At 32.2% G+C, this 72089-nt stretch overlaps 1 protein-coding gene across 1 annotated transcript; it reads right to left on the bottom strand.

Moving 5' to 3' along the window:
- Positions 1-56012: 56012 nt before the first annotated feature.
- On the bottom strand, positions 56013-63177 carry LOC127733477 (uncharacterized). The gene is made up of 7 exons (XM_052242833.1): positions 62978-63177; positions 59732-59810; positions 59141-59404; positions 58485-58640; positions 57568-57766; positions 56562-56903; positions 56013-56034 (listed from the first exon to the last, which is right to left on the bottom strand). Exons 1-7 carry the CDS (start codon positions 62993-62995, stop codon positions 56013-56015), a joined length of 1080 nt encoding a protein of 359 aa, XP_052098793.1. The 5' UTR covers positions 62996-63177.
- Positions 63178-72089: the final 8912 nt, after the last annotated feature.

The raw sequence follows: 72089 nt of genomic DNA, 5'->3' as shown, positions 1-72089 counted from the left end.
TTATGGATATGGAGTGCATGTATTTGTTGAGAAAGAAAACTTAGATCATGATGAAATATGTACCATTATAAGAAGATAATTTAAAAATCAACATTCATTGTATATTCCCGAGATAATATTTTTGTCACCTGGAACACTCCAAAGGTACTTCTGTAAAAACTGTGAAAACAGCTCTTGTCATCGTTTAATTTACGTGATGAATATTTCACTAGGAAACTCTACAATTCAGTAGAATCTGTTTCAAAGGAAGGAATAACAGGGGAATGCTTTCCAGTTCAGGAAATTAAAACAGATGATTACAATTATTGTTTTCAATGTTACCAACATATACATGAATTCATTTATAAACCCTTGCACTGGACAAATTTCCAGTTGCTTCAAGAATGGTTTCTAACCGTACCTTTACAAATGCAAGAGATCTTAACATCCTCATTTTTCAACTCAAAACGTCTGAGAAAAACCGACCCACAAAATATTGAAAACATTTTAGTAAACAAGATTAGCAGGCTCTTCCAGTTACATGAGAATGGACTGAATATTCTGAATAAGAATTACACAGGTTCATTACAGCTTATGAACACTGAAGAACTTGTTATAAATTATCACTCAGTCAAGACAGTATTTGACATAACCGCACACAGTGGAACAAGTCAAAGTTTAAAGACAGCAGAGCGATAGCTTCAGAAAGAAGCAGATTTTTACAAGGCTTCCTACAATGCATATATAAAGAAGCACCCTCTTACATACATATCTACGGAGGACGAGGATCCAAGAAAGCACAAAATTGCAATGAGCGATTGTCATACTAACCTTTTCATGGATAATTTATTACGATTGCGTACACATGAGGATCCAGATCCAGGAGAAAACCGAACGTCACAAATATGCACATTACCAATTACACTCAAAGGTCTTCCTATAGATTCATGTATCACAAAACTTTGGCATTCAAATGACTGCGACAATGATTTGAAATGCAATTGCTTCAATCGCAGTGAACTGTCAAAAGAACATTTACATCTTCTGCTGAACATGACAGATGAAGAGAGAGAAATGATGTACAAGCTCAAAAGCCAACGGAATTGGGCATCCTCCTTACACTCAGTAAATCTAATAACGAAGCAGTTATTTCAATCTCCCATCCTGAAGACGTGAGATACAGATGAACACGACATCGATGATACAAATGACCAAGACATCGATGAACTCAACAAGTCAATGCAGCCATTTACCATTGAAGAACCGCATGGGTATGATTTACTGCAAAATATGGTAGATTTTGAGGAATTAGACCTTGAAGAAGTATCTGACTCAGAAGTAGAGAACGCCATCACTTCTGAAGTAAATCTTATAGAGGAAATCGAGAGGTTAAATTTAACAATTGAAGAAGATATAGAGACACCCTCATTTTTTGATGATGATTTAGATCTACCCTCGGACACTGATGATCTTTCCGTTTCAATTGTAGTACCACCAGAATCAATAGAGATTTACAGAGATAACTTGAAATCTAATGAATATATTTCATGTGAGATAACATAGTTTCAAGTACCTCCATTACTCTGTAGACATCCTGATCAAGCTACAGGGAGGAATGACGATATGACAAATGTGAAGCAGATACTGTATGATGTACTTGTAAAACTTGGTCGCTTACCTGGAGTTAATCGATCAGATAGGATTCTTTTTGCTCCTGATCACAGAATTGCAAAAAATCTGATCAAATTGATCAAGGAAGACAAATACTTTCAACAGTTTTTACCTGAGTTTCCTGTACTTCATTTAAGGAAATCAAAAATCACCAACCTTATCAGTGCCTATAAATATGCAGGGATTCTACATCTGCTTAAATACATGAAAGATGAAGAGGACACACAAGAATGGACCAAACTGTTAACGATGAACAACATTGATTCAGCTGCTAGATACATTAGACGCTTGTCTGCAGCATTACATTTGGCATGTTTGATGCAGTTTTACTCTACACTGACAAAACAGCAACAAGAAAACTTTCTCACTTCATACACTCTCGGTTGTATAGACACATTGGAAAAAGAATGGGGCAGATCGGTAAAAAGTTTTATAGAGGAAGGCTGCAGTAAAAATCCTGTTTTCTGCTTACATATTGACATTCCACAAAGCACTGTGATGAAATTGTAGCTATATCTGTTGCAGAACGAGCTGGTGGTAAAGATGGATACAGTTTTCTTTTAGCAGCTGTTAAATCTTGCTTGCCGTTTTCATTTCTGAATGGGGCAACATCATATGCATCCTTCCGTGTTGAGCTGCTACATGCCCACTCCTCAGCAGGAACCTTTCACCAGAGATTAAAAGAGACTTTATGTTCAACGCCTCACAAGGACAGCAAAGTAAACTTAGCTCTTGATACACAGCGCGAAATGGATCACAGAGATGCTCTAAAGGGGTTTAGAACAAGGTCTACAATGGAGTCTGTTATACCTCGAATGTCACTAGTAGATCATTTTTCTGGAGTTGAAGAAGTTCGCTCACGCCTGTTGTATAAGAATAGGGAACACCAGTCATCTTTTAAAGAAGACAGTAAATCTGAAAGCAGGTTACAGGAATCTGAAAACAGACTGGAAGATTTTGAAAGCAGAACACATGAATTTGATAGCAGGCTTCAACAGACTGATTCTTTTATTTCAAAGAGCAGAAATTGGTTTGCATTCATTAATACAAGTGCTAAGTCTGGATCAAGTTTTAAAGGAGAGGGCAAAGAAGTCAAAAGGCTACAGATTGAGCTATCAGAAAAAGACCTGAAATTTTGAAGTACCTGTTTCAAAACTGATCATTGGAAAAAGTTGGAGATGTTCGAAACATCTATGATCCGCAAAGTTCTAGTTTGCCCGATGCTTTTCTTGAGAAATATTCCATATCAGCAGGTGATTATTTGATAAAAAAAAATATGTTTGTCAAGAAGAGCTTTTTTGATTTAAGAAAGAGGAATGTCTGGATCTTTCGTCAGTAGATTGCATTAAAGAAGTTAAAAGTAAATTGAAATCATCAAAGGGGACAACAATTCGAATTTCAACAATAAAGAAAATAATCCCAAAATCAAAAGCAGAAGAAAGCGAAAAAAAAGAGAAAGTCACTGGTAAAAAAACAACAACGTGTAGTTGATTGGATGAGCTCTAATATGAACATTGTAAGGCATTAGTTAAATCAGACTGCTCAAAGAGTGGATTACAAAGTCTACAGGCATAAAAAAGGCCTTGATAAAAAGCCTTTGGTATACTTCCGAGGATATACAACTACAGGATGTTGAAGAGCAGCTGAATAGTCTTGGCCTCTTATGCAGTGATATAAAACAAATTCAACATGAAATAGGCAAAAATATAAAATTTGCCGTCTTTGAATCTGCAGGAGTCAAATTTCAAGCCCCGGTATCATCAGGAAAATACTACCTAGCTTATGTATCAAATGCCGTGATAGGAAAGGCCATGCGACTTTTTCCAAGTATAAGACACATGATTGTTTGTGACGAAAAATATAGCTTCACTCCGGATGACTTGAAAGCAGAAACAAGAGCAAAACGACAAAAGGCTTCCAATATTTCAATTGCTCATCTTAAACAACAAGAAGATATTGTAAGCGCAGAAAAATTCTCAAAATCGGCTGTTCGAGGCACAAGTGAGGGCAAAAATATTATCAGCACTTTTCTAGCAACAAATATTGCAAAACTACCCTTGTACAAAAATATAACAATAGATATTGACAGCGAAGCTTTTCTAGGAACATGCGATTGCCACGGGGCATGTGAGTGTAAACAATATAGCATACCAATACGATGCACCTTTCAAAAGGAGTCTGGCTTTGAACAACAACTGCAGCTTAATGAAATAAAACAGAAAAAGGGAGAGGCAGAAATGGCCCAAGTTGATTGGTATTTGGAAGTTCAGAAGTTGATCAGGGCAGGAGAATCGGTCATAAGCATAGTGACATCTTGCGACATTGATGGTGTAGTTATACATATGTTTGCTCTATCACAGTACTGGCCACGAAACGATGATGATTCATTAAAGACACCCGTGTACATTTTGTTGCAGAAAGCTAAACCGGACCTCTATAATATCACTGAAATTATATCACGTTTGGAGAAAAGATTTGGAAAATTTACAAAGAATATTGCACTTTCTCTGGCAATGGGAGAAAATAATTTTATACCAAAATTTAATTTAATTTCTCATGAGAAATGGATAACTACCATCCTTGAAAACTAGCATTACCAACAAAATATTGCAAAGTACGAGAACGATGAGATAACAAGCTTAATAACATCAGCATCATTTGAAACAGACATTTATTTGGATATTCTGAAAACATTGTACTGTCCAGCTTATATCAACCCAACATCAATTACAATGCAAGAAGTTCAACAAATGTCAATTAAAAGACCAGGAAAAGAGATGCGTAATCAAAAAAGCTGGATGCCACCAGAGTGTGCTCTTAAAAAAATGGCTGAACTGGTTGAATGCCAACTTCAATATCTTGCAACAGTTTGGAAGCATGAAGCCAATCTTCCTAATTTTCTAGAAAAGGGGTGTTTAGTTAAAGATTCTGATGAAAATGTAGTATATAATTTTGGAGAAAATATCAAAGTTAGTGACCCCAAGGAAATATTGGAATTGTCTGATGATGCCATCAAATCTTTGATGAAGACTGCCAAGAAGCTACCTCGATCGAATCATGGAACACCAACTAAACTGAGAAAGTCAAAGTGTAGACCAAAGATGTCTACTCCAAGGTATATTTTTGTAATTGTGTATTGATCACCATACTAAGTTTTAACTCTAGTTTTAGTTAATATTCAAATATGATAAACTAGAATTTCTTTCGTTAATCCTTCAAATTTTACCAAAAAGGAGGTTACTTTAATTTTTTTCCATTTTTATGGTATAAATTTGCTATATTTACAAGGGTTTAAGTTAATTAATTTTGATTGAATTATTTTTAATTTATAAAGTAAATAATGAAATAAACTATAAAGAAGGACACAGGAAATAACAGCATAACAAACCGAATTAAGATGCATAGTGTATGAAGCCTTTGAACTTGAATATATGACATTTATTGTACCAATTTCACTGCACTAGATGCGCATTTAGACAATTAAAGTGTCTTCAGTGATGCTCGAGGCCAATACATTTAAAATTATCAGAACTACAGTAGTAGAAAAAAATCATTTTTACCCAGTTGTATATTTATATTTCATATTTTCAAAAGTTTTATATTTATTATTCAGGAAAGATAAACAGAAGAAATTTATGTCATGACAAAAGACTAATTCAATCTAAGCAACTTGGATATGAAACAACAAAACATTTTATGTGTACATTCCTTATGATATGTGGATTATATTTCATTATATATAACTCACTGACTGTAAACATGTGTCAAATATCAGTTTCAGTTGATGGAGATTATGTGGTAAACAACCCTAGACATTTTAAGGGGATGATAATTGTTTATTGTTTAGATAACAGTAAATTCTACACAGGTGGTCAATAAGTGCTTGTTCCTTAGTCTCTAAACTGTATACACATCCACGTTTATTTTCTATTTAGAAATTGTTTTATCTATACATAACATCATACATATTTATTATAAGGTTAAATCCTAACTATCCTACTGCCTGTCGCTACTTTTATTTTGGCATTGCACAATTCATGTCTTCTTTGACTGTCCATGGCGTTAAAACACTAAATCCCTGCCTGGGATATGTTTTAATTGATTTTAGTCTCTGATGCATGATTTTTTATTATTAATTGTTTTTGGCTTTTAACTAGCTTTCAGTAACTGCGAGTACTCTCATATCGTACTTTCGTGTTAATATGACCTGTTTACACAATTTGTAATGCATTTCTGTTATAAAATGTTTACTTATTTTGTGTTATATCTCGTCTTACTATTTTTTATATGTGCCGCCTTTGATAAGTATTTAGCATGACGAAAACAATTTCACTTCTGTACTCGTACTATGAATAACAAATTTATTTTGTAAAAAATGTTTCTGTACTCCTAACAACAAAATTATTATATTTAAATTTACCTATGTACGTTACTTTATTTAACGCCATTTTGTCCTAGGTTTAAGATGTCTTTTTGACATTGAAACGTCCTTTTTATTTATATTGTGTCATAGATCAAACTTATTCGTTCAGTGTATATTTACTTGTTTTTGTATATTGTCTTGATGGTCGAGTTAAGCCATTTCAATTGATATTTTATTGTGTGTCTTTTTATGTTGTAATGTTATACCACTGTTTCAGGTTAAGTTGAAGGTTGGCGCCTGTTAAAACGTTTAAACCCACTGCATTTATATGCACCTGTCCTAAGTCAGGTAACTGTTGTCCAGTGGTTTTCGTTTGTTGGTGTGATTCATAAATGTTTCTCGTTCCTCGTTTTTTATATAGATTAAACCGTTGGTTTTCCTTTTTGAATTCTTTTACACTAGTCTTTTTGTGGCCCTTTATAGCTTGCTGTTCTGTGTGAGCCAAGGCTCCGTGTTGAAGGCCGTACTTTGACCTATAATTGTTTACTTTTTACACATTGTGACTTGGATGGATAGTTGTCTCATTGGCACTCATACCACATCTTCTTATTTATATTTGAAACTTCTAAGTAAATACGTGCTATAGATTAAAGCAAGTAGTGATAACATTATCAAAGGAAAGAAGCAAGGGAATAAACATTCACATAAACTATAATTAATTAACATATATAAGCATTTAGTTTCCGTGTTTATATAAACAAAAGAATTGATCGAGCGTAGACCCCTCCTCAACTGATACCAGATTTGACTGCAAATTCGATGCTACAACATTATACGTCAGAAGTATACATATACCAATGAGGCCACCCACTTGACTTCATAATATAAAAAAAAGCGATCAAATAAATATGTTTGACAATACATTTATTGTATGCAATGATTTAGGCTTTTATTAAGTAATCTGTATTATAAATTGTTACAACCTGAAACGGGAACTAAATTAATGAAAGAGAAAAAAAATTGTCATAAGGGGCAACATTGTGATAGTTGATATGTATCCAAAATAATTGAATTATTCAAATTAATATGAAAAATAAAACATTAAGTCAGCCTTTTTCAAGCATCTATCGCTGCACTGGCGCAAGACGACAAAGTATGTTTTCATTATAGCACAAACACCTATATTGTCTTTCTGCATGCTAATTCAGTAACTTTGATTTTATGATAATGTAAAGATACGTAAATAAACATATACGAATTTATGAGGTTTGTTCACGGTATTCATACGTTTAGTCAATCACATTTTATATCGTTTTCTCCTGCTGATTTTCTTAAATACTGATAATTTGTTCCTCTGTTTTGGAATTCACAGTATTCTTTTTCGGTTTTTCTTTTTACCTTCCTCTGACCAGTGTTATTTAGATATAGTAACAATGATTTTTTAATATGTCTTAGATGACAAAAAGTATATATACATATAAAAAAGTGACAAGAGCACACTACTAATATGGTTAAAAAATTTAAAACGTCGTAGCGACATGTCCTCCTGGCTGAATAAATGAGGAATTTACTTGGATGAGAAAAGTTGCGTCTTATAGGATTCTTAGAAAAGAATGGCCAACGTAGATAAAAATATCTTGCTTTTTGAAGGTATAAATGACTGTTATACAAGTAAATTCTAACTGAGACTGACATGACATCATCAAGATACTTGATGGTTTGATAGACAGCATACATTGTATTTGTATCAACAGACAATCGGCATTCCTATGACAACCAACTGTGCTCTTCTTCTTGGCGACTTGCTCCTTTAGTCATAGGAGCAAGACTTCATACTTGAATGATACGAATGATAATTTAAAAAAAAACAGGAGTACCCTAATGTCAAAATTAATTACAATTTTGAACTTCGTTTTTGAAAACAGGTGACAATGACTTATATCCCTTGTCAAGGTAATCAATTAAATGTCATAATTGACCGCAATATTTCATTCATGTTCAATATAACTTAATATCGATTCTGATATTTTTCGTATTTCCACTATACCATCAAATCATATATTGTCTTATAAAAATAGTATAAATACCCTGCCACCTCCTGTCTGTGTTAGAGGTTTTTCTGCTTTGTATCGATTTGATAAGTTAAGCCCTTTTCAACTGATTTTTATAGTTTATTCTTATATTGAACTGTTACACCACTGTCTCAGGTTAGTGGAGGGTTGGCGCCTTCACACATGTTTATCCCGCCACATTCTATATGTGCCTGTCCAAAGTCAGGAGCCATTAGTTCAATGGTTGTCATTTGCTTAGGTCTGTCATATTTTTTTTTCGTAAATTGTTTTGTCATAAATTAGGCCGTTAGTTTTCTCAATTGAATTGTTTCATATTTTTCATGTCGAAGCCTTTTATAGCCGACTATACGTATGGGGTTTTCTCATTGTTAAAAGCCGTACGGTTGTCTATAATTGCTTACATCCACCTCATTTGAACTTTAGTGGATAGTTGTCTCTTGGCAATCATACAACATCTCCTTATTTTTATATTAGTACCTTTTATATGTATGTTGACTCTGTACTTTTGATAACAAAAAATGAAAGTACAAAGATAAGTAAATAAATATTTATGAACTTTTGTTTCAGATTTGTTGAAGGTTTTGCCTACATTTAGACTTTCACATTTAATCTTTTTTTCTTGAAATATACGTTTGCTTTCTTGGTTCGTTATTGCTTGTTTTATTATTTTATTTATTAAGCCACTTGTTTAATTTACTTAACTTTTCTAATACGCGAAATTAAAGTTGTGGTAGACATTCGGACGGAAACACTTGTCATAAGCTGTATAAACATAAAGAAATGAGGCGTTATTCCAATGAGACGATTATCCACCTGAGTCCAAATGACATTGGTGTAAGTAACTGTTGGTCACAGTATGGCCTTCAACAATGAACAAAACCAGGTCCGTATACAAAGCTATAAAGGGGCTATTTAAGTTGTTGCACTGAGGTTGGCATTTTTTTTGTTCTTGATGATAAGAAATATAAATATTTACAGAAAAAAGACAATTTATATATTATATAATATATTGTTTTAGGGTACTTAATGGTCATATGACTCTTCATCTGTTTTGGTTCATATACATCCTTGGCTTTTACATATTCAGTAATGACCGTTCCTGATAAAGGTGAATCCAGAAAAGCGCTTCGGACGCATGCAATGATGAAGTGCTATTTCCATTTTTATGATCAAAATGGTATCTATTTTCAAATCTGATTGGATAGATTTTGAAAAACACGCCGTCGAAACGTAACAAATATGTTGTCAATAAGAAGAAATCAACCGTCTTAATGATGATAGTTTCAGAGAACTTTTGTGTGATTCAGAACTTTATATTTTTGCAAAGTATGAATTATCTGTTCCTAAAACAAGATAGTTGTATCCACGTCAGTGCATTAAATAGTATTTCTTTTATTGTTAAAGATATCAATTTATTTATCAGGTTGTATAACAGAAACGGAGTATTGAATAATATGTTTTTATTGACAAATGAATGTCGGTTGTTTTTATAAAATGAGCAGATGTGTGCTAAAATAAATGACTCAAAAATGAACTGAAAAAAAGATGGTTTGTACTTATATGAAGATATAATTTATAGATAATTGCCATTTCAGATGATATTACAACTTTCTTCTTACGTCATCAATGTTTGTAACTTTTGAAAGAGTGCATATTAGAAACAAAATGTTCTTTCAATTCATTATAAGGCTACCTTTAATGATAAATATGACCTTATAATTGCATCTGTTTATTAGACAAAAACAATGATATTGATAGTCGAAACAATTTTGACTATTTGTTGACAATAGTTTTAGCAGTTAACCTGAATATGTCATAATTTAAAGAAAATAGTCTTATATCTGAGGCAGAGACTAACTCTCCACATATTGCAAATGGTAATACGTGTAGTCGTAACCTTATAGCAGGAAAGCGCCCTGATATGGTCGATACATTTGCCGTTAGGTGGAAAAGGCTATTTTTTGTTCGGTCCCTTTTAGTAAAATAGCTCCTCGGAACGATACCTAGAGTTAATATAGGACAGAAGTCAGTGCATCTATACAGGTGTGATATTTAGCAAATGATTCTTAAATGCTCCAGTGATTAATTCAGAAATCATTAAGGAACAAGGGTAACAAGTTAGAGTTAGAAATTATAATTAGTACTTAGATCGATTTAGCGATTCTTTTCATGTCACTTCCGGAAATATAGGTCATCGCATAGTAAAGTATGTAAAATTCCTTGGCTTTCAAATGAAAAGTGTTATTCTTAATTGTATTAAGACAATATATAATTTATCGGAAAGTCTAATTTGGTTCGAGACCAGGACTGAAAGGGAGAAGGTCCCTCAAATTCAAATCCGAAGGAAATAAAAACCATCACACATTAACACAAAAGTAATTACTAAGGTGAATGAGATTGATAGCTTTGTTCCTGAGACGAATGTGTCCGGTATAATCACAAAGCTCATAGTCATGATTAAAGGCAATTACAATCTTAGACATAAAACAGATACTTCAGCTTGTGATTTTTTACTATTTAGAAATACGAATCCAATGGCATATTTTCAGAGATGAAGAGAAAATCCGCCAGGCGGAGTCTGTGGCCTTACACACTATCAAAGATAATTCCGTGTTTCACTCTTTCACATGCATTCAAGAAAACATCTTATGATGCTCAACAGTAGCTGCGTCATAATCCGCCGCATTTTTGAGTCATCAGAAGGCCAAACTGGATGACTTACATAATTCTAATACTACGGTGAATTAATTTTGGCTCCGTTTGTACCAATAATAATATATTTGTTTGTTTCTCTATCTTAATAAATGTTTCAATATCTTTTTCATCATTATATACCTAACATCAATGTACATGTGAAAACAGTCAAAATTGACATTTTTGACAGAGCTATTTTAAATTTTTCCGCCATTTTGAAAACGTAATCTATGTTCCCTGATATAATTAATACAATGTTGGCCTGTGTCTTTATCAAATTTTTAAATGATAGGTTTCACTGTATATGCCACATTGATATTGTTTAAATACAAATACGTTGATAATTTTTGTCAGCGCCGTTTGGAATTCAGGCGCCATTTTTTATGATTTTCTATATTTTTAAAGTTTGAAAAAAAATATTTGGGCATTTTTTTGTTGTATTGTCCTAAATTTGAGATGTCTAGCAGATTTTTGCATATTGTAAGACTTCATCAAGTGTATGGGGTTGTATTCCTAATACCTTATAACGACCATCTTTGATTTGGCGGCCATATATTTTTTTATTTGGTATACAAAGTTTAAATATTTGTGACAGTTATCTCATTCCATAGACAGAGTCCTACATTGTATACATAATCGCAGGGGACATACATTATGATTTCAATATTGCGCTACAATTCAAAATGGTGTCGTCAATAATGTCAAATTTGACTTTTTATGCAATTTAATTATTGATGTGGTGGTACATAACGAAAATAAAATGAAATATTTATTTGGATACAGACAGAAAAGAACATATTATCAAAGGTAACAAGGGACATAAACTGTATTGTAAAAATGGCGATACAATTCAATATGACGTCTCTGACAAGGTGTTAATTTTCACAGCTATGATTAATGTTTACATGACTTAAGAAAATATTTTAATTAACTTGCAATGAAAAAATGTGTTAAATCCTGTTATGATACAAAACAAGTATTTCTTTTCAAAATTGAGACGGAAAAATTGCACCTCAAAAGCAACTATTTGGCAAAATAATGATAGAAAACAATCAATATAACATCCAAATACAATATAATCAAAAGTGAGCACAGTCTCATTCAGTTTCCCTCTCACAGTCTGATGAACAGATCTAATGAAGAGTATTTCAACGTTGTTTTTAATGATTAACTTGCCCCTCGACATTCTTTCTTAAAGTCACAGCACCGTAGCCCTTGATATGACATTGCAGCTTCTGCCTGCACTGACTAGAGTGACATCCAAGGACTCTCAAGTTATTTGCCAACAAATAGGTGTGGTGATGGCATACTAAGATTTTCCACTACACCATTACAAATTTAACCAAAATACCACTTTATTGATAAGCTGCACGTGTTGTATGATAAAGAAGTGAATATCTAGTTGGTGAAATTTTGTCAATTGTCCTTGTCTCCTGTCTTTATAAATGTTTGCTTAATTTAGTCATCTTATTAATTGAAGTGAACCAGTTATACAGAGGTACAGCATAACAGTCTATAACGTTCATAACTTCTAATGTTTCCACTTCATTTGGATTTTCAAAAATCTGCACAAATGCTTCTGACAATGCTTTATCAACGGATCATATGTCCAAAGATGATGTCTTACCTCTTCAAGAAAATGCTGTTTGTGTGTCACAACCGGTGAAATAGTGGTAATGCTTTAAATTCAATGATCTTAGAGCAAGGCATAATCTAATGATTAATTGAGTCCGTGTTTTCATGAGAACGAAGATACCAGAATGTTATTACATATCTTCGATGAAGCCCAGCAAGGTCACAACAGATCTTTGACAAGAACCGTTGATACATATTCTGTTGTCTTGTATGTGTCTTGTTTCAACTGCCTTTAGATTGAACAGTTGTGGATAAGTTTTGCACTGGAAAGAACCGGTGTACTCCAGTTTATGGATTATGCCTGTCTCTATGACCATTGAATTCAAACGTGTAACCACTGTTTCAGGGGACGACCATTAGATTCTATTTCTTGGAGGGCGGGGATTGGGCATAAGGATTTTGAAAATAATTATTCTGGTCTGGTTAGAGCTTTAAATAAATGATTTGGCCCAAGGCAGGATCAAAATGAAAAATCTGCAACACAAATCTCAGGATTCGTTTGTAAACAAAAGTAAAAAAACAAGCATGCGTAGCAACAGATGTAAATTGATAGTCAATCCGGAAAAATCTTTCTCTGAGAAAATCAAATAGTCATATCTTATCCCTTCTCGACTCCGGTTGTGAGACAGTATCAGTCTTCTGAGAAAGGTTAGATTTCAGCTTAGGACACATAGGGCGTATATGAAGAATTGTCAACAGTATTTGTGCTGATTAGTGAAAATCCAAATGGAAACATCACAAGTAATACAATTTATAGAACGGTATGTCATACTTCTGAAACACTGTTCTAATTCAAATAATACGGTGAATTAATTTTTGTTCCCTTTAACCAATAATGATATATTTGTTTTTGTATGAATCTAAATAAATGTTTCAATTTCTTATTCATCATTGTATTGCTATCATCGATTATGTACATGTAAAATCAAACAAATTTGACATTTTTGACGACGTCATTTTGATTTTACGGGCATTTTGAAAACATAATCTATGTCCCTGGTATAATTAGTACAGTGTCACTGTGTTTACATACGAATAAAGTTTAAATTTGATATTTTTATCGGCAGCATTTTGAATTCTGGCGCCATTATGATAATTTTCTGTATGTATACAGTTGAACAAATATTTTTGGGCATATTTTTGTTGTATTTTCTTGAATTTGGAATGTCTAGCGGCCTCTTGCATATTGTTAGACTTCAACAAGTGTAAGGTGTTGTATTCTTAGTATATTAAAACGGTCATCTTTAATTTAGCGGCCATATTGAGTTGTTTTTTGGTGATTCCATATCTGAATTTAGTGTATACCCGTTAATCTTTCACTTTGTCAAATTCAGGCTTTTATCATGAAGCGATCAATTATTCTGATATCTGCTTGACTAGAAGTTTCATTTTCTAGCTCTGGGTTGAAACCGTTGCTGATGAAATACTTTAGCCCGAGGATATTATCAGCTAGGTATTCAATGCTTCGGTACTGCCACGATTTAAAACATTACTTTGTTAAAGCACCGATACCTTCCAAATTCATTACCACCGAGTTGATTCTAGACATTGCTATATAAGTAACGTCATAATACATAATACATAAGTGTCAGTTCACAACGTCTACATGTATGAAATCGCGCTAAAATACAGACAGGTCACATGACCTTATATACATTTTATGTCATATATATTATAACAAATAGTGAATCATCATTTTACCTCAATACCGAATCAGTTCATGGTTCTTTCTAGAGGCTCACTTATTTCATTTTTCATTTTGACGTACTTTTAATTCTAATTAATGGAACTGTTTAGCACATGTGCATGCGCAAACCATCTTTAGCTAAGGTTGCATGCACACAGCCCACCAATTGGAGGACGCAATGTTTTAAGCCTATCTTTACAAAATTGAACCAAAAATGCTGCTTAACGTTATTTACTATTTCATTATTCCACTGTTATTGATACTTTGATACTTGAACAATTATTGATTTATTGATTAATTAACGCCACATTCAGCAATATTGACTTTTTTGTGATGGTAAAGTTTTATTGGTGGAGGAAGCCAAAGTGATCTAAGAGAACCATCGACTTTCGGCAGGAAAACTTACAATCGCAGTCAATGAAGATTGGAGTCGAATGTATCTGCAAAAGTGCGGGGTTTGAATTCACAACCGCAGTGTTCACATGCTAGTGATACAGTAGATGAACTACTAAGACCATTCGGCCACCGATGTTTTGAAACAAAAAATGCATACTTTTCATTGTTTTTCGAAATGGTAGCTAATGTCATTTCATGGTAGCTAATGTCATTTCATGTTATCTAATGAAATTATGTAATGTTATCATTTTCCTCTTCAGGAGACACTTATCATGTCGACGAACACGGTCTCACTCCTTTTGGAGTTGATGCAGTTAACTCAGTTTTTGTTTGTTATATTGAGTTGACCCTTCCTTATCGAATAACGAGATTTGAACATCGGTAAACTACTGTCGTCTTTTAAAATATACCTATCGAGGATAATAGCATGCATTATGAGTGTTTTCTAAATTGTTTTGAAAAGAGTTTCAGGTAAAACATACCAACGAAGTGGATTAATGTGCAGCAAAGATTGATACTTTTGAATTTTAGCTTCTTCAATTTCTCAATTTCAAACGTACCAAGTTTCGCTTTAAACATTAAATGTGAAAAAATTGAGGAGAACACACATTTATGTACAAATATCAAGACAACCTTCTGAAATATTGTTCAAACAAATAGTATAATATTTAACGAATTAAACATTCCGTGAACAAAACATTTTAATTAAATGCTTTCAGATAAACAGACATAATATTAGTCGCTATGTTCACACAAATGCAATATCTTTCACATTATAATTCTCGTAACAATAATATCACGGAATGCTCGAACAAATACATGTAGAGTATATACTTCTGGAAAATGTATCATATAAAGATAAAGACGTAAAGAAGCTCGACTCATTATGTGTCAAAAAATAATAAATGACATTGTAGCCATAAACAAGAGTAAATGCCTATAAAAGCAAACAAGAAGCCCCAGTCGGACAGGACATCATACTTACTTAATACAGCCAGACACACAGATTGTCCGAAAGTGTCTTTCTTCGTAATCACCGTCAAGGATTGGAACAAACTGCCTCAAGATATCGCCCCAGCAAAGTCTATTGAGATATTCAAGTCTCAAGTGACCAACACCTCTAACTAATCAAATCATCAATTTGTTTTAACCAGTTTTTAATCATGCGCAACTTGCCAGAATATTCATCATGTTGAATGTGAGCAGTATTTGAAAGAAAAAGATAAGAAGCTGTGGTATTATTGCCAATGAGACAACAATGAAAAACGTTCATACCATACAGTCGGCAACAAAAGGTTCCGATATGAAAAATATCAAACAATTCCATTGACGACCTAAGCCATAACTTGAGTTGTCCCTTACTAATTGATTAAAGAGATTTGAACATCGGTAAACTATTGTCGCCTTAATATATCATTCGAGAATAATAGGAGTCTATATGAGTTGTGTTGAAAATTATGTTGAAAGGGAGTTTGAGAGAAAAAAAATCAACGAAGTCGATTAATATACAGCAAAGTTTGATACTGATATAAGTTTCTATGCAATGTAAAACGTACTGAATTCCGATATAAACATCAAATGTAAATATATTACAAAGAACGCATATTTGGGTACAAATATCAAGACGACTTTTTAATACTGTTCTAACAAAGAGTATAATTGTTTAACGAATAAATAATTTTGTAAAAGCATTTTCCTTAAAGTCTTAAACGTAAACAGACATAACATAAATCATTATAATCACGCATAGACAATATATTTCATATTCCAATTATCCGTAACAATGATAGACCAGTATGTTCGAAAACATAGTTTTGGACATAAGGTTGACTTCTGGAACATGTACCATACTAAGGACTATGAGAAACATTCTAAAATTGGTTTATGAAAAGAATTAAAGATTTTGAATGGACATTATGATTTTTTTTCAAAATTGATTATCAAAAAACAGTAACGATTGAAATTTTATTAAATGTCAATCGAAAAAGCGTCTAAACCAAATGTCTCGATAAATAATGAAAACCTGGGATATGACTTAAATACAACAACCCGATCAAAGAGCAGAAAACAGCCCAAGGCTTCCAATGGGTCATTAATGCAGCAAGAAAATCCTGCACCCGGTGACAAACGCCTACATATATAGACTTACAAAGACTAGAACAGGCGCAAAAATGTGGCGGGTTAAACATGTTTTGTGAGTTCTCGACCCTCCCTCTATATATCTAGCCAATGTGAAATAAACAAGTAAACAGTAAATTGCAGTTCAAAAGAAGTTTGAGTCCGATGTTATAATGGGTAACAGAAGAAACTAAGCAAAATGACAATGATAAACATAAATCAACAAACGACGACTTGCAGTTACCGACATGCCAGCTTCAGACTCAATTAAACTGATTGAAAGACTATGTCTTCATCATATGAAAAACAAGCATAATACCCCCAGTTAGGGATTAAGCATCATGCCGTAATAAATTACACGAGAAGAATCTATAATTGCTTACATCCACTTCATTTGAATTTTCGTTGATAATTGTCTCATTGGCAATCACGCCACATCTCCTTATTTTTATATTAACCCGTATTATTCCAACAACTGGTTTTAGAATAAATGTGTGTATTTCCGATGCAAAGGCCCTCAATATCAATATTAATTCAAAAAAGATGCCATCTTTAATGACTTGACAACAGTGTTGTAACTATATCCCCTTGGAATAAGTTAGATTGTGTTAGCTTTTGAGGAGAATGACGACAATTTTGTGCTTTGTATAGAATATTACCATTAAAGATGGGATGTGAAATACATAAAACTATAAGATGTATAAACGTTGATTTATATTTACGAATAGTGCCCTTGCAGTGATGATAAAATTAAGCAAACGTTTTGACAAGTTTGTGATATCAAAAACCCTGGTGTAATAGTTTTCAGTAATACAGAGATTTCTTTCGTGAAAATCAAATACGTTGTTACATACAAGAGCACATACAAGACAATAAACATGTACATATATTTTGAAATAAAAAAAGTTTAGCAGATATTTGTAAAATATTAGAATGTGGTCTTAAGATAACTTTATTCAACCCTGGCTTTCGGTAAGGTTTGTGTTGCTAAGTCTTTGGTTTTCGACGCTGTGTATAAAATTAAGAGGAAGTGCTATAGATACATATACACCAAGAAAAGGAAAATTAACAATAGGTGTAAAGAAATAAACCATTTTGTTGAAAATTCGTGTAGCAAGTTTGCAGACGGAAACTGAGATCTCCAAATCAAGAACAGGACAAGCATCGTTGCTGATATTAGGTCCTGATAAGGTCAGATAGTTTGGTTTTGAATTGTAATTTACAAAAACAATGTTTTTGAAGGGGAATACATTTAGGCTAAAAGGCCTAAAGACATGCTGACTTTGAAAGTATGAAATTAAAATAGGACCAGTTGTTCATGAAAACAGACAGACAAGATCATGAACGATAAAAAACTAGACATTAAAAACGAAGATACAAATAAACAACGGAAGCAACATGAATTTCATACAAAAGTTTTGATAAGTTAAGGTATGTACATCCTGCTATTCTTGTTGCTAATGGCAAATTAAAGGACAGTTGTAAGACGAATTTGGTGACAACTCACGAACGACTACAGGAGAAAATTGAACGTATTTATCAATGACATTTTTATCCTCGAATGAATTATTAACGCTCAGTATAACATTCTACAAGATTACGCAAGCTAAACCATTTATTACTTTTGGTTTAGTAGCTTCTATATATGTGACAACCATGTACCTTAGCTATTTTCCTGCAGTAACGATCACATTTTTAACCTGCTTTTCAAAATATGTGGTGTAATTCGTTTCCAATCTATCATGTCTATTTGCGTTTTCCTAATGTTAGTAGCTACATTGTGCAGGGATTTTTATTGTGTTTGAGAACTAAGACATATTTTCTGTATAGACAAAAAGAGAGATTTGTTCGGACGCAACACTGGTTTTTATTCCACTACATAGTATGGCTGGAGCATCAGTTGTTCGTTGTTGTCTCTCTGTCTTTGTTTGGGTATTTTTCTGTATTTTTCGGTGATGTTGGTGTTAATTATTACTGACGTATCTTGTATATGTAGGGGCTGTTGCTTAAACAATGGGAAAATTAAAAACATTTTGTTCATCAACATTAAAACGTAGATGTAAAATTCACGACCATAGAATGATTAAAATCGGTGCAAAACTTCAGAAGTGATCTAGAACGTTTTAGTACGTTTTAGAACGCGATATTAAAATTTGTCTACCCGATAAACAATATATAAATATTTTGCCAAAAGAATATTTGCACGACATTGGTTTTAAAATTAAGTGACAGCAAATTAACCATTAATAACCCATACGACAGTAAATTTTTTCATCGAAAACTACGTTCGGGCATTTATAACTAAACACAAATCAGGATACCTGGCTAATAATTTAGTTAGTCGCAACAGTGGTTATCTAATACACACAGTTGGAAAACAATCAAATATAGAAATTGAACAACTTTGAAAAAAAACAAAAAGCTATACCAAATAGGGCTAGGCATGTATTTGCCTTTATGTAGAAAAACTAAATGATTTGTCTGATTTGAACATATATGAACAGAAAGTTCACAGAAATGATCGCATCCTTTGAATTTTTTCACAGCTGACAGAAGTCCGAACTATTAGACTGTTGAAACACCGACAAGAAACGTCATCCAGTCAGTGACATCAACCCAATGGTTGCAAACACTCATTACAGTATGAAATGCTAATCCATGTTTAGGCAGTAAAACATTGTCATATATGAAGAAAGTAATCATATTTTTGTTCATCTGCAGATTGGATGTTTGAGAGAACAAATCAAAAACATTGTGAGGCAAGTAAAAGCCTTAGAAAGGCAATGAGTTATTAGTTTCAATGTGACGTTAATGCTCTTTGAAAACGATAAATATACGTTCAAACAGCATTTGACTGCGGTTTTTACTTATAATTATAAAAAAAAGGATTAATATTCATCAAAACGTACTAAATGCTGTAAAGAACTATAACAATGATAACTCAACAAAAGTTTTTTTTAACAAATAATAGTTTTAGCATCAAAACAAGATGTTTTTGACATTTGACTTTGAGGTGAACCGAAACATGTTTTTACAAATTACCATTAGAAAGCATTATCTGCAGAACAGACAACGCTAGCAAACTGACTTATGTATTAACACATCAGTTCTTTTCGTGCAAGGGTCATTTTACTATAATCATTATAATATCATGAATGTTATCTGACTCTTTTCGACTAATGGGGTAAGTAGAAACACCAAATGATTTACATGATTTAAACATTCACGAACAGAAAGTTTACAGAAATGATCGCATTCTTATATTTTCTTACAGCTGACAGAAGTGCCAATATTTGGACTGTTAAAACCCTCGCGAAAAAAAGTCAACCAGATAGTTACATCAACTCAGTGGTTGCAAACACTCATTAAAATATGAAATAGTTATCAATTTCGAGGCAGTAAAATATTGTCATACATGGAGAAAATAATCATCACAATAATTAGTATGAAGTGTACCTTTCAAATTGTATTAGTCGTTCAGAATTCAATTGTATTTTTAACTGTTTATTTTGCACATTTGCTTTGAGCCTAATTTTGTACTTTTTTTAGCATTAAATGCAAAACTTCGAAAGGTCCTTATTTTGATATATAGTCATCATTTTATTTTCAATATGAGCCACATCTAAAGTCATGCCTATCAATTCATTTCTGTTAAAGATGATAACACTTTATACTTTTGGTGCATAGTACTACTAATTACCAGGTCTATGGTTTTGAATTACAAAACAAAGTATTTATTACGTTTTGAGTTTTTTTCTTTGTATAGATTAAGATCTTCATTATGAGATGTATCAACACGATTATTTTCCTAAATAATGATTTATTAAGTCACATTTAAAAACAGTTCAATAAATTGACTAGCATATACTTTCATATGCCTCATCCCTTTTTCCTATCAATTGTTCTTCTGCATGTAACCACAAAAATGATATTTTTATTTTGTAAAAACACTTTCATAAAGTACCATAAATTGGTATTCATTTTCAACACCAGTGAATATGAAAATTTATTTATTACTTCGACTGCAAATATCATGTGATAACACTTTCATTATTAGAGTTAGTAATTGTTTCTAAGTAAATAGTATAGAAAATGACTTTTTAATGATTTACGAATTTTTAAATCATGCGAATCATTTAGCTTTTTCTACACAATGGCAAAGACGTTCTTCGTCCGATTGTGTACAATTTTTTAAACTTTTTTAATTTCAATACTCTGTAATCGCTCGATGACTGTCATGTGATTAATGTTTACTTTGCTATCAATTATATACCATGCCGTGCAATGTCCTTTTGTCAAAATATGCATATACTGTTTATCGTCTAGACAAATGCAGATATCACGTCACTAAAATGTTCTAGATCACCCCTGAAGCTTCTTACTCCTTTCAATAGATAATTTAAAGGTCATGTTGATCACATCTTCTTTTAATTTTAAAACAAATGACATTTTTTAATTGTCCCGTTGTTCCCAATATACAAGCACCTGCATTTACAATACCTAGCAATATTAATTAACACTAATTTCCAGACTTTGTGTTTCATATATTGCATTTTCTATAAATTAACTGTTTACAAAACCGGATTGTAGCTGTATTTTGCAAAACCTTTTAGATTTGTTGTCCTCAATGCTCTTCCAACTTCGTTCTTTATTTGGCTTTCAAAGTTTTTTATACACTGATGAATCGTTTGTAGACGAAACGAGCGTCTGGCTTACAAAATTATCAGCCTAGTATCTTTGATAAGTATTTAATACATATAAAGGGATAACAGGAATTGACATCAATACAGTACAACAGACCACATCAATACAGTACAACAGACCACATTAATACAGTACAACAGACCACATTAATACAGTACAACAGACCACATCAATACAGAACAACAGACAACATTAACTACCAAGATCTTTGAACGCTACAGACAAGCAAACGAAGTAGTGAACTTAAGGATGTTCGCTCTTCTTGTTTTTTTTAATTTTTGCCAGATATTCGGTTTTATCCATGTAGTGTCATTAAAACATTTTCCCCGCTAACTACTACTTTTCTTTTTATAATTTTATTACTAATAGTTTAAAAAGCCATATTTGAAGATCCTATAAAATTCTTGTTATTTTTTCATAATTTTTGAAAGAAAAAGGATGCCAATGTTAAATGTAAGAAAAGTCTAGAGAGAATTATTTCCCGCCAAAATTTCAATGGCTTATATCTCTAAAACAAGCGCACGGACCCTACATTTTTTTCTGCTTTATCAGCTCTTTTATTTATATACTTTCAATTTATAACAGTCTTTAAAAAAGCTTGTTAATTTGAAACAGAGTAGCGAACATCCTTAAACCAGTTTTGCGTATGAACAAATCTCCCTTTTTTTCCTAAAACAACTTGCACATCCCAGATATGGAAAGATAAACAGATTTGACAAATATCTGATGCAAATATGACTGTTGTTTAAATTGCATGAGTAAAAATCGACAACAGATTAGTTTCAGATAGTTATGGTTCGATCAGCAACCTTACCATTTATATCAGCTTAAATTGTTGACCTTATAACATATAATGAAGATGGTTAAAGTTACCTATTCTAGCGGATGATCCCTACTACAAATTAAATAATAAATGACCACCCCATAGCGCCCTCTCCCGAGCATGAAGCATTTTCAACTGTTATTCACGTTAAACAAAGCAACACTGAACAATGATCACATCCTCTGGCATATAACCTATATATGAAAACTTAATCTATGAATTTTCAAATAAATTGAAAATACTTTTGCTTAGAATCGGAGGATATTTTTTATCTCAATTTTCAACATTTAATTAGAGACCAATATTGAAAAAAATAGTGATTTCAACATTTCTGACCTATCAGAAAAACATCCTTCTTAATTATCGTTTACCCTCAAAACATATAAATAAATAGATAGATAAATAAAGAAAAAAAGAACATCAAATAACGAATAAATAAGCATGAAAAAAATACCATTGAATCATTCATCTGCAAAGTTTATTGAAAAAAAAAATGCCATTATCAATACCACGAAAGATAACTCAAATCGTGGCGTATGATAGGTAAGGGATACATGTTTATACGTAATCTTATTGAGTGAAAATTAAGGTGGCAATCAGCAGAACCACGTGATAAATAAAGATATCTCTCATTTTTATCTTGTTAAAGTTGTTTGATATGGATGAAAATTCAAGTGTATGATTTTAAAAGTCTTAGAATAATTTATTTGAACTTGCGCGTAGTATATAACAAAATTCATTAATTGTCAAAAAACTGTTTCCATTAGGTTTGTATGTGGAGTACGTATGTCATTTTATTGGAAATCTCTTATAAAGCTAAAAATTAATTTCCTTTCCAAGACTTTCGCTTGCCTCACAATTTTTTTTATTTGTTCTCTCATACACCGAATCGCAGATAATAAGTTATTAAACATTACCTTCATTTAAAAAGAAAACTACGTAAAAATTATTTTCATCCTTATTTTCTACATATATGACTGTTTTACTGCTTCAAAATTGATAAGCATTTCATATTTTTCTGGGTTTTGCAACCTAGTTGGTTGACGTCAATAACTACTGGACGTTTCGTTTTCAAGGATTTCAGCAGTCCAGTAGTTGGCACTTCTGTCAGCTGAATGAACACAAGTAGGAAGATATCATTTCTGTGAACTATTTACGAAAGATTAAATCATGTGAATCATTTAGCTTTTTCTACGCAATGGCAAAGACGTACTTAGTCGGATTGTGTACAACGTTTTAGACTTTTTTTAATTGCAATACTCTTCAACCGCTCGATGACTGTCATGTTGGTATTAATGGTTACTTGTCAAAATATGCATATATTGTTAATCGTCTAGACAAATTCTGATATCACGTCAATAAAATGTTCTAGATCACCCCTGAAGCTTCTTACTCCTTTCATTAAATAATTTAAAGGTCATGTTGATCACATCTACTTTTAATTTTAAAACAAATGATATTTTTTAATTGTCCTGTTGTTCCCAATATACAAGCACCTGCATTTACAATATTTAGCAATATTAATTAACACTAATTTCCAGACTTTGTGTTTCACATATTTCATTTCCTATAAATTAACTGTTTATAAAACTTCGAATTGTAAGGATTTGTCTACTGCAGGAATATATTATTTTTGCTGTATTTTGCAAAACCTTTTAGATTTCTTGTCCTCAATGCTCCTCCATCTTCGTTCTTTATTTGGCTTTTCAAGTTTTTTATACACTAATGGATTGTTTGTAGACGAAACGAGCGTCTGGCTTACAAAATTATCAGCCTAGTATCTTTGATAAGTATTTAATACATATAAAAGGATAACAGGAATCGACATCAATACAGTACAACAGACCACATCAATACAGTACAACAGACATCATTAACTACCAACATCTCTGAACGCTACAGACAAGCAAACAAAGTAGTGAACTTAAACCAGTTTTTCATTTTTTTCTTAAAATGTCCTGTACCAAGTCAGGAAAATGGCCATTGTTATATTATAGTTCGTTTCTGTGTTTGTTTCATTTTAATGTTGTGTTTCTGTTGTGTCGTATTCTCCTCTTATATTTGATGTGTTTCCCTCAGTTTTAGTTTGTAACCCGGATTTGTTTTTTTCTCAATCGATTTATGAATTTCGAACAGCGGTATACTACTGTTGCCTTTATTTATCACCACCGGACCGGAATCTCTGCTGGTTGACAATCTGTTCCCGAGGATTCTACCAGTCCGGTAGCCTAACAGCATGAAAACTAGTAGAATAAAAAATAATATTCTGGATGACACGCCGCCCAGGATAAAAAGGTGTCAATCGGATGTTGTCAAGGACACAACAACACCGATTTTATCAGGTGTCCCCAGGATCATCTTAAATGATGTAATGAAAATGACACATGTGCAGTCTTATGAATCTTCATTGTACTATAAAAATTCAGACAAGTTTGTTTATATTCGGCCCTGTACTGTTCAACTTTCAGATATTTTAGATTTCAATGACAACCACCAATATTGTTTATTTCCAAATGTAACCGTAAAAATTATAAAACCTGTGATATACTAATATCTGATACCCACTTTCAAAGTAATTTAACCACCAAAAGTTACAATACACACAGTCCTGAGGATTTGATTTGCACTGCTTCCAATATTGTGTACGGTATTGAATGTACTCTTTGTGGACTGATCTACGCCGGGGAAACTCGACAAAAACTCAATTTTAGAATGAATGATCATCGGTATAACGTAAATGATCCTAGTAACAACAAATTTCACTATAAAAATTTCAACCAGCCTGACCATTCTATTGTTTCAATGAAAGTCCGGATTATAGAGAAATATATCATTCAACAAATGACCCCATATTGAGTACACCATATCGTTTACAAAGAGAAGACTTTTGGATAAGAGAGTTGGGAACAGCCATTTCCTATGGATGCAATGACAAAATTGATGGTGTAGGTATTTTGTCTTGTCCCAGGTGTAGTACTGTCAATACATTACAAATATTTAATACTTCTGCTCGACGAAATAGAAGTCATGGTCACAGAAAATATATACCACCTGCTGTGCACACCGTGACAATTGATAGTCTGTTAACGTCTGTTCAAAAACCTTTAGGAATTCGTATTATCAGAACTAAATTATACTCCATTCCATTGTCAAAACTTTTTTTACTATTTCAAGAGGCCCAACATACTTCCGTTACTGATTCTCGTTCTGTTTTGTATAGATAAGTTGCAATAATCATGAACATTGCTAACCACAGACTATTCACACCCGTATCGACTACATCCAAAAATGAGGAAAAACGTAATTTTTTTAAGGTAGAATTCGCCAATAAAGGTTAAGATGCTGTAAATATTAGCAATATTTTCCACCAGAAATCTGTACAAAAAACTATACCTGATTACTTCAAAAATAAAGCTACACCTGTTATTTCTTATACTTACACCAAGTCTATTGCATCCAAGATTTTCAACCACAAGAGGGTTTTAGAGACCTTTAACCTCAAAGATGTGAAATCCAAGCCTCCGGATTACTCATGTGCATCGTCGCAATACAATTATAGTCCAGCTGGTCATGTTATTACTGGCGACCTTTGCATCGTTACCAATGAACAACTAAGAGAGTTGTTAGCCAAGGGACCAAAATATAGAATTTCCCAGCCCATCAACTGGAAAAAGAACTTCAGGTTACTAATGAATGCAGTTGAGGACTATTCAACAAAATGGGTAAAGCGCGAACCAGACGAACCAGAACTGGACACTTCGTCTGAATCGATCAAAGCTATTCGATCATGCATTCAGAAGCGCATTCAAAAACTACGATGAACTATGAGCACAAGAGTTACTAACCCTTTCAAGCATCCGGATGTTGTGGATGCTTTATCCTCTTTGCATGACAAATATGTCGTTGTTCCAGCAGATAAAGCCTTCAATAATATTGTCTTCATATGTAAAAAACGTTATTTGCAATGTTTCACAACAGAGCTTGGAATAAATAGAACTACTGGTAATCCTACATATTCTTTAACATCATTTACCAAGGACGAAATTTTACAAAATCACAAATCTGTCCTTCTTTCTTTTGGTATCAAAATCAAAGAAAACGAAGAAAATTTACCATCATTATACTGGATACCAAAACTTCACAAAACTCCATAAATAGAACGATACATAGCTGGGTCATCAAAATGTTAGACTAAACATCTTTCTAAAGTACTGACTATTATTCTTTCTACAGTTAAAGATGGGCTTCAAATATATTGTGATGAGATATATTCTACCAGTGGTGTTAACCAGATGTGGATTTTCAAAAATTCGAAGATCTACAGCTTAATCTTCGATCACAATCTTTTCAATTTTGCAGCAACATGAAGACTTTTGATTTTTCTACGCTTTACACTACTATTCCCCATGCTCAGTTGAAAGATCGACTTCACCATCTCATTAAACAGAGCTTTTTCTATGAAAATGGGAATCGTAGATACAAATTTCTTGTTTTGGTCTACAATAATTCATATTTTGTGAAGAACCTCACTGAATCTACCAGAAAATATACTGAAGATGATATTATCAAAATGCTGGACTTTTTGATCGACAATATATTTGTTGAGTTTGGAGGATTTATATTTCAACAGACAGTCGGTATTCCAATGGGTACTAATTGTGCACCCCTACTGACCGATTTGTTTTTTGTACTCGTATGAAGCAGAATTCATTCAAAACCTTCTAAAAGACAAAAAGAAAAAGCACCTTGCGAAATTCTTTAATTTTACTTTCCGATATATTGATGATGTCCTATCATTGAATAACCCATATAACAGCCAATACTTACATCTCATATATCCCAGTGAACTTGAAATTAAGGATACTACTGATACTAGAAGGACTGCTTCATACCTTGATCTTTTCCTCAATATTGACACAGATGGACGACTTCACACGAAAATCTTTGATAAACGGGACGATTTCAACTTCCCAATTATCAATTTCTCATTTCTCAGCAGTAACATACCCTCTGCCCCTTCGTATGGTGTTTACATATCTCAGTTGATACATTATACTCGTGCATGTTCACACTATACGGACTTCATATACAGGAGTGTGCTCCTAACGCAGAAACTGCTCCAAAAAGTTATGAGGAGGACAGATTAAAAATGACACTCCGTAAATTTTACGGACACCATCACGAATTGATTGATCCATACGATGTGTATTTGTCCAAACTAACTAAGGACATTTTTACCACGTGTTAGATTGTGGTTTAACATTACGTCGTCTGATCTTTTAATTACCGAACGTGACTTATTTAATTTATACGATATATTTGATTTACAGTTTGATTTAGAAGAAACACCGACATAGCTAGATAATACAATTAATTATCTAATTACTACCATGATTTTATATTAATTAGTATTGTAATAGTCATTGTTATTAATAAATGTTATATGAGTATTACAAACCTAATCTTGAATTCTATCCTATTTTGGGGAAAATTTTTAGAAATTCAAATGTGACGTCACTTTGTGCGTTGATCTCTTTGGCTAACTCGGCTGTGAATTTTTATGTGCTGGTTTATGTTGTTTTATGTATCCGTTTTTATTTTGTAGTTAGTCACCACTTCGGTATTATCATGTATATCTTTTATATAGTCATTTTTATAAATTTACTGTTTGTAAAGTATGAATTATTCTAAATACTAAGGATTTTCTTATCCCAGACATATAACCTTAGCCGTATTTGGCATAACTTTTTGGAACTTTTGGTCCTCAATGCTCTTCAACTTTGTACTTGTTTTGGCTTTCGAACTTTTTTGATCTGAGCGTCACTTGTTAGTCTTGTGTGGACGAAACACGCGTCTTGCGTATTAAATTTTAAACCTGGTAACTTTTGTTAGCTACTTTTCGTATGTTTCTGTGTCCTATATGTTCTCCCATTTATTTGTATTGTAGTCGTGTCATGTAATGTTGTCATTTTAATGTTATATTTACCATTGCCATAAAAGCGGGAGGTTTGGCTAGCCACAAAACCAGGTTCAACCCATCCATTTTTTTCTTAAAATGTCCTGTACCCAGTCAGAAAAATGGCCATTGTTATATTATAGTTCGTTTCTGTGTGTGTTACATTTTAATGTTGTGTTTCTGTTGTGTGGTTGTTCACCTCTTATATTTGATGTGTTTCCCTCAGTTTTAGTTTGTAACCCGGATTTGTTTTTTTTCAATCGATTTATGAATTTCGAACAGCGGTATACTACTGTTGCCTTTATTTGCGTATGAACAAATCTCCCTTTTTCCATAAAAAAACTTGTAAATCTCAAATATGGAACGATGAACAGATTTGACAAATATCTGATATAGTTATAAGAAGATGTGGTATGAGTGCCAATGAGACAACTTTCCATCCAAGTCAAAATTTATAAAAGTAAACCATTATGATGCATTTATGACTGTAGTTTTAATTGCATGAGTAAAAATCGACAACATATTAGTTTCAGATACTTTTGATTCAATCAGCAACCTTGTCATTTATATCAGCTTAAATTGTTGACCTTATAACATATAATGAAGATGGTTAAAGTTACCTATTCCAGCGGACGATCCCTACTACAAATTAAAAAATAAGTGACCGCTCCACAGAGCCCTCTCTCGAGCATGAATCATTTTCAACGGTTATTCACGTAAAACAAATCAACACTGAACATATATAACCAATATATGAAACTTAATCTATGAATTTTTTAATAAATTGAAAATACTTTTGCTTAGAATCGGAGCATATTTTTTATCTCAATTTTCAACATTTAGTTAGAGACCAATATTGACAAATAGTGATTTCAACATATCTGACCTTTTCAGAAAAATATCCTTCTTAATTGTCTTTCACCAACAAAACATATGAAAAAATAGATAGATAGATAAATAGAGAAAAAACATCGAATAACGAAGAAATAATCATGAAAAAAGAACATTGGAGCATTCATCTGCAAAGTTTATTGAAAAAAACATGCCATAATCAATACCACGAAAGATAACTTAAATCGTAGCGTATGATAGGTAAGGGATACATGTTTATACGTAATCTTATTGAGTGAAAATTAAGGTGGCAATCAGCAGAACCACGTGATAAATAAAAATACATGATTTCTCTCATTTTTATCTTGTTAAAGTTGTTTAATATGGATCAAAATCCCAATGTATGATTTTAAAAGTCTAAGATTAATTTATTTAAACTTGCGCGTAGTATATCACAAAATTCATTAATTGTCAAAAAACTGTTTCCATTAGGTTTGTATGTGGGGTACGTATGTCATTTTATTTGAAATCTCTTATAAAGCTAATACTTTATTTCCTTTCCAATGCTTTCGCTTGAAACACATTTTTTTTTATTTGTTCTCTCATACACCGAATCCCAGATGATAAGTTATTAAACATTACTTTCATTTAAAAAGCAAACTACGTAATAATTATTTTCATCATTATTTTCTACATATATGACAATGTTTTACTGCTTCAAAATTGATAAGCATTTCATATTTTTCTGGGTTTTGCAACCTAGTGGGTTGATGTCAATAACTACTGGACGTTTCGTTTTCAAGGATTTCAGCAGTTCAGTAGTTGGCACTTCTGTCAGCTGAATGAACATCATGAAAATAAATAGGAAGATATCATTTCTGTAAACTATTTGCGAATGTTTTTAAATCATGCGAATCATTTAGCTTTTTCTACCCAAAGGCGAAAACGTTCTTAGTCCGATTGTGTACAACTTTTTAGACTTTTTTTAATTTCAATACTCTTCAATCTCTCGATGACTGTCATGTTCGATATTAATAATTACCTGCTATCAATTATAAACCATGCCGTGCAATGTCCTTTTGTCAAAATATGCATATATTGTTAATCGTCTAGACAAATTATGATATCACGTCACTAAAATGTTCTAGATCACCCCTGAAGCTTCTTACTCCTTTCAATAAATAATTTAAATGTCATGTTGATCACATCTACTTTTAATTTTAAAACAAATGATATTTTTTAATTGTCCTGTTGTTCCCAATATACAAGCACCTGCATTTACAATATTTAGCAATATTAATTAACACTAATTTCCAGAATTTGTGTTTCATATATTGCATTTCCTATAAATTAACTGTTTATAAAACTTCGAATTGTAAGAATTTTTCTACTGCATGAATATATTATCATAGCTGTATTTTGCAAAACCTTTTAGATTTCTTGTCCTCAATGCTCTTCCAACTTCATTCTTTATTTGGCTTTTTAAGTTTTTTATACACTGATGAATCGTTTGTAGACGAAACGAGCGTCTGGCTTACAAAATTATCAGATTCGTATCTTTGATAAGTATTTAATACATATAAAGGGATAACAGGAATCGACATCAATACAGTACAACAGACCACATCAATACAGTACAACAGACCATATCAATACAGTACAACAGACCACATCAATACAGTACAACAGACCACATAAATACAGTACAACAGACCACATCAATACAGTACAGCAGACCACATCAATACAGTACAACAGACCACATAAATACAGTACAACAGACCACATTAATACAGTACAACAGACCACATCAATACAGTACAACAGACCACATCAATACAGTACAGCAGACCACATCAATACAGTACAACAGACCACATCAATACAGTACAGCAGACCACATCAATACAGTACAACAGACCACATCAATACAGTACAGCAGACCACATCAATACAGTACAACAGACCACATTAACTACCAACATCTCTCTGACCGCTACAAACAAGCAAACAAAGTAGTGGACTAAAACCAGGTTTGCGTATGAACAAATCTCCCTTTTTCCATAAAAAAAAACTTGTACATCCCAGATATGGAACGATGAACAGATTTGACAAATATATGATCATTTATGACTGTAGTTTTAATTGCATGAGTAAAAATCGACAACATATTAGTTTCAGATACTTATGATTCAATCAGCAACCTTGCCATTTATATCAGCTTAAATTGTTGACCTTATAACATATAATGAAGATGGTTAAAGTAACCTATTTCAGCGGATGATACCTACAACAAATTAAATAATAAGTGACCACCTCACAGAGCCCTCTCCCGAGTTTGAAGCATTTTCAACTGTTATTCACGTAAAACAAAGCAACACTGAACAATGATCACATCGTCTGACATATAACCTATATAGGAAATTTTAATCTATGAATTTTAAAATAAATTGAAAATACGTTTGCTTAGAATGTGAACATAGTTTTATCTCAATTTTCAACATTTAGTTAGAGACCAATATTGACAAATAGTGATTTCAACATATCTGACCTTTTCAGAAAAACATCCTTCTTAATTATCGTTTACCCACAAAACATATAAATTAATAGATAGATAGATAGATAAAGAAAAAACATCGAATAACGAAGAAATAATCATGAAAAAGAACATTGGAGCATTCATCTGCAAAGTTTATTGAAAAAAACATGCCATAATCAATACCACGAAAAATAACTTAAATCGTAGCGTATGATAGGTAAGAGATACATGTTTATACGTAATCTTATTGAGTGAAAATTAAGGCGGCAATCAGCAGAACCACGTGATAAATAAAAAAATACATAATTTCTCTTATTTTTATCTTGTTAAAGTTGTTTAATATGGATGAAAATCCCAGTGTATGATTTTAAAAGTCTTATAATACTTTATTTAAACTTGCGCGTTGTATATAACAAAATTCATTAATTGTCAAAAAACTGTTTCCATTAGGTTTGTATGTGGAGTACGTTTGTCATATTATTGGAAATCTCTTATAAAGCTAATAATTTATTTCCTTTCCAAGGCTTTCGCTTGCCTCACAATTTTTTAATTTGTTCTCTCAAACACCGAATCGCAGATGATAAGTTATTAAACATTACTTTCATTTAAAAAGAAAACTACGTAATAATTATTTTCATCATTATTTTCTATATATACGACAAGGTTTTACTGCTTCAAAATTGATAAGCATTTCATATTTTTTCTGGGTTGTAACCTAGTGGGTTGATGTCACTGACTACTGGACGTTTCGTTTTCAAGGATTTCAGCAGTCCAGTAGTTGGCAGTTCTGTCAGCTGAATGAACATAGATAGGAAGATATCATTTCTGTAAACTATTTACGAATGTTTAAATCATGCGAATCATTTAGTTTTTCTAACATGTAGAGCAGGAAATGCGTACATACATTTATCAAGATTGATCTAACCAAATTCATGTTGCTTTTTTTATTTTGATTTTTGAGAAACTAAATGTGCTGCCCCTTCAAAAATAGTTTTCTCATTGTTATAAATCACACTTTAAGCACTTTCCAAATGATTTTAAGAGTTTTTGCTTATGTAGTGCATTTATACCAGTGACTCAGGTTTGGTTGGGTTGAGCGTTCACACGCATGTTTAACGCCAATGCATACTTTACTATGACTGTAATTCAGTGGTTGTCATTGGCTTGTATAAGTCATATTTGATTTTTCGTTTTTCAAAGCATAGATTATGCGGGTTTTATTGCTTTGAATAAATTCATATTTTGTCATATCGAGGCCTTTTGCTTATCCCACTTAACTTCAGATAAATGACAAAAAATATACAACTAAGTCTGCATCATATCTCGATTTACATCTAGAAATTAACAATGAGAGTCGGTTGAGAACAAAACGTATCAATAAGTTCACATCCAAAATCCAATGGATTAAGTGTAAAGACGTCATTAACAGTAGGAATAAAACCATGACCTTGTGCAAATGCCAAAGTATATAGGTATCGGCAGATTGTAGTACCGTGAATGTTCATATATGTATAACAATACAATTTAGTATGGTTTTAATTTAATGATAACAAAAACAATATTTATAACAATGAAAACAATATTCAACGATCTAATTACAGTGTTGAATTGGTAACCTTTTAGAATAGGTTTATTTAAAGAATTGATAATTCTGTGATATTCTACATGTACAGCCAAACTTCAAAACCAAATATTTGCATCAATGGAAGATTTAGTAAAGGTATTAAGTGATTTTTTGAAACGTGACTTAATAATTTACCCGTTATACATATCGTCCCTTTTGTAGTAAATTTTTGTGTAAAGTTTCTGGTGCAAAACTGAAATATCTAAATCTAGAAAATGTATTTACGTCATACCACCTCCACATTGTTGACTGCTTTGTCGGTCTGTACGAACACAAAACGGTTTGCAAGTACTTGCATTTTGTCTTTAAAACTAGAAATGAGCGTATTACTTACTCTTTTATTTATTTCTAAATTATTTTCGAAATATGATATGCAAATGTCACCAATATTCAGACATTTATTCTAAATGGGAATCAAGTGACTTTTTGTCAGATTCTCCCGTTTACACCAATGTTTACAATAGGATAAAAGAGCATCTTTAATAACCCCACGACACTCTTTGCAATGTATTTTCAACGGTGGGCGATATTTTTGTCCTTTTTTCAGAAAGTTTATAACTTCTCGGTCATGAACGATGTCGAGGTCCCTGTAATAACATGGCCATAGGGATCATATCTAAAATACCTTTTATGATCTTCAGGTTTGTCATTTCGAGGGAACAGTCCATGGTGACAAAAAGCTGTAATGATACATGCAGACTCATATTTAGGACTGAAAAACGATAGTTTATTACACTCGTTATCAATATTATGTAATTTAATAATCGGCATTTGACCCAGTTTGCATAGTTGTTGATGTCTATCGTTGTTTTAGAATATAGATCAACTGTTAATAAACTGATTTATAACAATAAGAAAACAATTTTTTGGTTTGTTGTACTTTACTGTATTTATGTCTATTCCTGTTATCCCTTTATATGTATAAAATACTTATCATAGATACAGGATTAAAATTTTGTACTCCAGACGCGCGTTCCGTCTACAAAAGACCCATAAGTGAGGATCGAATCAAGAAAGTTTAAAAGACCAAATATACTACAAAGTAAAAAGTTAATGCGATAGCCATGAGACCTATGATAGCTTTGTCTTCTTAACAGTAGTCAAGATATCAACAGAGGAAGTTTTAGATACATTCCCTTGACCCAATATATTGTCATTTAGATCTAGAGGATACACTATCTGTGGTCGTTTAATCCAAACAGTTCGCAAATTTTACGGGAATCTTTAAACTGTTTATGTGATTGTCATGGGTGTTTCTGGACGGTTTGAAGTAGATGGAAATTTATAAATTTTATATTGTGTTTGTGTTGTTTTCAATGTTGGTAAATTAAGATTTTGAATTTCTTAGGTCTGCGGAAGCGGTATAGATGTTCTTGTGTTCGTTTGAAAAAAATACGTCCAGTTTACCCTTCATATTGAATACTACTTTTCGGTTTTGTTATGTTACAAGTAATATGAAGGCTTTTGGTTTTTCAAGTACTGTCATATCAAAAGTAGAGAGAAAAAGTTCTTCCGTATAATTGTTGAACGAATTTAACATTCCGTTAAACATTTTTTTTAACGCAAACAAACATGCCATAAGTCGTCATGTTCACACAAAGGCAATATCGTTCATATTAAAAGTTCCCGTAACAATGATAGCCCAGAATGCTCGAAAACATACATGCAGTTTTGGAGACTTCTTATTAATGTACCATGCTTTGGACTATTTGGAACATTTAGAAAATTGGTATATGAAAAGAAATGTCGATTTTGAATGGACAGTATGGTATTTTTCGAAATTGATTATTGAAAAAAAGTAAAAACTAACGTATTTTTAAACTTCAATCTAACAAGCTTATAATGCAAAATCTCTCGATAAATCATGAAAACGAGACAATATATATGTGCAAGTAATTTGAAATAACAAAGTTAACAGATATTTTGTTAAATATTCGAATGTGGTCTTAGATAACTTTCAACCACCAGCGGTTTTTGATGAGGTTCGTGTTGCTCAGTCTTTGGTTTTCTATGTTGTATATAGTTATATGAAGATGTGATATGATTGTCAATGAGACAACATTTCACAAGAAACCAAATGACATAGAATTTAGCAATTATAAGTCACCGTATCGCCTTCAACAATAAGCAAAACCCATACCTTGTAGACTTTTGTTTGTTTTTTATGTGTTTTTGTCATGGCATTGACAGTGTTTTTTACTAACGAGATTGGTATCTTTCGTAAAACACTTACTGAACATATTTAAGAAATCTGATTTAATTTAAGAAATAGTGCAATTCCGACGTTTTCCTAATATTAACCTTTGTTTATATATATTTTTTTATGTATCAGTGCAGCAGGAAGAATCTTACTCTTGCTGAATTTTGGTATTTATGGTTTACATTGGTTTATCTACCTCCTAACATTGCTTATTTAAAAATCCCTTGCTTTCAAATGTAGGGGTTTGAGCGTTGAGTGTAACGATGTTCAAATTTCATAAATCGATTAGCAAGAGACAAAGAAAGGTAATAGACAACAAAATGTGTGAATTGCATGAACTGGAAAAGCAGTGAGACCGGGAACGTTGACCGGTTTAGCGTCTCCTTCTTTTTGCATTTACATCACCACCCATGCTCAGTCAAAAATTCGTAGTCGCCAATAGGACACAATCAATAAATTCACAGATCAGACGACTTTACTAATATTGTATCGGTTAACTACTTCTTTCTGATTACCGTAAAACTGTTGTAGTGTTCATCTTAGATGTTGTCCCTCATAACTCTGTTGGATCAGTTATGTGTATTGACCACACCCTACTTGAAAGAAGAAAGACTACAATGATTTAAAAAAAAGGTAGTAAAAAAATCAAATCTGAAAAAGAATAAGTTAGAATAAAAAGATCAATATTCGATGGATATCCATGACGATTAAGCATGTAACACAGATGTAGCTCCTAAAAGTTCAATAAACAAAAATGCGGTTACAATCAATTTTCAAATTTCTTTATATGTGTACATGTAGAGTTTATATTCTACTGCTTGTTAAGAGTCAATTCCTAATCTTGTCGAACAAATTTCAAATGTCAGACTCAAAGTTTAGATGATAACTCCATGAATTGCTTGTAACATGTATAATTAATGAAGGGGAGAGACGATATTCTACACACGGAATGCTGAATTGTTAGATATTATCGGTTGGTTGCAGTGATGATTTGTCATTAACTACAAGCAATTTTCGTTGTGAATATCACCCGGTCATTCGAAATATGTTGAAAGGTTTTATCTACCTAAACAGTTGTATGAAGTAGTTAGATAATGCAATGTAAATGTACACGTATACATACATAACGACTTTGATAATTGTTTTTATATCCAAAATATACTTATTTATCCCAACATTTGTTAATTCCCTGGAGCCAATTTCATAATAATTCAATACTGACATTCATTGAATTCTCATTTACTGATTATTGATTTTCAGCGCTATTCTTTAGAAAAGATATTTCTTGCTTTATCGGATAACGGATACATAAGCTTAAGGTACAAATAAAGATAATGGACTCTATATAGGGTCTTAGTGATTTATTCACTCTGCATGTAATTTAACCCAATAACATATATAACAATAAAAGATACGAATTACATTGACAGCACATAACAAATAAAACAAAACTATAGACAAAGGGCAGTAAATCATATTTATTCCAATCTATATTTCTCAATTTTATATTCTAATACACACTTAAAGACTCATACTAATTTGCTATAGAGTAAAATAAATAAGCACTACCATTCTCAATGTTAGTGTTTCGACATATTTATTAAAATACAATATTATGAAGTTTCTAGCAAAATTCCATATAAACACTAGACAAAAAAATTACAAATAAAAAAATTCAACAAATTCCTTAACGTACATGTTGCATATAGGTCATGCATCTAACCTTTAGTACAATGAAAGATATGATTAGAATGTCTATTGGAATTCTACTTCCTAACCTGAATGAAATAAATTTTACATTCATAAGTCCACTAATTTGGACATTACTCTTACATAAATCAAAACACAATGTACTCAATAAAATGTCTCCAAGTTCCAGAGTTCTGTAGTAATGTACTTTTTAATATATGGAAAATTATAAAGTTGACATACTGTCTTATATGATTTACTCTATTTGACAATTGCCAAATCAGTTTTACTAATAAAGATTTACATAATGAATATATGTGTTATTAACTTAAATCACGTCCTCTGCACACTCTCATTCAACTAATTCGTCTTTCAATCAATATCTTTAAATCAATATATAAGTTCTTGTTAGAAAATAGGAAATAACTGACCTGTATAAATGAATAGTGAATTGCAACAGAAATATCAAATATCAAATATCAAATAGTATCAAATATAGTCAAAATGTCACCAATGCTAAATGGTACTGATAAGTAACAAAATGAATCAATAGAGAATAGCAAACAAACTATGAACTAATTCCCTTGTAATCACTAAAAACAAAAATGGAATAGGTTCCTAAAAGATATATGTTATTGATACTAATATAACCTAATAACAGGTAAAGATATCTGTATAAATCCACGAATCAAAAACATTAAAGCAAAATCAGATGACTTTGTATAAGTCTGAAATTTGAAAGTTGTATTATGATGATCAATCCTGAAGAACAAACCAAACTAGTTATGAAATAAGTAAAATCTGAAAAGACAAATATACCGATAAAATGAATATAAAATATATACTCTATATTTAATGATGATATACTATACACAATACTTATATTTAATTAAGCACTCTGTCCCGTATCACAAAATTTATATAGCCTTTACAGTTGTCGCTTGGCGGCGAAAGGGGAATAATTATATTTTATAATTTGTTGTTACCAGTGACGGACAAGCTCCGGATTGTCGTGCTTTCTCGGCACAAGTTTGTTTATCAATGTCTTTGAGTACGGACATACAGTTGTGCATAGACTAATGATAAAAGGAAAAAGTAATAGATATAGTCAGTGAAAATGTATAAATTCATATCTCCGAGTTTAGCTTTGCCTCTAAAATTAATCTTTTAAGTTGGCATGCATTTACCAGGGACATTAAAAAAAATGTATACACACACAACGTTCTCAAACATAGCTCAATTGATTAAGAGAAATGCTGTGTACACGTGGGAGTTTCTCTTGTTGTGCGTTCCCGTGCGACAGTTATATCTTTAAACCTAAGTTTTTCCTATGTCTATAATGAGATGAATATCAAGAGTTGTCTCCCGTACACCGAGCCTTTGAATATACCAGGAATCAAATCGAATTGTGAGTAAGTTGCAGTAGTCCCATTAAGAAAAGTTTGTGTGGTGGTTCAATTTTTTTGTAAGCTATATTTTCATCGGATAACAGTAAAACAACTGAAAAGCAAGTAAATTCCACTCAATTACAGAACAAATTTTTTTATATTCCAATACATTGACTGAACTAAAAAAGATAAAAAAGAATAGGGATAAGGCTAATTTGTTACCAGTGACGGACAAATTCCGGATTGTCATACTTTCTCGGCACTAGTTTGTTTATCAATGTCTAGAATGATAACAAAGCTTCAAATACAATACAGTTATCTCTAAATTCCAATGCAATCATTTTGTATCAATGGTTCTGATTGGATGACGACAAGCGTAAAATTCTCTATCTCCCTGTCTGTAACTAAGGAAGCTGACATTTTGAATTCAGGAATATATTGACATGTATTTTCTCCAATAATAAGCAAAAAAACTCACATTTGGACCTACAAATCTTCTTTTCATCAAATTTCATTACATTTTGAAGCAGACAAGAAGCCAGAAAACGCCCAGTTTTTACGTTTGATGCCGGAAGCACACCTATGACGTCACCTAGTTTAGGCGGCAAATAAGATAACATCATTTCGCGGAATATTCGTTTAATGAAAGATTTACACTGAAATCATGACTAAAATTGAACAATTTGTTTATTTTGCATTAGAATAGAGATAACTGTATTATATTTGAAACTTTGCGGACGTCCAAGGAGATAGAGAATTTTACGCTTACTGTCAACCAGTTATCCTTAAAGACATTTTGGATTTTGATGACTCTGAACAACACTGTCTCATTTCGAAATGTGGAACAAATGGCTGCAAAACTTGTGAAATTTTAATAACAGATGCTCACTAGCAATTTAACTAAAAAGTCTTATTTTACTAGAAGTTACGATGATCTAAATTGTAATTCTATAAATGTCGTCTACGGATTAGAGTGTAACCTTTGCGGATTGGTTTACGTCGGTGAAACGAAAGGAAGGCTAAACAAAACGTATGTGCGGCCATAGATCAGATATCAACCTTAATGCAAACGACATTCTGTACCAGCATTTTAATCAGCCTGATCATTCCATCGTTTCTATGACATTTCGTATTATCGAAAAAATATACCACAAGACTAACAATCCTCAACTTGCAACGCCTCTCCGTAGACAAAAAGAGGACTACTGGATTCGACAATTGGGAACTGCGACACCATATGGTTGCAATGACAAAATTGGTGGTATAGGTATTCTATCTAGTCCTTCCTGTAGCTTGGTGAATGTGATGCATATTTCAACTCTACTCCTCGACGTAGACTCAGTCATGGTCATCGTCATTATACATCACCTACTTTGCATGATGTCTCTATTAATGACTTGCTGCCATTTATACAAAAGCCGTTAGGTATTCATCACATTCGCACGAAACTGTATTCATTACCCCTTTCAAAACTTCATTCTCTGTTCAATTTGTGTTTGGAAACCACTGTTACAAACCCTCATTCAAACCAATACAAACTTACAGCTATCATTTCGGATATTGCAAGTCACAGACTTTTCAAACCAGTTCGCATTGGAAAAGATGAAAAAGAGAAAAGATCTTTTCTTAAACTTTCCTTTGCCAACAAAGGTCTCGATGGCGTCAAATTAGGCAATATCCTTCATCATAAATTACTTCAGTCGAAAATACCTCCTTATTTTAAAGATCAGTCTGTACCAATAATTTCTTATACCTATACCAAACCAATCCCAATTCACATATAATCCGGCTGGCCACGTTATTACCGGAGACCTCACCAATGTCAATAACACTTCCCTGCGAAATTTGTTATCCAAAGGTCCGAAAAATCGTGAGCCTAAATCCATCAATTGGAAATACAACTACAAAATACTGATGGATTCAGTCGAGGATTATGCCAGGCAATGGGCTAAACGCGAGAAAGAAGACGTAGATACTCTTTCCGAATGGATTAAGGCTGTAAGGTCGTTGATACAAATCCAAATTAAGAAACTACATTTAAATGGGTCTATCAATACCCACGCTACGTCAATTTTTAAAGACACAAATGTTGCAAAACACTTGTCCTACCTCCATGACAAATATGTTGTTGTCCCCGCAGATAAAGCCCCAAACAACATTGTTTTTGTGTGTAAATATCATTACATAAACTGCTTGGTAGGTATTGACAATTCATTTAGAAACTCAACATATACCCTCACGACACTTACCAATGAGGAAATCCTGGGTAATCATAGGTCTGTTCTATGTTCCTTTGGAATTTCAACCAAAGATGAAGAACTAGATCTTCCATCACTGTATCGGATACCTTAACTACATAAGTGTCCTTACAAACAACGGTATATTGCTGGGTCTTCCAAGTGCTCCACGAAACCATTTTCGAAATTATTAACATCTATTTTATCAGTAATCAAAGTCGGGCTCCAAAGTTATTGTGAAACTGCCTATTCTAGAGGTGGCGTGAATCAGATGTGGATACTAAAAAATTCCAAAGATCTTTTAGAGTACATACAATCTAAGACTCTCTCATCTTACATAGTATTAAAACATTTGACTTTTCTACACTTTACACAAGTATTCCCCATTCCAAACTAAAAGACAAATTGAAAGAGTTGGTATTACTTTGTTTCATTAAAAAGAATGACAAACGTAGGAACAAGTATCTTGTCTTGGGGAGGGATAAATCCTACTTTGTAAAGAATCAGTCTGATTCAAACAAAAAAATCTCTGAAACTGACATTATCAAGATGCTTGATTTCTTGATTGACAACATATTTGTTACGTTTGGAGGACGTGTTTTTCTACAGACTGTTGGAATTCCAATGGGAACCAATTGTGCCCCTCTTCTTGCCGACTTGTTTCTTTATTATTATGAGGCTGACTTCATACAGGAACTTCTTAGGAAGAAAGATAAGAAGTTAGCAATATCCTATAACTTTACGTTCCGCTATATAGATGATGTTCTCTCACTAAATAATACAAAATTGGGTGACTATGTTGAACGAATCTATCCCATCGAACTAGAGATAAAGGATACTACAGATACAGTTAAGTCTGACTCATATCTTGACTTACATCTAGAAATTGACAATGAAGGTCGAATGAAAACAAAACTTTACGACAAAAGAGATGATTTCAGCTTCCCAATTGTGAACATTCCATTTCTATGAAGCAACATTCCAGCAGCGCCTGAATACGGAGTATATATCTCCCAATTGATACGATATTCCCAGGCTTGTATTTCCTATCATGATTTCCTTGATAGAGGATTGCTGCTCACAAGGAAGCTATTAAACCAAAAGTTCCAAATGGTGAAGTTGAAATCATCCTTTCGTAAATTTTACGGACGCCATCACGAGTTGGTTGACCGTTATGGAATAACCGTTTCACAGATGATATCGGATATGTTCCTTATGTCGTAACTACAATACCCTTCCCTTTTCACGAATGTGACCTACCGAATTAGACTATTTACCAGATTTGTAATAACATAAGCAACACGACGGGTGCCACATGTGGAGCTGGATCTACTTACCCTTCCGGAGCACCTGAGATCACCCCCAGTTTTTGGTGGGGTTCGTGTTGCTTAGTCTTTAGTTTTCTATGTTGTGTCATCTGTACTATAATTTGTCTGTTTGTCTTTTTATTTTTGGCCATGGCGTTGTCAGTTTGTTTTTGATCTATGAGTTTGACTGTCCCTCTGGTATCTTTCGTCCCTCTTTTATAGGTATACATTAAATGAACATACATTGTAATCTATGTGTATCGTAATATCCTATGTGATTCGTTCTACCCTATGTGTCTCATGTGTTATTCTATGACTTGTGTAACTTACCTGTTTGAATTAACCATTGCATACCATTACACCTTGAAATGGGCTGGGAATAATTTTATATCTATCATCGAACACTCAATAGAAATGAATGAAAAATTATCAATATAGAAAAGGTAAGATGTAAACTACATAACACCAATAGAAAGTAAATTACAATATTAAGTCAATCAATCCTGTAATTAACATGCTGAATTACCTAGAAACAAATAAGTCACTTAATCAAAAGTTCAAAAATAAGAAACGAAAAAAAGATTCTACTATCCAATCTCTAAGTATCAACTTAGTGTAAAGCGATCAGGTATAAAGAAGTAAGTAGTAAACTAAAGAATCGCTGGACAGAAAAGGTTCTCACATGTCACTTTAATCACAGACTTATTCACAGATTCACACCAAGTACTTAAAATAACTAATTCCCTATTATTGATATCAATTTAAATCAAATACGTTTCACAAAATGTAAACAGAAAATCTACTCGCAAGTTCGCATGTACCTTAAGGTCATGGTCAAGCAAATATATATATATATATATGCAAGTACCACATACACAAACATAACGTGTACACAAAACAAATCACTACATATATATGTAACACAAGCAGACAAGTACATGTAGTGCAAACAAACAACACAAACATATATGACTATCAGATGTGTTTGACTGTAATAAACAACCAAGTGTACGCAAGTCTATCAGTATCACTGCTTAAAAATTGATATATAACTACAGATCAAAGTAACTCATAAAGTGTATTTAATTTCACACAATGTGTGACGTCAGGGAAATATATTACTTATATAATGCTATACCAACTACGGATACTATCAATGGATCATATGCTATAATTTTCAATCAATCTTTATGCTGTTTCTTAACAATCCAATTTAAAGTTTTGTATTTCAACACCAGGTAATTTGACAAGTATTTCAACACAAATTATCAAATATTATCAAAATGTCATCGAGCTAAATAATACATTTAAGTAACAATACTACAAGAAATTGAATCATAACAAAGAAATCAATAGGAAATACCAAATGAACTCAGAAGTGACCATAAAAATTATCAAGCCTTGCGACATAACATTTTCGAGCACAGTAATCGTACTCAGACTCAGAAATCAACCAACCAAAATACTGGATTTGGTGTTTCGAGCAGAAACTTTGTACTCCGAGTACTGAGTAAAGTTTTATGACCGAAGGCCCAGAACTGTCCCCTTCAAAATTAAATGAGTTTCAGTACAGAAAAGTGACTGGTATCCAATAAAGGAAAGTATGAAACTGAATACTAAAGACTGAAAATTATAGCTGTATAACATATAATAAGTAAACTAACGAAATATATGATTAATATAAAAAAAAGGAGATGTGGTATGATTGCCAATGAGACAACTATCCACCAAAGTTCAAATGAAGTAGCTATATATATATGTAAGTAATTATAGGCAACCGTACGACCTTCAACAATGAGAAAAACCTATACCGTATAGTCGGCTATAAAAGGCCCGAATTGAAAAATGTGAAACAAAATAATTGAGAAAAAAACTAAAGGCCTAATTTATAACAAAACAATTTATGAAAAACAAATATGACAGACATGAACCAACGACAACCACTGAACTACAGGCTCCTGATTTTTGACAGGCACATACATAATGTGGTGGGGTTAGACAAGTTTGTGAGTGCTCTTCCCCTAACCTGCGACAGTGGTGTAACAGCACAACATAAGATGAAACTATAAAAATCAGTTGAAAAAGGTTCAACTCATCCGATCGATACAAAGAAAAATATCAAACAAAACCACAGACAGGACGTGGCAGTGTATTTATCCATCCATCATCCCAAATAAATAAAAAACACTAAGTACATATTTGAGAGTACTCGCAGTTACGGACAGCTAGTTCAAAGCTACTAACAACTTATTAAAAACATCATATATCTAAGACTAAAATATCAATCAGTAGACATATTAACTTATACTATTCATATTGATTAACCATCAAATATGACTCTGGTAAATTTGTAACACGTCCCATAAGGTTTGCACATAACATGTATGTTGTCGTATATATATATACTCTGCATTAATGAATATCAACCCCTTCGATTGATCTATCGATTATCTAAACGATATCAACTTGCCGTTTGGAGAGTGTCGCCCTTCATCTGACCATTACTAATATTTATTGCCCAGTAATTAAATCTGAAGAGGTCACCGTTATCACCACCATTATAAAAATAAATTAGACCTAAATGTATGTACATTAAGGCTTACTACCTGTCATTTAAAACACGGAAAAGCTTTCAACGAGTCTTTATTAATGTAATTTTAATTATTCCTGCAACTATAAGTCACCGTACAGCATTCAACGTTTAGCCTTCAAAGCCTATTTGTAGTAAAGTCAATTATCAACACATACGGTGGATTCGTTTTTTTCGTGGGTATCAATTTTTGTGGAATGAGGAACACTTGCATTTTCGTTGATACTTGATTTCGTGGTTTTACTAACCCTGCATACAAAGCCTAAGAACAAGTTGTAATTCGTTGAACATTTGAATTCGTGGTTCACTTGTACCAACGAAATCCACGAAAATTAAGAGCCAACAAATAATAATGATTCCATAGTATAAAACAACAAAATCCAACCATTTAAATTTTGTTGAACAAAAAATCAAAAAAAGAGATTTCTCATCATTGTTTTTAAATAAAATTAAAGACTGCCACAGGTTTTCTTGAAGTTTAAATGACTAGATATTTTGGCAATGATGCTCGTGGTTACTTAATATATCATATAAACTAATAGGTTTAAAATAAGTGGAACTACATTCATAGGCAATCCTTGGAAATAAATCAGTTATTAGTGCTTTTCAAGGCTTGTTTGCATAATCCAATTTCATTTATTCTTTATATTTTCAACCACACTTTGATATCATTCCTGAAAGAAATTTACCTTAAAAAAGTTTTACCTTTTATAGTTACATGTATCAGCTTGATAAAAACACCTCGGTATATACAAATTAGGAGATATTGCAAAGGAGTCAAATATCCTTCAAAGACCATAGATGCGAACAACTACAGGTGACCATAGGGTTTTCAACAATGACCAAAGCCATAATCGTATAGTAAGTTTTATGACAAAATGTGAAAAAATTCAAAATAGAAAACAAACAGCCCGGTTTATGAGAAAATAGTGAACGAAAATGATGATGGGACGATGCAACGACAATCACTGAATTATAAGCTCCTGGTTTGGAACATGCGCGTAAAGTGGGGTTGAATATTTTTGTAGGCGCTCAATCTTAAACGGAACAGTGGCAACTGAACACATCCAATTAATTTTAGACATTAGAAACTCACAAAAAGACAAGTCTATAATTACTCACAGTTACGGAAAGTCAGCTCAAAGCTTTGTCTTTGAGAGTCTATTGTACGTACTGTTAAAAAATGAATATGGCAATATTAATGCACAACAAAATTAACATAATATTATTTTCATTTTATTCAGCTATGGTTTAAATTTACAATAACGAAAATCATGATTGTTTTAGTTAGTTTTTGTAAACTGAGATCTTTCAAAATCCAAACAGAACATTATCAAGAATATTTTCCATAGTATCAGCAATAACTTGTACCACTTGATGCAATTCATTTTCGCTGGCATAATCTAAAGCTTGTTTTCCAAACATATCAGTAGTATTCAGAATCGTCCCCTCTTCTTTAAGTAGGAATTTGACAAAACGTAATCTGTCTTGTTCGTTTATTTGGATATTATTAAGTGTACATATAGCTATCAACGGAGTTCTTCCGACATTATCTGTACAGTTTACATTAACGTTTCTTTCAATAAGAATTCTGGCCAATCTTAGTTTTCCTTCAGAAACTGCGTTAAATACTAGCTGCACATCATCATTCAAAACACATTTAGTAGTTAAAGATTTCTCCTTCAATCTTTTCACTATAGATTTTAAGCAGTTCTTTGCAGACATGATTACTATTGAGTTGAAGATTTGTATCTGATAGATACTACCCTATCTTTGTGATTTAAATACATCTTAAAATTATACTATTTCACGTGGTTACAAAGAAAAAGAATTTCCATTGGAAGAAAGAAAGGCATTGAAAAAATCTATCTCACGCCTCTAATTATCGTTGGAAACGTACTAATATTTTGCTTGCGTCATATATGAAAATATTGTAAAAAAAAGTTCCAATTTATTTTCTATTTTTAGAACAATTGTTAGTATCTCCTGCTTTCATGTTGCCACTTCACTTCTGTTGTCAATTGATCACATACACACAATCTTAAATTTTAAGTCAAGTTCACAAAAGAAGTTCAAAATATTTGAAAAAGTTAAATGTTTTTGTTGTGTATTTCTTGATGGGGAATAATAAAGTATAATCAAATTAACAAAATACTGAACTCCAAGGTAAATCTAAAAACGGGAAATTCAATAACAGACGTTAGACTATATCAACCAACGGAACGAATGAATATAATTGTGATCTATTATTGGCTATTCTTTTCTCACTTTCTTAATCAGATACATGGTTTATCTAATTGATATCCGAAAATATTCACACAAATAAACTGATTCTAGAATTTCATTCTGTTAATCCAACAGAAATCAATTATTTAGCAAGAGATCCAAACAAGTTTGATCAACCAACGATTTCAGTCTATGAAACTGCATAAAATCTAATTCTACCGCATGAATTCTAGTTATTTCCATAACATGGGAGAAATGGTTGAATAGGTATAATCTTCTTATAATGACTACCTACATAATCCTTCTGAAGCATTTTTTATACAATTTTGTGTCAAATGAATATTCTTTGTTATTGTAATATTTATTTGTTATATAACAAGGTTATTGACTTAAATAGAACTGCGTAAATGCGGTTGGTTATTAAGATATCAAACTTTTCCATCTGGTAAATCTCGATCAGTAAATTATCAAAATGTCCCTATAAAACATCTAACATGTCTAATATTAACAATAAACAGTACAGGACAAGCACTATATATACTTTAAAATTTAGGTAACACAAAACAGAATTTATGAGTTACTGAAGGCAAGCTCTATGTATATTCATAACAAAAAAGAATAAAGAATTATTTTCATATTTTTAAAACTATCACAGTACACGTCAAATATTTGTTTATATGAAATGCGTTAAAAAAAGTAGCTTATCTTTTGAAAACGCTTCAAATATACGAAACAGTTATTATTGGACAGATTAAAATTATAAAGATGGGGGATTGCATTTTTCTATTTACTTTTATTTTCCGTTTTGTTTTACGTTTGGGAATTATGATATATATAAAATTTCTGTTTATTTTTCCAACTATGGAAAACATATTTTTAAAAAAAGTTATGCCATATACCATATAAAGCAAATTTGGTAACAAACCAAACACCTTCAAAATATTTAATAACATCGTGGGAAATCCAATGTGTGCTTGATTTAGACGCGTGAATTTATATTAAGTACCTTGGTACATTTTAAGTTTCATGAAATGCCAAGATGCAAGTAGGGTGTTCAGCTCCAATATGTGAAGTAAACAGTAATAGCGATGTGAATCTTGTATATCAATTGTGAATGTGTGTACACATCGTATGTACTAATTCAGTATTAAATTCAGTAAAACAATGGAAATGAAAATGATCATGTTTGAATTGTTGCAACCGTTTTTACAGTTCTTGGATGGTGTAAACTTCCCACTAACACCATACACCATTACACCATTCTCTATACACCATTACACCATACGCCCTGTGCCATTACACCATACACGTTACACCTTTGCACCATACACCTTACACATTACACCATAATGCAATTTAATTTCAAAGAAAGCGTGCGACTACAAAATTATTTATTTATTTTAAAAATTGAATTTTGATCACAATATTGTAAATTAATGTATTAAATTAAAAATCAGTTCGTATCAATATTTTGCATATTTTATAGTTTTAAATGTCGTACACCATTCATTCACACCATTCCCGATCGCACGTTACATCATTACACCGTTCCCCTTACACCATACACCATAGCACCATACACTTTCTACCATTGCACCATATGCCATACACCATTACACCATACACGTTTTTTGGGAAGTTTACACCATCCAAGGTCTGTAGCGACGTGTATATTTGAGGTCTTTTTGCGTGATCACATTGACTGTTTCTTTTTTCAACATCTATATGTAAGTTAATTGCAGTAAATTTCTTATATACTTATATTATGTAAATATTCACTATGGCAATTCATAGTCATCATTACTTTATGCTCGTCATCTTTAAACAATGAATTAAGGGTTGTTCTTGGTTCACACGGTTTAAAGTAAATCGGAATTTCAAAATTTAACAGGACGAAACTTTTGAGATTTAATTTAAATATGTTATGTACTTTGTAAGCCATTAAACATTTTTCCTATAATTTAGACACTTGGTATTGCTTTTCCAGGCAAACAAAAATATTAGAGAATCTAATTGGGTGTCAATAGCTGTAAAAAGTAAAATCACAAAAATACTGAACTCCGAGGAAAATTCAAAAAGGAAAGTCCCTAATCATATGGCAAAATCAAACGCTCAAACACATCAAACGAATGGATAACAACTGTCATATTCCTGACTTGGTACAGGCATTTTCTTATGTAGAAAATGGTGGATTGAACCTGGTTTTATAACTAGCTAAACCTCTCACTTGTATGACAGTCCCATCAAATTCCATTATATTGACAACGATGCTTGAACAAAACAAACAGACACAATTGGTTAAAAAGTCAAAAATAGTGGTACAGCAGTCAACATTGTGTTATCATTTTAATCACTATAATAACACACAAATGCAACAAAGAAGCACAAAAAGGCATACATCAAATTTAACATCCTCATTTTGCTTTTTTATTATACGATTTTATTTATCTATGTAAAATCCAGCCATAAAGGATGGAAGGTTTTAAGTACTGGCGTCCGATAATTTGGGTTTTTTTTTACATGTAAATTACACAAGGGGCATAAGGAATGACACAAATAAAAGCAGCCATAACAAACAAGGAAGGTAGTGTACATTACAAAAAAAGTTGAAATAAAAAAAAAGATTAACAATCAGTAAGATATTGAAAATCAGTCGGAGAAAAAAGTCCAAATGTGACAGACTAAAATGAGGAACTAATTTGATTAAAGAGAGGCAAAATATACCAAACGGACATTCAAACTCATAAGTCGAAAAAAAAATTGACAACATGACAAAAAAAAAGACACAGAACAAAGCATGGAAAACTAAAGACTGGGAAACACGAACCCCAACAAAAACCGGGGGTGATCTCAAGTTCTTATATGTTTATTAACGCATCTTCCCACTTGTTTTCAAACAAAGGTAATGAGCAACAAAACAGATAAGAGGATTGTGTGGTAAAATGAACACAAGAACAGTTAATTATGAAATCAATATCAAGTTACTGGGTACAATTAACTTGAGAAATAGCCCTGTTATCAACGACAAATGATAGATTACTTTGACGGGAGACTCCAGTATTATATATTCATTATCGGGCTTTGCAGTAGATATTGGCTCATTTTCCCAGTCTGAGTGCATGTTATCCATGAAGATCCCGAATATCGTGTAACACTGTCTTAGTTATAGCTCTATACAACATTTAGTACATTTTAATGAATAATATTACTTTTATTTTAATTATCATGAGTAGAAACAGCAGTCAAATAATGTTTAAAAGTATATTTCTCGTTTATAATGAGCGTTACAGTAACACTAGAAATTCCCAAAAAATGACACCACGCGACATAACCAACCTATCTAAACCTATCTCACCCTATTGCATTAAAGCATGACGAATAGAAGCATATACTGCGTGATTTGTTTACTCGTTGAATACACATTCTTTGTTGGAATACATGTTATTTAAAAATAAATTCAATCTGCTATTTCAAATCTTCACATTTTTTTTATTAAATTCTGGATGATTTTATTGAAAAAAAAATAAATACTACTTAATCAAAATTAATTTTGAAAAAAAATTAAATTAAGAGGGTGTTCACATACTAAAACGTGCGAGCCAATCAGCTATTATATTAAAATGTAAGTGTGGTTGCGGTTGGTCGTGGGTGTGGTTTACCATATAAGAACGAGTAGCCTCGTCACGAATTATGCTCTCCTGTGTGGAGTGATAAAAGACGATAACATTGGCGCTGTTTGTAACCAAAAGAATGTGGATGGAGATTGGAACGACAAAAAGGCTAAGGCGATACAATAAGATTAAGGTTAAACAGTATAGATCGCACCTAGCTAAGATGGAGCACACAAATAATTTTCAACTGTTGCTACACAGGCTTATCCTTTTCCGCAGCTTTGCCCACGAACGTATATTTTTGCTTGTGACAGTTTTTTTATACACCTACACTTTTTTTTATTTCCTGCATTTTTTGTTGCAGAATAATCATTTTATTCTGTCTTGAACAAGATTATGTATCTACAAGCACATGATTTTCATTTTTGAAATCTTGCCCCCCCCCTTTTAAAGCGAAAGGTCGTCTATTTATCGCAATTTAAAATCTGCAACACCTATTAAAACTATAGATCAAATTACAATCTCAAGCTGTTTTTCATAGATATAAGAAGATGTGGTACGAGTGCGGCTGTGCCAATGAGACAATGAAGGAGTTACCTTCTCTTTACATTTAAGAACAGCTTTCAGAATAGTTATTTGATATTAAATGATAATGTTCTACGCCAATGCAAAATGTATCCCAAGCTGCGGTAGGTCTTTTCACCACCGAACACCACCAAACACCCCAAAAAATTTGTTTTTATCTTGTATCTTTATAAATGTGACCTAAATATATTATTTTAGTTATTAATTCAACAAATATTAAGCTTAATAGACCAAATATCTACATCGAACTTAATAGGAGAACACCACTGGAAACCAAGGCTTCCAAAACGGTCATATATTCTGGACATTTGTATAATGTCCGGTAAAAGTCCGGCTGAGCAAAGCACGAAACGGTCATCTACTTTTTAGATTTCAAGGCTTTCTTAAGAGACGGTCATTTTAACATAATTCGCGATCTTTTTGACCCAAACTTTTGCCTTTAACAGCCACACATTTCCGGTCATAAAAGTGACATGATCATTAAGTACTATCATAACAACCCCTACTTTAATACCTTCTCATTTTAATCAAGGCTAATTAGTTGTCGAACAGCTGAAATTTACCTGTTCAGGTGACAGGTAAACTATTTTGAACCGGACATTGATCGGTCTATTCAAAGTTATTTTCTTACATTCACCGGTTTGCATCTAATTAATTTAGTCAAAAAGATTTAAATTATCAGAAATACATTTACAAATAAGATTTGATGAAAAAATTGAAGAGGTGAAAATGAAAAATCGTCATAACCACGTTGTTTGAACCAGAGACATGTCTCTGTTTGAACTAGTACACGTGTGCATGTGCGCAGGTGTGAAATTTAATTATGCACCCTAATTTTTTTCAAAAATGCTTAAATTGTCATTGATACCTTTATCTCACGTTTATTTCAAATATTTTCTTTGAAGAAATAACGTAGAATGAGCTACTTACACTCATTCATGCTTTGCAAACGTACACGGAATTTACGTATCCGTCTCTGGTCCATGTTTTACCATTGTCAAGATAACATCCGGTTTCAGATTTAAAAACGAAAGTAAAGTTTTGGACAACGTTATTTTGCACAAATAAAGAGTCTAAGTCAGATATAAGTACGCTGATGTTGCACACTTCGGATGATGCACTGCCAATTTAACAGTTTACGTCAGAACTTCGAATTTGAATCAAAGAAAGTTTAATATCGTTTTTTTTAAAATATCAATCATTGGGATGGCCAACTCGGCAACTGATTACCATAATTGCCTTTTGTTTATTTAGTCTTAAGGGATTAAAATCGGGATAATATATAAAATGTCCGGCTGGCTAAAAATAATTTTGGAAGCCCTGCTGGACACCCCAAATATATATTTTTTTTTCATTTTCTTTCTTCTTTAAAAAAAAGATGTACCAATAATAAGAAAAGAGACAAATATCAAAATCTAACCGATGAACAGAGATCGATCGAGTATACCTTAACTGATTACTAATTATGAATATATTTGAATTTTATTTGAAATATATATATACACACACATTTGAATTTTATTTGAAATATATATATATACACACACACACAATGTAAACCGGAAAAAAGTGATGAATCTGGAGACGTTTTTCTTTATATTGATTATATTGATTATCGACTTTAAGGTAGATAGGGTGTCTTCCTCCATCTTGGATTTTGTAATACCTGAAAACAATCGGTCTAGATCTTTAATAGAATATGCAAATTTTGAGAGTAGTAGGTAATTCATGTGTAAGAATTTTCATTTCAATATAGAAAATGACATGTTTTATCATATTTATGGTTGTATTTTACAAAAAACAGAAAACTTTTGTTTGATTCAATTTTTTCCAACTTTGCCACATAAGGGGAGGCAACTCAAATGTAAGGGCAGATAATTCAGATAAAGGTACTTTTACAATAGAATGTGTTAGGAATTTACCTATCTTATTATGTAGCAAGAAAACGAGTACGGTGACCCCATTTTTTCTTTTTCTTATCTGAAAGCATAATATTAAAGCTATCTTCTCATATTTTATCTCAAAATTCTATGGTGTAGTTTTCGTTTTATGGCAGAAAATTGGGTTTTCCATGCATAATCTATACAAAATCTGTTAATTTTGAACAACCTGTAGCGTGAAAATAAGCCCCGTGACCCATTCTTTTTATCATTTTTTTTAAAAAGCTTGATATAAACTACATTTTGGCAAATTATTAAAAAATTCTATGGATTATAATTTAGACACCCCATCTACCTTAACATGAAAATGATGCACATAAAAATCTAAAATGTGATTAAATTATACGTAATTTAATTTATTTTATCGTTTTATTGTATAATATCACTGATTTTCTTGGTGGTTGGATGGTTTTTTGGGTGTTTGGTGGTTAAAGACCCACCCCCCAAGCTGTAGTCCCAGAGAGATTACTCTGAAGTCCAATGACTGTTTTGCCAGACAAGCTGGGCAGTGGGACGTCAGAGCTATATCAAAAAGTAGAAATTTGCTTGTCCAAAAGGAATACACCACACTTCGTTGCTTTTCTAGTCAACTGACGGCTTCTGATCTATATAAATCGGGCTTCAATTTGTTCATTTCTTTATTCATTTATTTAAGTTTCGCATACCTACCTACCTTTATTTTCTTTATTACAGCTGTTAGACATCAAGAGTAATCTCGGACTTCGTTAGCTGGTATGATGATTTCTTTAAAACTAAAAAACTCAATAACAACAACAATATGAAGCAGAGAACTGATAAATATTAACTTATATCTCTCTGTACATGTACACGGTGTAGAATGGTAAAGGACTTATCATGTTTTGTTGGCGTTTCTGCACTTATTGGGTTCAGCAACAGACTTATCGTGTTTTGATTCAAGTTACATGTAGCATGACACACAATGTGCCACATAGATAATACGAAATCGTCATTTCACAAACAAGAAAAAACAAATCCATGTTACTTTTAATCAAATTTCAGGAAACATGGTAAACGATGACCTTCAAGCACGAAAAACTGAGATAAAAATTGTAAACACGTACTTTAATAAATTTTACCATCCCTAATGTCCGTGTCAAAAACAAAATAGACTCGTCAACTTTAAAAACACGGTTATCAAATTTATAAGTTGTCATGCATTCCGTTTCTGATATCCAAATGGACTTTCTTTTTTAATACCTATGAAACAAGAAAATTCCAAATTGTTTGTGAATATCCATTACTTGAACTTGACATCTTTCCTGTATGCACAGGTCCATTTCATCTATGAGATGATACATCTTACAGAACTATGACAAAAAAGAAAAAGAATTTATTGTTATTAGTTTTAAACACACGTTTCGCTCCTCAAAATGTTTTGCATAAACAACATTTCAAGGTCAGTTATGATTGATTTGTCTATTTTTAGATGCGTTAACATATTATTTTATTAATTCTTATTTTTTTGCAACACAATGTGTAATCAACATGTTGTGGTCTTATCTCTACATTATAATCCATGAGACCATGGATTGATTTGACCACTCACAACATGCCATGGTCTTATCTCTACATTATTATTCAAGAGACCCTGGATTGATTTGACCACTCACAACATGTCATGGTCTTATCTCTACATATTATCCATGAGACCATGGAATGATTTGACCACCCACAACATGCCATGGTCTTATCTCTACATTATTATCCACGAGACCATGGATTGATTTGACCACCCACAACATGCCATGGTCTTATCTATATATTATTATCTATGAGACCATGGATTGATTTGACCACCCATAACATGCCATGGTCTTATCTCGACATAATTATCCATGAGACCATGGATTGATTTGACCACCTACTCCATGCCATGGTCTTATCTCTACATTATTATCCATGAGACCATTGATTGTTTTGACCACCCTAAACATGGCATGGTCTTATCTCTGCATAATTATCCATGAGACCATTGATTGATTTGACCACCCACAACATGCCATGGTCTTATTTCTACATTATTATCCATGAGACCATTGATTGTTTTGACCACCCTAAACATGGCATGGTCTTATCTCTACATAATTATCCATGAGACCATGGATTGATTTGACCAATCACAACATGCCATGGTCTTATCTCTACATTATTATCCACGAGACCATGGATTGATTTGACCACCCACAACATGCCATGGTCTTATCTCTACATTATTATCCATGAGACCATGGATTGATTTGACCACCCATAACATGCCATGGTCTTATCTCTACATTATTATCCATGAGACCATGGATTGATTTGACCACCCATAACATGCCATGGTCTTATCTCTACATAATTATCCATGAGACCATGGATTGATTTGACCACCCATAACATGCCATGGTCTTATCTCTACATAATTATTCATGAGACCATGGATTGATTTGACCACCCACAACATGCCATGGTCTTATTTCTACATTATTATCCATGAGACCATTGATTGTTTTGACCACCCTAAACATGGCATGGTCTTATCTCTACATAATTATCCATGAGACCATGGATTGATTTGACCACTCACAACATGCCATGGTCTTATCTCTACATTATTATCCATGAGACCATTGATTGATTTTGTTTATATATGTATTAGAAAAAGTAAGACCTCGTAATTGATTAATTTTTAACCAGGATGAAATCCAACTATGTATCTTGTAGGCCTTCTTTAAATATACCTGTGAAATTCTATCTGTTTGCACAGGTTCATTGAGTTCTGCATCATCATCATCATCCGGGTTCGGTTGGTTGTTAAACTGATCATCGTCTTCGTCATCATTGTCATCCTCCATGTTATCCAGATTAACTAACCATAAATTTCTGTTCTTCTTCATGGCATCAAGATGAGGACATATATTGGTAGTTTCTTCCAGATATATTATTTTTCTTTGAGAACATCCATATATTGTTTGGCATTCCCCAGATTGACATATTAAACGGTTTTTGGATAGGTGAACAAAATTACAGGATTCAGTATCATTTTCGTCTCTTACGGTAAATTTCTTGGTTTTCAATGTTGATGGCAAAATACAAACAGGTTTGTCCAGCAGTTCTAAAGATTTAATAACAATTTCTTGACTTTTAGTTGGTTGTGGAATGGATTCTGGAGTAAAAACATTAACAAAAATTGGTTCAATCACTTCCTTAAAAAGACGAATATGGCAGCATCGAATATTAACATCATAGATTTCAGCATCAAGATTGTCATTTAAAGTTGCAAGGTGAAGAAGGGTGGCATATAGTTTACAAGTACAATTATAATGTAGTTCATTTCCTTCCAAAGTTCTAGTCATATGAACATAAGAAAAGTCATATATAGTTCCAGTATTCATGTTGATATCATTCATGCATAATATGTCAATGTGGGGTTTGTGAAGTCTCAATTGAAGGGTTCCTGTTTCTATTTGAGCAGTTTTATACTGTTGGTACAATGAATTTTCTGTGGATCTGTTTTCTTCAATAAAATCTGGATTTAAGATGGTCAAATTTCTAAGAATGTCTTCCTCTGTAAGAGCTTTGCGTCGGGTTCTAGCAGATCTTTGTTCTTCAGGTTGGCTAACATCGGTGTAATTTGAGGTTTGGTTTACCGTACTCTGGATTGCAGATGTTTCTGTTGCTGGGTTCTTGTACCTTTTAACTAGCTGATAGATGGTCCCAAAATCTTTGTCTCTGCAGTGGAGTAATATTAAATTCCTTAAAGATGCTGGTTTCTTCTTCCCTACTTCATCTCTAACAGACAGCATCCTAGCATATCCCACATGGGCCTGATCTACTTCATCCCAGTAATGGTTGTTGGGGATAGCCGATATTATCATGCACTTCTCATGCCAAGTGAAATGTGAACTTCTTGGATTATCTAATAGAGATGAAAATTCAGGTAGATGTTGGGGTACACCATTCACTCTATACTGCTGAAAGGAGTTTTCCCATGTATGTGAGGCCGATCTAAATGCACCTGTAGCCTCATGGTACCTAAAAAGAAAAGCGATTATTTTAATATTTTTTATTTCATTATTAACATTCTTTAATGTCTTAAAGAACTGTACATATTGTGATGTACAATCTCATATGTCCTGTTTAATCAAATTTATCATGCATATTTCTCTGAATGTTGTGCAAATGTTGTTTTTCTTTGTTTGTTGTTGAACTGATAGAAATAATTAACTTGTAACCAATTCTATTTCAAAAAGTACTTCTTGTTCAATTAGTAGAAGTATATTTTCCATATTCGTATCCAATTTTCTCTTTATATTTTTCAGCATGATTGAAAATACAAGTACAAATTGTCACATTTAAAAGAATACTAGTTAAAATTGGAACATCCAAAAGATGCTTTCCAAATACAGCACTATCTTAATACGACACCAAATGTCTCTAGTGGTAAGCATAAAAGGATTATAATAGTACTTTTAGTAAATTGTTGTTTTACTTTCTCATCGACATTTAACTCTACACATATTCAAGCAGACAATTTTTGCTTAATATCTATTACTACAAACTTTTAATACATTTATCTTACTAGAAAAAAAATAATTGTGAGCTGCAAACTTTTCAGTAGAACTCACACTCAGTTTTAGTAAGATATATGTACTTTCTAAAAAGGTGTATTGGTCTTATACAATATTCTTTTTCTAACCTTGCTAATAACTGATTTGTTTCTTTGTGGGAATTCTTTTTAATTACATGCAAAACAGTTCCAAGAAACTGGAGGTTTTCTGATGTTGGACTTAATGTTTGTGCCTTGGCCAAAAGATTTCTGTGTGCATTCACAACACTTCCTTTATTTTTTGTCATCAAATAATTAAATCTTCGCCCAATATCTGCAGAGGGTTGACCTGAAATATATAATATTGAATTCAATATAGGTGGTAGTTTAAAAATTCAATCTCTAATCCTAAAAGTTGATTTCAAATCTTGAATGACTCCATTTTAGCATAGATCTACAATAAGAATAGATATTATCTTGTAGGTCACATATATAGGATATGAAAAAGACATTGCAATTAACATAAAATGAGTACTGGTAACTCTTTTTAATATTCAATATTTGACCAATTGAACGTAAATAAGATGTAGTCACATTGTATACCACACAAGAGTATTCTCAAGGTTTCTGGAAATCTAAGTATTCAACGATATTCTTTTCTTAAACTTCTGTAAAAGACTTCTATGCCAATGTTCTTTCAAACTTCAATATAAAAACTGCGGGGGCATGGACCTTGTTTTTTTGTTTAAGTATATTGAAATTAACAAAATATTAGTTTTATAGGGGAAACTGATTTTTTCCTTAATGAGGAAACACTAAGCGATAGAATTTGATAAAATTCAACGAGAAAATTGATTTGCATTAATACATCTAAACTATCAGATAAAAATAGAGGGTTTTTGATAGTTTAATCTTTAATTTAAAGATATTTTTGTTGTATATTTAATGATAGTTAGTTAAATAAAATTAAAACAAAGAAATATTTCTATAAAATGCCAAGAAGGGATGCTTAGAAAACGACACACGATCTCCCTGGATATTTTTTTTTCAAGTGCTTTTAAACTTACTTATAGCCTTATGACTTCTTTTTCTGTCCAATCTTTTAGCATATCTTTGATGGTACTGCGTTATGTCTTCTGGGGTTGAAACTTGGCACCAAATGAACTTTCCCATTGAAATATTGTCAAAATTCTCTTCCATGTAAGATTTTACATATCTTATACCTGTAATATATTAATAACAATTAAAATTAATTTCAAATCTAAAATGATCTCCTTATTTTATGTGAAAAGAATGCAGATTGAAATGAACTGCTTAAAAATACTAATGTTAATGCTTTATACCATCCTTTTACACAATTTTAATCGATAACTATTACAGATGATTGCATGATTTTTTACTCTGTATATTACTAATGTGATAACTTTGAAATCAAAAGTTACGACAAAAAAACTGCTTAGACATGTATTGCATTCTAATTACTACTTGACATACAACATTAAGGGACTCCTCTGTTATTGGGAAAAATATTGCTTAAAATAATTGGATATACTGTATATATGATTACTGCCTTTTGCCTAAAATGTTTCTTTTAGTAAGAATGTACCTTACAATTTAGAAACATGCAAACAGAACTTGAATTATAATAGACCACTACAGTTTGAGAAACCAACAAATATTGATTAGTTATAGAACAGTGAAGCTTATTCTTAACAAAATTTACCTTCAGCTAAAAAATAACCTTCCAAAACACCACTTTCAAAAAATCTACAGTAGCAGTTGTTCTCAATTTTGAACAATGAACAGTAAAAGGTCCCGTCAGATAAGGCTGGCAAAGCTATATCAAGAAGTGACTTCTCTAACTGCAATAAAAATGGTGTTTCTGGTGAAGCAAAGCCAGCTTCCTTCAGGGCAGATGAACAATGTTCCTCTTGGTGAATGACATCTGTACACTGACTTAAATTTTTGAATAGATTGGATTTCCATTCTGAAAAAAATTAAGAGTGTTGTATATGGCATATTACATGTATAGCTGGTAAAATAAAAGACAGGTTATTCCAATAAACTATCTTAAATTATATAACATGTGTGCATGGACTGCAAGAAACAATTGGAATGATGGCAAATAATTAATTAACTTTTGGAATTACTACTATGGTGCAAAAAAGATGCAGTGATTTTATTATCAATAGAGTTATTTATTTACATAATTTACTTAAAGTGCACAAGGATGAAGTATTAACTTCTTTGTTCATTCATTCACAGAATGGTACATGCATGACATGTATATGTACTAAAGCATAATTAGTCTTACCCCTATCATCAAACTGTTGTACAGTTGCTGCAGCTGGACACTGAAGTTCTGGTCTGGATGATGTTGCTCCAAAAACAGTCTAAAATATATAAAAAAAAAACAATTCTATACAATTCCCTTTTAAAATATAGTTGTTCCATTAAAACAATTTACACACGATGTTTTTCATTTTATAATATGCATATAAATATATTCAATATGAATATATAAAACGTCTAAATATTAGTCAACATTCTTTCTTACCAGGGCGCTGAATCGTTACGAGTAAAGATAAATGTACACAATACTTAATTATATAAACGCCTAAAAAGTGTACAAAATATTTCATCAAAACACTGGACAGATATGACGCAAAATCTGTTAAAACCAAGTTCATTTATTGACAAATTACAAATGGTGCAGGTCCTCGTGTTCCTGGTTTCACTGGAAATCACAAAAGTTCACGTAAATTTTGAAGTAATAGAAAATATCTGACGCCACAATGTTAAAGTGATTCCTGTATGGCTTCAATAGTGGCGAATATTCTCGGATCAACCTACACAGATTTTCAAATAGTGATGAGGTGTATAAAATCTAGATGAAGCCCAGCCGCAAAAAGTTTAGAATAGGACAACTGTCCAATTCTAACATGTCTAACGTCACAGTACCCAAATTGCACCTCCTTCAACAAAAATAGCGGTGGAAATCTAACAAGATTTCTTTGAAACAAAACAATTTGTATTTTTATGATTTGACATTATACATGTACACGTCCAAGACTACACGAATGAATTTTATTTTTACAGGACATTCGGTCTGGTAAACAACCTAGCTTTACCAGACCGAATGAAATTTTACCAGACCAATTTCTTTTTTACATCTCATTGTATATTATCCGACGAAATACAACAAACTTTTGACTTGTTGATCCCTACTCCTCTCCAAAATGCACAAAAACAAAATCATGTGACAAGAGTGTATATTTTAATGAAAGTTGTGCATAATTGCTTGAAAGCATTTCAGTGATAAAGAAAAGTTATGTGACATTTCATTGGATTTTGACATGCAAATTATTTGTGAACTAAAAATAATTAAGTTTCTGTAAAAAATATTTCCTGTATCTTCTTTCTTTTTCATATATCTTTTGGTTTTCAATTCTAGTGTTTATATTTCATAGCTATATTTTGTGAACCTGCTTGGATTTTTTTTTTTTATTTATTTATTGTATTTGGTCGGCAAACCAGGAATTGGCCTTATCCGTTCCCGGAATCTGATCCGGTATTGTCTATATTTCCTGTTGATGGCAGCCATTGTTGTTTTTGAGAGTCAAATATGTTTTTACTCAGATTTACACATTACTTGTTGGAGATTTTCGGCATAAAGCTAACGGTTGAACAAAATAAACATCGCTGTCATGAATAACAAGCATTCTGAAAGTTTTGCATGGCATTACATAGTCCCCTACTGGTTAAAATTTAATTGTACTGGAACAAAATGCTAACTTGATCTATAACTTGTCATGGTGTTAACTATACAACAAATATCAAGTCAATATCTTCAAGCATGACGAAAAAAAGTGCAGAAAACTGATAATTTAAGTGAATTTTCTAAGTCCAATGACCATAACTCTGCAAAAAATGATCAAACCGAAACAAAATTCAAACTTGGTCTGTAACTTGTCATGATAAAACAATGTACCAATTATTAAATCAATATCTTCAAGAATGACGAAAAAAAAAGCAGAAAACTGAATATTTGAGTGAATTTTCCAAGTCCAAGGACCATAACTCTGCACAAAATTATCAGAGCGGAACAAAATTCAAACTTGATCTGTAAATTGTCATGATAAAACAATTTACCAAATATCAAATCAATATCTTCAAGCATGAAGAAAAAAAGTGTGGAAAACTGATTTGCCGGACTGACAGAAGGACAGACAGACGGACAGACAGACGGAGTGCAAACCTAAAGTCCCCTTGGACTTCATCGGTAGGGGACTAATAAAGATGAACAAGAATTTTGAGATCATTTGAGAATTTTGCTCCCAAAATTGGGAAAAATGTAGGGTTTTTAGAAAAATCCATGAAAAATACAACACCAGACATTCGGACTGGAATTCATCAAAATTTTACCAGACCGATCCATTATTCACCGGATTTGTCCGACAAATTTCATGTTGTCTGACTTCTTTCTACCTAGGTAAATATATTAAATATACACAAAACTTTCACAGTATGTATCAACAGATGAAGCATTCACTGGAAAAGTAAAATCTACAGAAACGTCGCTATGCTATGTTCACAAAAAGTCATCTTTTAAAAATGAACAAATAAAGTATTTTCCAAGCATCTTATTTCAAAGTTAAATGGTGTAACTATAAAGTAAATAAGGATAAGTCTACAAAATAAACACATAATGGAAACTTTCGTCTAGACCATAACAAATGTAGATGAAAAAACTGTCAAATAAGGTGCAATTGTACCCTCACGTAATATTCTGGCCATATGTATAAGGGAGCAACCATTTAACTTCAAGGGGGGGGGGGGGTTATGTTTTTTTTTTCTTAGCAATTTTTTATCACGCAAAACACAACAAATTTATTATGTTGTTTGACGCGATCAATTAGATTTATTTTTTTTTGTCATTTGCTTAACTAGAATATTTTTTCATCAAGTTGGGGATCAGAATATTTTAGAAAAAAAAATAACATAACCCCCCACCCCATGAAGCAGAGTTCTCGAAAAGTGGTGGTCCTCAGGATTTGACCACCAAAATTTGCAAAGGACTGGCACAATTTCAGTATTTTGCAATAGAAATGATAGTGAAAACCAACATTTTTTCCTCAAGGACCACCAGGGGAAAAAAGAATTCAAGAACTCTGTTGAAGTTAAATGGTCGTTCCCTAACAGAGTACAGGCAGATTTGGTAAGAAAGAAAAATCTAACCTGCTATTTGTATAATGAAAATAGAAAATTTTAATGGCAATTTGATTCTAAAAGCCCAATCCCCCCCTTTTTCCACCAATGACCTTGTGTATATAAGTCACCGACACCGCAATAACTAATTGATGGATGAAAATATTGAGCTTTCAAAGCTCTATTAATCAACCTATGACATTTAAACTACAAATATTGGCTGCTGTTTAGTTCTGCAGAATATTGACACAATCCTATATAATTTTCACAGCCCGGCGATCAAACTGAAAATGAGATGCACGTGCTATAGATATTTAAAAACAGAATGGAATCTTCAATTTGAACCACTTACTCTTGAATCGGAAGTCATGTCTTATGTGTTTCGACTGAAAACAATGAAAATTGAGGCGAACAAAAATTGTGGTTTGGATCTAAATAAATTCAGCAAGATGGCGAATGTTGTGGGTCAGCATCTAGCATCCTATAGTCACATGAAACCATTGACCAATCGCACCGCAAGCACCCGAATTTTTTTGTAATATATTATCTGATTGGTGCGCACGTTTTGGTAGAGGAATGCACTGTTAATATGGATGAAAATCCCAGTGTATGATTTTAAAAGTCTTAGAATATTTTATTTAAACTTGCGCGTTGTATATAACAAAATTCATTGATTGTCGAAAAGCTGTTTCCATTAGGTTTGTATGTGGAGTACGTATGTCATTTTATTGGGAATCTCTTGCCTCACATTTTTTTTTATTTGTTCTCTCATACACCAAATCGCAGATAATAAATTATTAAACATTAGTTTCATTTACAAAGCAAACTACGTAATAATTATTTTCATCATTATTTTCTACATATATGACAATGTTTTACTGCTTCAAAATTGATAAGCATTTCATATTTTTCTGGGTTTTGCAACCTAGTGGGTTGATGTCAATAACTACTGGACATTTCGTTCTCAAGGATTTCAGCAGTCCAGTAGTTGGCACTTCTGTCAGCTGAATGAACATACATAGGAAGATATAATTTCTGTAAATTTTTTACGAAAGTTTAAATCATGCGAATCATTTAGCTTTTTCTACACAATGGCAAAGCCGTACTTAGTCCGATTGAGTACAACATTTTAGACTTTTTTAATTTCAATACTCTTCAATCGCTCGGTGACTGTCATGTTGGTTATTAATGGTTACTTTGCTATCAATTATAAACCATGCCATGCAATGTCCTTTTGTCAAAATATGCATATATTGTTTATCGTCTAGACAAATTCTGATATCATGTCACTAAAATGTTCTAGATCACCCCTGAAGCTTCTTATTCCTTTCAATAAATAATGTAAAGGTCATGTTGATCACATCTACTTTTAATTTTAAAACAAACGATATTTTTTAATTGTCCTGTTGTTCCCAATATTCTGATATCACGTCACTAAAATGTTCTAGATCACCCCTGAAGCTTCTTACTCCTTCCAATAAATAATTTGAAGGTCATGTTGATCACATCTACTTTTAATTTTAAAACGTATGATATTTTTAATTGTCCTGTTGTTCCCAATATACAAGCACCTGCATTTACAATATTTAGCAATATTAATTAATACTAATTTCCAGACTTTGTGTTTCATATATTGCATTTCCTATGAATTAACTGTTTATAAAACTTTGAATTGTAAGGATTTTTCTACTGCAGGAATATATTATCTTAGCTGTATTTTGCAAAATCTTTTAGATTTTTTGTTCTCAATGCTCTTCCAACTTCGTTCTTTATTTAGCTTTTCAAGTTTTTTATTCACTGATGAATCGTTTGTAGACAAGCGTCTGGCTTACAAAATTATCAGCCTAGTATCTTTGATAAGTATTTAACAGATATAAAGGGATAACAGGAATCGATATAAATACAGTACAACAGACCACATTAACTACCAACATCTCTCTGACCGCTACAGACAAGCAAACAAAGTAGTGGACTAAAACCAGTTTTGCGTATGACCAAATATTTTCCTTAAAAAAACTTGCACATCCCAGATATTAACAGAAGGACAACTCACATGAAGAAGGAAATTAAATATGGGACATAATTTGGAAAGCAGGGTCAAACTGTGGTTGATATTAATGGAAGTTAGCCAAGATAGTTACAGGGTTGCTATTTATTGAGAAATTACTTAACCAAATGTATCAAATGGTTAAGCTTCAGTCATCTTATAGAAAGTTATACTGATGACTCAATGATTCAATTGAATATCATGGGCTACAAGTATCAGTTATAACAATGTTACATTGGCTTCTCTCCTAGTTTTTTGTGTTTTCATATTATGCGTCTTACCACTGTAATTTAACCTGTCATTGGTAACATGTAGAGCAGGAAATGCGTACATTCATTTATCAAGATTGATCTAACCAAATTCATGTTGCTTTATTTATTGATTTTTGAGAAACTAAATGTATTGCTTCTTCAAAAAACAGTTTTCTCGTTGTTATAAACCCCACTTCATGCCAAATTCAGCGTCCTCAGATTTGTATTACTTTAACAGCAATACTTGTCATTTTCTAGATTGATATAAATCAGTTGCATATTCGAATCTCGATTCACAAATTACAACAAGAAAGACGAGTTTTCGTTACCTATTGTGAATTTTCCTTTCTTAGACGTATATGTTTCTAAAGCACCTTCTTACACTGTGTAAATTTTATAACTCGTTTTTAAAGAGAGGCAAAAAAATACCAGAGGGACATTCAAACTCATAAGTCGAAATAAACTGACAACGGCATAGCTTAAAAAGAAAAGACCAACAGAAAAACACTAGTACACAAAACACAACATAGAAAACTAAAGACTGAGCAACACGAACCCCACCAAAAACTGGGGTGATCTCAGGTGCTTCAGAAGGGTAAGCAGATCCTACTCCACATGTGGTACCCGGCAAGAATTGTTTCTGTATTTTCTTAATTGCAATAAACGTTATATATATCCAATTGGTAAATTATTTTGTCAGGCATTCCCTTATCATAGATAACAGAAAACCTTTACTAAATTATTGCAAAGCTACACATTTTTAAATTTCGAAGTTTGGTTGTGTCTGTAGAAAATTTATTACAAACAGGATACCACATCCTAACCTTTCTGTTCATATTGTTTATAGAGCCGGAAAGTTTTTATATCATCAATGCAAACAATAATTATGATCTGAATATACTTATTTTTACAGTACCGATTTTTGGAAAACACAATTTATTTATTAGGTGTTATTGACTTTGAGATACTTTCATGGGCTGTCTAAGATTGGTACGTATTGTCTTTTCTCTTTCTGTTCGACGTGTTGTATTATATGCTGATCTGGTCAGTAAAGCACTTTCCAAATGATTTTAACAGCTTTTCTTATGTTGTGCATTTATACCACTGACTCAGGTTTGGTAGGGTTGAGCGGTCACACGCATGTTTAACGCCAATGCATACTTAACTATGACTGTAATTCAGTGGTTGTCATTGGTTTGTATTAGTTATATTTGTTTTTTTTTTCTTTTTAAGCATAGATTATGCGGGTTCTATTGCTTTGAATTAATTCATATTTGGTCATATCGAGGCCTTTGACTTATCCCATTAAACTTCAGATAAATGATAAAAAATATACAACTAATTCTGCATCATATCTCGATTTACATCTAGAAATTAACAATGAGGGTCGGTTGAGAGCAAAACTTTTCGATAAACGAGATGATTTCAGCTTCCCAATTTTGAACTTTCCATTTGTATGTAGCAATATTTCCACAGCGCCTGCATGTAGAGTATAATTTAATTATAATTTTCTCACTTTAGTAAAATGAATATTCTTTGTTGTTGCATTAAAATCAAAGAAGTAAGGGCATTAAGGCCAGGTCTTGGCCCAAGAAAATAAAGTTTTTGAGAACTATTTCAAATTTGCATATAATGTTTGGAAATGCATAAAATCAAGAAATATAAATTGATTATATAAAAACAATTATGTTTTGACGTCAGAATTACGTCACAATATGCACCATTTTTGTGAAAACAAAGAAAACTGCAGAGTTTATGCAGTTTTCCATCATTATTTCCTATGTGGAAACATTGTGAGCAGACAAGAAACAACAAAATAATTTAAGAGAAGTTTTTTATAACTATTGACATATTCTTATCAAAGATAAAGTTGTTTCTTTGGTGCGCAGATACTTTTCCAATCTAATATATATTTAAAAGTGAACGTAAAACAAGGAAAATCAAGAATTTTTTTTAAATTCAACAAAATTTGTCATGATTTGTTTCCAAGGTAACTCGTTACATGTGAATTGTTTTATTATTTTCTGAACACCTTGTACTTTAGTGTAGTTAGGACAAATTTTATAATATGTATGGTAACTATTAAATTTGCACTTATAATTAGGCCAAAAAAGGGCCTTATTGTCCCTACTCTTTTAGCCGTTTATATAAGATGCATTATGTCAGGTTAAAATGTATTTTTTCCTTAAAATATAATGGGTAAACTTTTTCTGTCTTTAATAAAAGAAAAAAAAGTAAACACGAATAAGGTTGTTTTTTGTTTTTTTTAGGGGGGGGGGGGGGGATAAATTAAATAAAACTAATTCTCCAGATGAAATTACTTATGACAACTACAAAAGTGGTTAATGACTTAAATGGGACTGCGTAAATGCGATTGGTTATAAAGATATCTCAACACTTTCCCTTTGGTAAATCTCGATCAGTAAATTATCAAAACGTCATTAAAGAACATCCAATAGTAACAATAATTAGTACAGGAAAAGTACTATACTTCAAAAGTAAAATATAAAAGTTATAACAAAACACAATTCAGGAGTTACTTAAAGTAAGCTCAATGTATAATCATAACATTTAAACCATTTTTATAGTTAAGGATGTTCGCTACTCTTGTTTTTGACGTTTTGTCAGATATTCGGAATCCTCTCGTTTTATCCATGTAGTGCAAATACAAATTTTGCCCGCTAACCCCTTCTTTTCTTTTCATAATTTTATAACGTATAGTTTAAAAAGCCATTTTTGAAAATCTTATAAAATCCTTGCTATTTTTTCATATTTTTTAAAAGAAGAAAGTGCCAAGGTTAATGAACGCAAAAGTAAGAGAGAATCATTTTCCCGCCAAATTTTCAATTGATGAAATCACAAAAACAAAGACATGAACCTTTCATTTTTTCTGATTTTTAAGTTCCGTTATTTATAACAGTCTTTTTAAAAGCCTGGTATTTTGAAATATAGGAGCGAACATCCTTAACTATCAAAAGAAACGTCGAATATTTGACATATGAAATGCATTAAAAAAGTATCATTGCTTATAAATTCACTTCGAATATACGGAAACAAATATTATTGGATTGATTAAAATTTTAAAGATTGGGGATTGCATTGTACATATATATTTATATTGCATTCAAAATTCGAAAATAACCAACAAAATGGCGGCTTTTTACTTCTATTTTTGTTTTTGTTTGCACGTGCGAATTATGATATATAAAATTATAAAATTTCTGTTTATTATTCCCCGCAATGGGAAACAGATTAAAAAAATTGTTATGCCCACACCATATAAAGCAAATTTGGTAATAAATCTAACACCTTCAAAATATTTCACAACATCGTGTGAAATCAAAGTTGGTATATTTTAAGTTTTCGTGAAATGCCAAGTTGCAGATAGTGTGTTAAGTTTGAATATGTAAAGTAAACAGTAATGGCGATGCTAACATTGTATATACGAGTGTGGATGTTTGTTAACATCGTAAGTGCTAATTCAGTATCAAAGTCAATATAACAACTAGACTGATCATGTTTGAATTGTTGCAACTGTTATTAGCGACATGCTAATTGATGGTATTTTTGCGTGATCTCATTGACTGTATTTTTTTTTCTTTATTACTATAAAAGTAAACTTCAGGTAATTACTTATAACCTTATGTTATGTAAATATTCATGATCGCAATTCATAGTGATCTTTATTTTTTGCTTGTTATCTTTGAGGCATTGATTAAGGGTTGTTTATGGTTCACACGGTTTAAAGCAAAAAGGAATGTTTTTAGAACTAAGGAATAAACCTTTGAGATTCGATTAAATAATATTTATAATTTGTGTAAACCATTAAACATTTTTCTTGTGATTTGGTCATTTTGTGCTGCTTTTTCAGACAATATTTTTTGTAGCATTATGCCATCCTGATTTATTTTGAAAATATGCAAATTATATCGGAACTTCCTTAAATACAATTTTGATTCAACTGTTTAACTGTAGACTATTTAAATACACTCCCTTCAAACACTCTAAAGCAGTTTTAAATCAACATAGACGATTATAAACAAGCAATGATTAGCTTTGTTGAAAGCAAGATTTCCTTAATCAAATTAGATTTATTAAATATGTTCAGTCATTGAGTATTACACTTGTAACTCTACACAAAAAAATTCGACAAAAGGGATGATTTTTCTTACCCTATTGGTAATTTCCCTTTTTGGACGGTGATGTTCCTTTGGAACCGTCTTATCCCAACTCGTTCACTATGCTCGTGTCTGTATTGAGGTTTTGGATTTCAATGAGCGTAATCTATGTATTACTAGTAAATTATTAAATCAGAGATTTCGTTACCACATATTACTTAAATCCTTTACTAAATTCTTCCATAGATAGATTTTGTCTGCAAGTTTGGCTGTTTCAAACGGTATAGCACATCCTAGATTTTACGGTGATGTTGTAAACCGAGCCTAGAAATTTAGATACGATCCGGGTAAACTTATCAATCCTTTAAATAAATTTATTCTAAAAGGTTACCTATTCAACACTGTATTTAAATCTTTGAATATTGTTTTAATTGGTATAAATATTGATTTTGTCATCAGTAAATTGAAACCATACTGAATATTACATATATCTAATATCCCGGTACTACAATCTGTCGATAACTATAGTTTAGCATTACACAAGAACATGTTTTTCTCTGTCTGTTAATGACGTCTTTACACTAAATCCGATGGATATTGGACGTCTACTGATTGATATTTTAGTCTTAGATACTTGATTTTTTTTATTAGATGTTATTGGCTTTGAACTAGCTGTCTGTAACTGCGAGTACTCTTAGATCTGTACTTAGTGTCTTTTTGTTGTGGGGATGTATAAGTACCCGTCCACGTCCACTTTGTGTTTTTGTTAGATGTATTTCTATTTGTATCCATCTGATGAGTTAAGTCTTTTTCAACTGATTTTTATAGTTTGTTCTTATGTTGTACTGTTACACCACTGTTCCAGGTTAGGGGAGGGTTGAGCGCTCACAAACATGTCTAACCCCGCCACATTATTTATGTCCCTGTCCCAAGTCAGGAGCCTGTAGTTCAGTGGTTATCGTTTGTTCATGTCTGTCATATTTGTTTTTCGTTATTTGTTTTGATATAAATTAGGGCCGTTAGTTTTCTCAATTGAATGGTTTCATATTTTTCATGTCGGAGCCTTTTATAGCCGACCATACGGTATGGGTTTTTGTCATTGTTGAAGGCCGTACTGTTGCCTATAATTTCTTACATCCACTTCATTTGAACTTTGATGGATAATCTCATTGGCAATCATACCACATCTCCTCATTTTTATAATTCATTTGAACATATACTTGTTTGAAAGTGCACCAGTTGTTTTCGTCTATTGTGTTTTTTTTTTCTATGTGTTCAATTATGATAGCAGCAAATGATTGCATTAATTCAGCGCGCTTCTTAAAAAAAGAATTTTAAATCTAAAAAAACTGATTATCAATGACCCGAGCCAAGTTTTCGGTACAGAAGAAGATTGTTATGTGGGATATTAATGTTTACTTTGCTATCACTTATAAACCATGTCGTTTGAATGTCCTTTTTTCAAAATACGCATACTTTGTTTATCGTCTAGACAATTTTAATATTGCATAACTCAAATATTCTATATCATCTCGGAAGCTACTTAATATTTTCAATTAATAATTCAAAGGTCATGTTCATCATATTTGCCCTTTTATTTCAAGACAAAAGATTTACAATTGTTTACTGTTTTATGTAGCAACATTCAAGCACCTGCATATACAATATATAACACCTAATAGAGACTTCAATTAAAATGCCATTATTGGACATAACCAACATATTTGAAAGTAACTCGACCTTTTGCATTTGGCGCATGCCAAAGGGGAGCATATACTACAAGATTTTTTTTGCTCGTTAAATACAATACTTTGTTGAGATAGATGTTATTTAAAATTTAGGCAATCTGCTATAATTTTAAATCTTTGCATGTTTTGTTGTCAAATTCTGGATGATTTTATTAACAACAACCTTTTAATGGATAAATTAATCCAATTACTGATACTCTCATTTTTTATTAGTAAGTTCTAAGGTTAAAACAAAAGTTTCAAACACGCCGGAATGTAACAGGTGTACACAACTTACTTCTTTTTTTGTATATTTCTATAATTTATTTGAAGATATTTTTGTCAGAGGCAGAACTTCAGAACACTAATACATCTAACTGATATAGTTGAGTGGAGTGAATGTTGAAAAAGACGCTTAGTTAACGAGTTTAAATTAACTGCATACCTCATGGAATCTTAAAATTACTATCTATTATTCAACTTCAGAAAAAATTTTGTCGTTAATGTCAAATGTGGTGCCAATGACGTTAAAAACGACCTTAACTGACGTTTCCAAACTTTCATTGAAGACCCCACGGCTGTTTCGACAGATCAATCTAATGTTTAACCACTTTCTAAACATGATTTGTGAGCTGAATTGGTAAATATGGTTACTCGTGAACTTCATACATTATAAGGGCAGTTTTAATTAGTTCTATATTTTAAGCACAGAGCATCTGAAAATTGTGGAAAAACACCCAATAAATCACTGTGTTTCACCTAGCATTATTTGCACGTGCAATAACTGTGTATTTTAAATGTACAGCCGTAAAGCTGTTGTATAATACCTAAATCAACCCTATTTACTTTTTGAAGAAAGTTAGCAATAAGCAATATAATTGGTAAAACATCTGTATTTTATCAGAATTTCAATTCCGAATATTTGTCACACATGAACCGACACTGTTCTGGTTCCTCGTTATAAGCCAACATTAAGCAATTTTGCGATGGTCATTTGTAGTTAGTATCACGCGTATTTCTTGTTTACTTTAGAATTTCCTAAGTTTTGCGATTTATTTATGTTATTGGGTATTGTTGCTTAGTCGTGTTTGTTGAAATAAACCGTGAAAGTGACAATTATTGCAGGGTGCGTTTGGTTATTAGGTGTGGTCGATCTGTTGGATAATCAGGTAAAAGGACAATTACACTGGTTCGTTAAAACAGGCTCCGTTCGATTCCAAGAAAAGATGCTCTGAAGTTGGAGTTGACAAAAACATAACCTGGAATATTGTATTTGCTGAAATTGTAAGTATAGCAACGTAATCTAGAAAAAGTCTGCTAA

Source organism: Mytilus californianus, unplaced genomic scaffold (assembly GCF_021869535.1).
Source record: "Mytilus californianus isolate M0D057914Y unplaced genomic scaffold, xbMytCali1.0.p SCAF_3, whole genome shotgun sequence".
NCBI classification, from domain to species: Eukaryota; Metazoa; Mollusca; class Bivalvia; order Mytilida; family Mytilidae; genus Mytilus; species Mytilus californianus.
The sequence above is the reverse complement of the archived record's forward strand: the minus strand, read 5'-3'. Positions and strand labels throughout refer to the sequence as shown.

What these genes read in the sequence shown, in the direction of transcription:
- LOC127733477 (XM_052242833.1), bottom strand. An exon ending in ACAACAGTTTGATGATAGGG is followed by an intron (nt 59,405 to 59,731) that starts GTAAGACTAATT and finishes AATTTTTTTCAG; the next exon opens with AATGGAAATCCAATCTATTC. An exon ending in ACAAATCAGTTATTAGCAAG is followed by an intron (nt 56,904 to 57,567) that starts GTTAGAAAAAGA and finishes TTTTCTTTTTAG; the next exon opens with GTACCATGAGGCTACAGGTG.